Here is a 70,757-nt window from a genome sequence, read left to right as displayed (position 1 = left end):
GTCAGGACTCCTGCCTACTTGCGAGGGACAACTCGGGATTCTCCTCGAGGCTTGGCAGGGCAATTGGGACGCCTCTCCAGCTGAGGCGGGAGACCAAGGGTCCCTTTCCACGTGCCACAGGAATCCTCGGACTCCTATCAAGTTTCACGAGGAGTCAGGCATTGTCTCCTTTGGAGGCACTGATCTCCGCGTACCTCTGGAGTTTTCAAGGGATGTGAGGCCTCCGGTCGTGATGAGCTGGGGAACTAGGTCTTTCTCTGTGGTCTCCACAGGGGATTCAGACATCCTTTCGTCTTGGGAGATGCAAGACGAGCCTGCATTCAAGTCACTGCAGGGATATCCGGCCTTATTTCGCGCCAGGGTATCGCGGTGTCCATTCCACTTGAGGCCGCAACTCAGGGTCCCTCTCACATACCTAGAGCTGAGAGAAGCCTCCTCTTGAGGTGCTTGTGGTGAGGTGGTATTCCTCTGGAGTTGAAGCCAGGGACTAACCGCTCATCTCGAGTTGATTCTTGGTCCACGGAGCTCTTTCGTGTTGCTACAGTGACCTCAGGATCCCTCTAGCCTTGAATCAGTGTTCTTGGGGTTTCTCTGGAGTGCCATCAAGGAAATCAAGGCTCCTTTCATGTTTGATGTGCAACACGGAATTGCTCTGCACGCAGTGCAGGGGAATCGGGCCTCATCTCGCGGCGAGGGGGAGTCTCATGGTTTTTCTCGAGTTGCGGCGGGAATCTGGGGTATATTCTCGAAGTACGACGGGGATGGCCCTTCCAACCACGTGTTTGTTCAGCGACGTCAGGACTCCTGCCTACTTGCGAGGGACAACTCGGGATTCTCCTCGAGGCTTGGCAAGGCAATTGGGACGCCTCTCCAGCTGAGGCGGGAGACCAAGGGTCCCTTTCCACGTGCCACAGGAATCCTGGGACTCCTATCAAGTTTCACGAGGAGTCAGGCATCGTCTCCTTTGGAGGCACTGATCTCCGCGTACCTCTGGAGTTTTCAAAGGATGTGAGGCCTCCGGTCGCGATGAGGTGGGGAACTAGGTCTTTCTCTGTGGTCTCCACAGGGGATTCAGACATCCTTTCATCTTGGGAGATGCAAGACAAGCCTGCATTCAAGTCACTGCAGGGATATTCGGCCTTATTTCGAGTCAGGGCATCGCGGTGTCCATTCCACTTGTGGCCGCAAACTCAGGGTCCCTCTCACATAGCTAGAGCTTAGAGAAGCCTCCTCTTGAGGTGCTTGTGGTAATGTTGTATTTCTCTGGAGTCGAAGCCAGGGACTAACCTCTCATCTCGAGTTGATTTTTGGTCCACGGAGCTCTTTCGTGTTGCTACAGTGACCTCAGGATCCCTCTAGCCTTGAAACAGTGTTCTTGGGGTTTCTCTGGAGTGCCATCAAGGAAATCAAGGCTCCTTTCATGTGTGATGTGCAACACGGAATTGCTCTGCACGCAGTGCAGGGGAATCGGGCCTCATCTCGCGGCGAGGGGGAAGTCTCATGGTTTTTCTCGAGTTGCGGCGGGAACCTGGGGTATATTCTCGAGTTACGAGGGGATGGCCCTTCCACACACGTGTTTGTTCAGCCTTGTCAGGACTCCTGCCTAGTTGCGAGGGACAACTCGGGATTCTCCTCGAGGCTTGGCAGGGCAATTGGGACGCCTCGCCAGCTGAGGCGGGAGACCAAGGGTCCCTTTCCACGTGCCACAGCAATCCTGGGAATCCTATCAAGTTTCACGAGGAGTCAGGCATCGTCTCCTTTGGAGGCACTGATCTCCGCGTACCTCTGGAGTTTTCGAAGGATGTGAGGCCTCCGGTCGCGATGACGTGGGGAACTAGGTCTTTCTCTGTGGTCTCCACAGGGGATTCAGACATCCTTTCTTCTTGGGAGATGCAAGACGAGCCTGCATTCAAGTCACTGCAGGGATATCCGGCCTTATTTCGAGTCAGGGCATCGCGGTGTCCATTCCACTTGACGCCGCAAACTCAGGGTCCCTCTCACATAGCTAGAGCTTAGAGATGCCTCCTCTTGAGGTGCTTGTGGTAATGTGGTATTCCTCTGGAGTCGAAGCCAGGGACTAACCTCTCATCTCGAGTTGATTTTTGGTCCACGGAGCTCTTTCGTGTTGCTACAGTGACCTCAGGATCCCTCTAGCCTTGAAACAGTGTTCTTGGGGTTTCTCTGGAGTGCCATCAAGGAAATCAAGGCTCCTTTCATGTGTGATGTGCAACACGGAATTGCTCTGCACGCAGTGCAGGGGAATCGGGCCTCATCTCGCGGCGAGGGGGAAGTCTCATGGTTTTTCTCGAGTTGCGGCGGGAACCTGGGGTATATTCTCGAAGTACGACGGGGATGGCCCTTCCACCCACGTGTTTGTTCAGCGACGTCAGGACTCCTGCCTACTTGCGAGGGACAACTCGGGATTCTCCTCGAGGCTTGGCAGGGCAATTGGGACGCCTCTCCAGCTGAGGCGGGAGACCAAGGGTCCCTTTCCACGTGCCACAGGAATCCTCGGACTCCTATCAAGTTTCATGAGGAGTCAGGCATTGTCTCCTTTGGAGGCACTGATCTCCGCGTACCTCTGGAGTTTTCAAGGGATGTGAGGCCTCCGGTCGTGATGAGCTGGGGAACTAGGTCTTTCTCTGTGGTCTCCACAGGGGATTCAGACATCCTTTCGTCTTGGGAGATGCAAGACGAGCCTGCATTCAAGTCACTGCAGGGATATCCGGCCTTATTTCGCGCCAGGGTATCGCGGTGTCCATTCCACTTGAGGCCGCAACTCAGGGTCCCTCTCACATACCTAGAGCTGAGAGAAGCCTCCTCTTGAGGTGCTTGTGGTGAGGTGGTATTCCTCTGGAGTTGAAGCCAGGGACTAACCGCTCATCTCGAATTGATTCTTGGTCCACGGAGCTCTTTCGTGTTGCTACAGTGACCTCAGGATCCCTCTAGCCTTGAATCAGTGTTCTTGGGGTTTCTCTGGAGTGCCATCAAGGAAATCAAGGCTCCTTTCATGTTTGATGTGCAACACGGAATTGCTCTGCACGCAGTGCAGGGGAATCGGGCCTCATCTCGCGGCGAGGGGGAAGGCTCATGGTTTTTCTCGAGTTGCGGCGGGAATCTGGGGTATATTCTCGAAGTACGAAGGGGATGGCCCTTCCAACCACGTGTTTGTTCAGCGACGTCAGGACTCCTGCCTACTTGCGAGGGACAACTCGGGATTCTCCTCGAGGCTTGGCAGGGCAATTGGGACGCCTCTCCAGCTGAGGCGGGAGACCAAGGGTCCCTTTCCACGTGCCACAGGAATCCTCAGACTCCTATCAAGATTCACGAGGAGTCAGGCATCGTCTCCTTTGGAGGCACTGATCTCCGCGTACCTCTGGAGTTTTCAAAGGATGTGAGGCCTCCGGTCGCGATGAGGTGGGGAACTAGGTCTTTCTCTGTGGTCTCCACAGGGGATTCAGACATCCTTTCATCTTGGGAGATGCAAGACAAGCCTGCATTCAAGTCACTGCAGGGATATCCGGCCTTATTTCGAGTCAGGGCATCGCGGTGTCCATTCCACTTGACGCAGCAAATTCAGGGTCCCTCTCACATAGCTAGAGCTTAGAGAAGCCTCCTCTTGAGGTGCTTGTGGTAATGTGGTATTCCTCTGTAGTCGAAGCCAGGGACTAACTTCTCATCTCGAGTTGATTTTTGGTCCACGGAACTCTTTCGTGTTGCTACAGTGACCTCAGGATCCCTCTAGCCTTGAAACAGTGTTCTTGGGGTTTCTCTGGAGTGCCATCAAGGAAATCAAGGCTCCTTTCATGTGAGATGTGCAACACGGAATTGCTCTGCACGCATTGCAGGGGAATCAGGCCTCATCTCGCGGCGAGGGGGAAGTCTCATGGTTTTTCTCGAGTTGCGGCGGGAACCTGGGGAATATTCTCGAGTTACGAGGGGATGGCCCTTCCACACACGTGTTTGTTCAGCGACGTCAGGACTCCTGCCTAGTTGCGAGGGACAACTCGGGATTCTCCTCGAGGCCTGGCAGGGCAATTGGGACGCCTCTCCAGCTGAGGCGGGAAACCAAGGGTCCCTTTCCACGTGACACAGGAATCCTGGGAATCCTATCAAGTTTCACGAGGAGTCAGGCATCGTCTCCTTTGGAGGCACTGATCTCCGCGTACCTCAGGAGTTTTCTAACGATGTGAGGCCTCCGGTCGTCATGAGGTGGGGAACTAGGTCTTTCTTTGTGGTCTCCACAGGGGATTCAGACATCCTTTCGTCTTGGGAGATGCAAGACGAGCCTGCATTCAAGTCACTGCAGGGATATCCAGCCTTATTTCGTGTCAGGGCATCGCGGTGTCCATTCCACTTGAGGCCGCAAACTCAGGGTCCCTCTCACATACCTAGAGCTGAGAGAAGCCTCCTCTTGAGGTGCTTGTGGTGAGGTGGTATTCCTCTGGAGTTGAAGCCAGGGACTAACCTCTCATCTCGTGTTGATTTTTGGTCCACGGAGCTCTTTCGTGTTGCTACAGTGACCTCAGGATCCCTCTAGCCTTGAAACAGTGTTCTTGGGGTTTCGCTGGAATGCCGTCAGGGAAATCAAGGCTCCTTTCATGTGTGATGTGCAACACGGAATTGCTCTGCATGCAGTGCAGGGGAATCGGGACTCATCTCGCCGCGAGGGGGAAGTCTCATGGTTTTTCTCGAGTTGCGGCGGGAAACTGAGGTATATTCTCGAGTTACGACAGGGATGGCCCTTCCACCCACGTGTTTGTTCAGTGACGTCAGGACTCCTGCCTAGTTGCGAGGGAAAACTCGGGGTTCTCCTCGAGGCTTGGCAGGGCAATTGGGACGCCTCTCCAGCTGAGGCGGGAGACCAAGGGTCCCTTTCCACGTGCCACAGGAATCCTGGGACTCCTATCAAGTTTCACGAGGAGTCAGGCATCGTCTCCTTTGAAGGCACTGATCTCCACGTACCTCTGGAGTTTTCAAAGGATGTGAGGCCTCCGGTCGCGATGAGGTGGGGAACTAGGTCTTTCTCTGTGGTCTCCACAGGGGATTCAGACATCATTTCGTCTTGGGAGATGCAAGACGAGCCTGCATTCAAGTCACTGCAGGGATATCCGGCCTTATTTCGAGTCAGGGCATCGCGGTGACCATTCCACTTGAGGCCGCAAACTCTGGGTCCCTCTGACATACCTAGAGGTGAGAGAAGCCTCCTCTTGAGGTGCTTGTGGTAAGGTGGTATTTCTCTGGAGTTCAAGCCAGGGACTAACCTCTCATCTCGAGTTGATTTTTGGGCCACGGAGCTCTTTCGTGTTGCTTCAGTGACCTCAGGTTCCCTCTAGCCTTGAAACAGTGTTCTTGGGGTTTCTCTGGAGTGCCATCAAGGAAATCAAGGCTCCTTTCATGTGTGATGTGCAACACGGAATTGCTGTGCACGCAGTGCAGGGGAATCGGGCCTAATCTCGCCGCGAGGGGGAAGCCTCATGGTTTTTCTCGAGTTTCGGCGGGAACCTGGGGTATATTCTCGAGTTACGACGGGGATGGCCCTTCCACCCACGTGTTTGTTCAACGATGTCAGGACTCCTGCCTAGTTGCGAGGGACAACTCGGGAATCTCCTCGAGGTTTGGCAGGGCAATTGGGACGCCTCTCCAGCTGATGCGGGAGACCAAGGGTCCCTTTCCACGTGCCACAGGAATCCTGGGACTCCTATCAAGTTTCACGAGGAGTCAGGCATTGTCTCCTTTGGAGGCACTGATCTCCGCGTACCTCTGGAGTTTTCAAAGGATGTGAGGCCTCCGGTCGCGATGAGGTGGGGAACTAGGTCTTTCTCTGTGGTCTCCACAGGGGATTCAGACATCCTTTCATCTTGGGAGATGCAAGACGAGCCTGCATTCAAGTCACTGCAGGGATATCCGGCCTTATTTCGAGTCAGGGCATAGCGGTCTCCATTCCACTTGAGGCCGCAAACTCAGGGTCCCTCTCACATAGCTAGAGCTGAGTGAAGCCTCCTCTTGAGGTGCTTGTGGTAAGGTGTTATTCCTCTGGAGTTGAAGCCAGGGACTAACCTCTCATCTCGAGTTGATTCTTGGTCCACGGAGCTCTTTCGTGTTGCTACAGTGACCTCAGGATCCCTCTAGCCTTGAATCAGTGTTCTTGGGGTTTCTCTGGAGTGCCATCAAGGAAATCAAGGCTCCTTTCATGTGTGATGTGCAACACGGAATTGCTCTGCACGCAGTGCAGGGGAATCGGGCCTCATCTCGCGGCGAGGGGGAAGTCTCATGGTTTTTCTCGAGTTGCGGCGGGAACCTGGGGTATATTCTCGAAGTACGACGGGGATGGCCCTTCCACCCACGTGTTTGTTCAGCGACGTCAGGACTCCTGCCTAGTTGCGAGGGACAACTCGGGATTCTCCCCGAGGATTGGCAGGGCAATTGGGACGCCTCTCCAGCTGAGGCGTGAGACCAAGGGTCCCTTTCCACGTGCCACAGGAATCCTCGGACTCCTATCAAGTTTCACGAGGAGTCAGGCATCGTCTCCTTTGGAGGCACTGATCTCCGCGTACCTCTGGAGTTTTCAAAGGATGTGAGGCCTCCGGTCGCGATGAGGTGGGGAACTAGGTCTTTCTCTGTGGTCTCCACAGGGGATTCAGACATCCTTTCGTCTTGGGAGATGCAAGACCAGCCTGCATTCAAGTCACTGCAGGGATATCCGGCCTTATTTCGAGTCAGGGCATCGCGGTGTCCATTCCACTTGACGCCGCAAACTCAGGGTCCCTCTCACATAGCTAGAGCTTAGAGAAGCCTCCTCTTGAGGTGCTTGTGGTAATGTGGTATTCCTCTGGAGTCGAAGCCAGGGACTAACCTCTCATCTCGAGTTGATTTTTGGTCCATGGAGCTCTTTCGTGTTGCTACAGTGACCTCAGGATCCCTCTAGCCTTGAATCAGTGTTCTTGGGGTTTCTCTGGAGTGCCATCAAGGAAATCAAGGCTCCTTTCATGTGTGATGTGCAACACGGAATTGCTCTGCACGCAGTGCAGGGGAATCGGGCCTCATCTTGCGGCGAGGGGGAAGTCTCATGGTTTTTCTCGAGTTGCGGCGGGAACCTGGGGTATATTCTCGAAGTACGACGGGGATGGCCCTTCCAACCACGTGTTTGTTCAGCGACGTCAGGACTCCTGCCTACTTGCGAGGGACAACTCGGGATTCTCCTCGAGGCTTGGCAGGGCAATTGGGACGCCTCTCCAGCTGAGGCGGGAGACCAAGGGTCCCTTTCCACGTGCCACAGGAATCCTGGGACTCCTATCAAGTTTCACGAGGAGTCAGGCATCGTCTCCTTTGGAGGCACTGATCTCCGCGTACCTCTGGAGTTTTCAAGGGATGTGAGGCCTCCGGTCGCGATGAGGTGGGGAACTAGGTCATTCTCTGTGGTCTCCACAGGGGATTCAGACATCCTTTCGTCTTGGGAGATGCAAGACGAGCCTGCATTCAAGTCACTGCAGGGATATCCGGCCTTATTTCGCGCCAGGGTATCGCGGTGTCCATTCCACTTGAGGCCGCAACTCAGGGTCCCTCTCACATACCTAGAGCTGAGAGAAGCCTCCTCTTGAGGTGCTTGTGGTGAGGTGGTATTCCTCTGGAGTTGAAGCCAGGGACTAACCGCTCATCTCGAGTTGATTCTTGGTCCACGGAGCTCTTTCGTGTTGCTACAGTGACCTCAGGATCCCTCTAGCCTTGAATCAGTGTTCTTGGGGTTTCTCTGGAGTGCCATCAAGGAAATCAAGGCTCCTTTCATGTTTGATGTGCAACACGGAATTGCTCTGCACGCAGTGCAGGGGAATCGGGCCTCATCTCGCGGCGAGGGGGAATTCTCATGGTTTTTCTCGAGTTGCGGCGGGAACCTGGGGTATATTCTCGAAGTACGACGGGGATGGCCCTTCCAACCACGTGTTTGTTCAGCGACGTCAGGACTCCTGCCTACTTGCGAGGGACAACTCGGGATTCTCCTCGAGGCTTGGCAGGGCAATTGGGACGCCTCTCCAGCTGAGGCGGGAGACCAAGGGTCCCTTTCCACGTGCCACAGGAATCCTCAGACTCCTATCAAGTTTCACGAGGAGTCAGGCATCGTCTCCTTTGGAGGCACTGATCTCCGCGTACCTCTGGAGTTTTCAAAGGATGTGAGGCCTCCGGTCGCGATGAGGTGGGGAACTAGGTCTTTCTCTGTGGTCTCCACAGGGGATTCAGACATCCTTTCATCTTGGGAGATGCAAGACAAGCCTGCATTCAAGTCACTGCAGGGATATCCGGCCTTATTTCGAGTCAGGGCATCGCGGTGTCCATTCCACTTGACGCAGCAAATTCAGGGTCCCTCTCACATAGCTAGAGCTTAGAGAAGCCTCCTCTTGAGGTGCTTGTGGTAATGTGGTATTCCTCTGGAGTCGAAGCCAGGGACTAACTTCTCATCTCGAGTTGATTTTTGGTCCACGGAACTCTTTCGTGTTGCTACAGTGACCTCAGGATCCCTTTAGCCTTGAAACAGTGTTCTTGGGGTTTCTCTGGAGTGCCATCAAGGAAATCAAGGCTCCTTTCATGTGTGATGTGCAACACGGAATTGCTCTGCACGCATTGCAGGGGAATCAGGCCTCATCTCGCGGCGAGGGGGAAGTCTCATGGTTTTTCTCGAGTTGCGGCGGGAACCTGGGGTATATTCTCGAGTTACGAGGGGATGGCCCTTCCACACACGTGTTTGTTCAGCGACGTCAGGACTCCTGCCTAGTTGCGAGGGACAACTCGGGATTCTCCTCGAGGCCTGGCAGGGCAATTGGGACGCCTCTCCAGCTGAGGCGGGAAACCAAGGGTCCCTTTCCACGTGACACAGGAATCCTGGGAATCCTATCAAGTTTCACGAGGAGTCAGGCATCGTCTCCTTTGGAGGCACTGATCTCCGCGTACCTCAGGAGTTTTCTAACGATGTGAGGCCTCCGGTCGTCATGAGGTGGGGAACTAGGTCTTTCTTTGTGGTCTCCACAGGGGATTCAGACATCCTTTCGTCTTGGGAGATGCAAGACGAGCCTGCATTCAAGTCACTGCAGGGATATCCAGCCTTATTTCGCGTCAGGGCATCGCGGTGTCCATTCCACTTGAGGCCGCAAACTCAGGGTCCCTCTCACATACCTAGAGCTGAGAGAAGCCTGCTCTTGAGGTGCTTGTGGTGAGGTGGTATTCCTCTGGAGTTGAAGCCAGGGACTAACCTCTCATCTCGTGTTGATTTTTGGTCCACGGAGCTCTTTCGTGTTGCTACAGTGACCTCAGGATCCCTCTAGCCTTGAAACAGTGTTCTTGGGGTTTCGCTGGAATGCCGTCAAGGAAATCAAGGCTCCTTTCATGTGTGATGTGCAACACGGAATTGCTCTGCATGCAGTGCAGGGGAATCGGGACTCATCTCGCCGCGAGGGGGAAGTCTCATGGTTTTTCTCGAGTTGCGGCGGGAAACTGGGGTATATTCTCGAGTTACGACAGGGATGGCCCTTCCACCCACGTGTTTGTTCAGTGACGTTAGGACTCCTGCCTAGTTGCGAGGGACAACTCGGGGTTCTCCTCGAGGATTGGCAGGGCAATTGGAACGCCTCTCCAGCTGAGGCGGGAGACCAAGGGTCGCTTTCCACGTGCCACAGGAATCCTGGGACTCCTATCAAGTTTCACGAGGAGTCAGGCATCGTCTCCTTTGAAGGCACTGATCTCCACGTACCTCTGGAGTTTTCAAAGGATATGAGGCCTCCGGTCGCGATGAGGTGGGGAAGTAGGTCTTTCTCTGTGGTCTCCACAGGGGATTCAGACATCATTTCGTCTTGGGAGATGCAAGACGAGCCTGCATTCAAGTCACTGCAGGGATATCCGGCCTTATTTCGAGTCAGGGCATCGCGGTGTCCATTCCACTTGAGGCCGCAAACTCTGGGTCCCTCTGACATACCTAGAGGTGAGAGAAGCCTCCTCTTGAGGTGCTTGTGGTAAGGTGGTATTCCTCTGGAGTCGAAGCCAGGGACTAACCTCTCATCTCTAGTTGATTTTTGGTCAACAGCGCTCTTTCGTGTTGCTACAGTGACCTCGGGATCCCTCTAGCCTTGAAACAGTGTTCTTGGGGTTTCTCTGGAGTGCCATCAAGGAAATCAAGGCTCCTTTCATGTGTGATGTGCAACACGGAATTGCTGTGCACGCAGTGCAGGGGAATCGGGCCTAATCTCGCCGCGAGGGGGAAGCCTCATGGTTTTTCTCGAGTTTCGGCGGGAACCTGGGGTATATTCTCGAGTTACGACGGGGATGGCCCTTCTACCCACGTGTTTGTTCAGCGACGTCAGGACTCCTGCCTAGTTGCGAGGGACAACTCGGGAATCTCCTCGAGGTTTGGCAGGGCAATTGGGACGCCTCTCCAGCTGATGCGGGAGACCAAGGGTCCCTTTCCACGTGCCACAGGAATCCTGGGACTCCTATCAAGTTTCACGAGGAGTCAGGCATCGTCTCCTTTGGAGGCACTGATCTCCGCGTACCTCTGGAGTTTTCAAAGGATGTGAGGCCTCCGGTCGCGATGAGGTGGGGAACTAGGTCTTTCTCTGTGGTCTCCACAGGGGATTCAGACATCCTTTCATCTTGGGAGATGCAAGACGAGCCTGCATTCAAGTCACTGCAGGGATATCCGGCCTTATTTCGAGTCAGGGCATAGTCGTCTCCATTCCACTTGAGGCCGCAAACTCAGGGTCCCTCTCACATAGCAAGAGCTGAGTGAAGCCTCCTCTTGAGGTGCTTGTGGTAAGGTGGTATTCCTCTGGAGTTGAAGCCAGGGACTAACCTCTCATCTCGAGTTGATTCTTGGTCCACGGAGCTCTTTGGTGTTGCTACAGTGACCTCAGGATCCCTCTAGCCTTGAATCAGTGTTCTTGGGGTTTCTCTGGAGTGCCATCAAGGAAATCAAGGCTCCTTTCATGTGTGATGTGCAACACGGAATTGCTCTGCACGCAGTGCAGGGGAATCGGGCCTCATCTCGCGGCGAGGGGGAAGTCTCATGGTTTTTCTCGAGTTGCGGCGGGAACCTGGGGTATATTCTCGAAGTACGCAGGGGATGGCCCTTCCAACCACGTGTTTGTTCAGCGACGTCAGGACTCCTGCCTAGTTGCGAGGGACAACTCGGGATTCTCCCCGAGGATTGGCAGGGCAATTGGGACGCCTCTCCAGCTGAGGCGGGAGACCAAGGGTCCCTTTCCACGTGCCACAGGAATCCTCGGACTCCTATCAAGTTTCACGAGGAGTCAGGCATCGTCTCCTTTGGAGGCACTGATCTCCGCGTACCTCTGGAGTTTTCAAAGGATGTGAGGCCTCCGGTCGCGATGAGGTGGGGAACTAGGTCTTTCTCTGTGGTCTCCACAGGGGATTCAGACATCCTTTCGTCTTGGGAGATGCAAGACAAGCCTGCATTCAAGTCACTGCAGGGATATCCGGCCTTATTTCGAGTCAGGGCATCGCGGTGTCCATTCCACTTGACGCCGCAAACTCAGGGTCCCTCTCACATAGCTACAGCTTAGAGAAGCCTCCTCTTGAGGTGCTTGTGGTAATGTGGTATTCCTCTGGAGTCGAAGCCAGGGACTAACCTCTCATCTCGAGTTGATTTTTGGTCCACGGAGCTCTTTCGTGCTGCTACAGTGACCTCAGGATCCCTCTAGCCTGGAAACAGTGTTCTTGGGGTTTCTCTGGAGTGCCATCAAGGAAATCAAGGCTCCTTTCATGTGTGATGTGCCACACGGAATTGCTCTGCATGCAGGGCAGGGGAATCGGGCCTCATCTCGCGGCGAGGGGGAAGTCTCACGGTTTTTCTCGAGTTGCGGCGGGAACCTGGGGTATATTCTCGAGTTACGACGGGGATGGCCCTTCCAACCACGTGTTTGTTCAGCGACGTCAGGACTCCTGCCTAGTTGCGAGGGACAACTCGGGATTCTCCTCGAGGCTTGGCAGGGCAATTGGGACGCCTCTCCAGCTGAGGCGGGAGACCAAGTGTCCCTTTCCACGTGCCACAGGAATCCTGGGACTCCTATCAAGTTTCATGAGGAGTCAGGCATCGTCTCCTTTGGAGGCACTGATCTCCGCATACCTCTGAAGTTTTCAAAGGATGTGAGGCCTCCGGTCGCGATGAGGTGGGGAACTAGGTCTTTCTCTGTGGTCTCCACAGGGGATTCAGACATCCTTTCATCTTGGGAGATGCAAGACGAGCCTGCATTCAAGTCACTGCAGGAATATCCGGCCTTATTTCGAGTCAGGGTATGGCGGTGTCCATTCCATTTGAGGCCGCAAACTCAGGGTCCCTCTCACATACCTAGAGCTGAGAGAAGCCTCTTGTTGAGGTGCTTGTGGTAAGGTGGTATTCCTCTGGAGTCGAAGCCAGGGACTAACTTCTCATCTCGAGTTGATTCTTGGTCCACGGAGCTCTTTGGTTTTGCTACAGTGACCTCAGGATCCCTCTAGCCTTGAAACAGTGTTCTTGGGGTTTCTCTGGAGTGCCATCAAGGAAATCAAGGCTCCTTTCATGTGTGATGGGCCACTCGGAATTGCTCTGCACGCAGTGCAGGGGAATCGGGCCTAATCTCGCGGCGAGGGGGAAGTCTCATGGTTTTTCTCGAGTTGCGGCGGGAACCTGGGTTATATTTTCGAGTTACGATGGGGATGGCCCTTCCACCCACGTGTTTGTTCAGTCAGGTCAGGACTCCTGCCTAGTTTCGAGGGACAACTCGGGATTCTCCTCGAGGCTTGGCAGGGCAATTGGGACGCCTCTCCAGCTGAGGCGGAAGACTAAGTGTCCCTTTCCACGTGTCACAGGCATTCTGGGACTCCTATCAAGTTTCACGAGGAGTCAGGCATCGTCTCCTTTGGAGGCACTGATCTCCGCGTACCTCTGGAGTTTTCAAAGGATGTGAGGCCTCCGGTCGTGATGACGTGGGGAACTAGGTCTTTCTCTGTGGTCTCCACAGGGGATTCAGACATCCTTTCATCATGGGAGATGCAAGACGAGCCTGCATTCATGTCACTGCAGGGATATCCGGCCTTATTTCGAGTCAGGGCATCGCGGTGTCCATTCCACTTGAGGCCGCAAATTCAGGGTCCCTCTCACATACCTAGAGCTGAGAGAAGCCTCCTCTTGAGGTGCTTGTGGTAAGGTGGTATTCCTGTGGAGTCAAAGCCAGGGACTAACTTTTCATCTCGAGTTGATTCTTGGTCCACGGAGCTCTTTCGTGTTGCTACAGACACCTCAGGATCCCTCTAGCCTTGAAACAGTGTTCTTGGGGTTTCTCTGGAGTGCCATCAAGGAAATCAAAGCTCCTTTCATGTGTGATGTGCAACACGGAATTGCTCTGCACGCAGTGCAGGGGAATCGGGCCTCATCTCGCGGCGAGGGGGAAGTCTCATGGTTTTGCTCGAGTTGCGGCGGGAACATGGGGTATATTCTCGAGTTACGACGGGGATGGCCTTTCCACACACTTGTTTGTTCAGCGAAGGCAGGATTCCTGCGTAGTTGCGAGGGACAACTCAGGATTCTCCTCGAGGCTTGGCAGGGCAATTGGGACGCCTCTCCAGCTGAGGCGGGAGACCAAGGGTCCCTATCCACGTGCCACAGGAATCCTGGGACTCCTATCAAGTTTCACGAGGAGTCAGGCATCGTCTCCTTTGGAGGCACTGATCTCCGCGTACCTCTGGAGTTTTCAAAGAATGTGAGGCCTCCGGTCGCGATGAGGTGGGGAACTATGTCTTTCTCTGTGGTCTCCACAGGGGATTCAGACATCCTTTCGTCATGGGAGATGCAAGAGGAGCCTGCATTCAAGTCACTGCAGGGATATCCGGCCTTATTTCGCGTCAGGGCATCGCAGTGTCCATTCCACTTGAGGCCGCAAATCAGGGTCCCTCTCACATACCTAGAGCTGTGAGAAGCCTCCTCTTGAAGAGCTTGTGGTAAGGTGTTATTCCTCTGGAGTCGAAGCCAGGGACTAACCTCTCATCTCGAGTTGATTTTTGGTCCACGGAGCTCTTTCGTGTTGCTACAGTGTCCTCAGGATCCCTCTAGCCTTGAAACAGTGTTCTTGGGGTTTCTCTGGAGTGCCATCAAGGAAATCAAGGCTCCTTTCATGTGTGATGTGCAACACGGAATTGCTCTGCACGCAGTGTACGGGAATCGGGCCTCATCTCGCGCCGAGGGGGAAGTCTCATGGTTTTTCTCGAGTTGCGGCGGGAACCTGGGGTATATTCTCGAGTTACGACGGGGATGGCCCTTCCACCCACATGTTTGTTCAGCGACGTCAGGACTCCTGCCTTGTTGCGAGGGACAACTCGGGATTCTCCTCGAGGCTTGGCAGGGTAATGGGACTCTTCTCCAGCTGAGGCGGGAGACCAAGTGTCCGTTTCCACGTGCCACACGAATCCTGGGACTCCTATCAAGTTTCACGAGGAGTCAGGCATCGTCTCCTTTGGAGGCACTGATTTCCGTGTACCTCTGGAGTTTTCAAAGGATATGAGGCCTCCGGTCGCCATGAGGTGGGGCACTAGGTCTTTCTCTGTGGTCTCCACAGGGGATTCAGACATCCTTTCGTCTTGGAAGATGCAAGACGAGCCTGCATTCAAGTAACTGCAGGGATATCCGGCCTTCTTTCGAGTCAGGGCATCGCGGTGTCCATTCCACTTGAGGCCGCAAACTCAGGGTCCCTCTCACATACCTAGAGCTGAGAGAAGCCTCCTCTTGAGGTGCTTGTGATTAGGTGGTATTCCTCTGGAGTCGAAGCCAGGGACTAACCTCTCATCTCGAGTTGATTTTTGGTCCACGGAGCTCTTTCGTGTTGCTACAGTGACCTCAGGATCCCTCTAGCCTTGAAACAGTGTTCTTGGGGTTTCTCTGGAGTGCCATCAAGGAAATCAAGGTTCCTTTCATGTGTGATGTGCGACACTCAATTGCTCTGCACGCAGTGCAGGGGAATCGGGCCTCATCTCGCCGCGAGGGGGAAGTCTCATGGTTTGTCTCGAGTTGCGGCGGGAACCTGGGGTATATTCTCGAGTTACGACGGGGATGGCCCTGCCACACACGTGTTTGTTCAGCGACGGCAGGACTCCTGCCTAGTTGCGAGGGACAACTCGGGATTCTCCTCGAGGCTTGGCAGGGCAATTGGGATGCCTCTCCAGCTGAAGCGGGAGACCAAGGTTCCCATTCCACGTGACACAGGAATCCTGGGACTCCTATCAAGTTTCACGAGGAGGCAGGCATCGTCTCCTTTGGAGGCACTGATCTCCGCGTACCTCTGGAGTTTTCAAAGGATGTGAGGCCTCCGGTCACGATGAGGTGGGGAACTAGGTCTTTCTCTGTGGTCTCCATAGGGGATTCAGACATCCTTTCGTCTTGGAAGATGCAAGACGAGCCTGCATTCAAGTCACTGCAGGGATATCCGGCCTTATTTCGAGTCAGGGCATCACGGTCTCTATTCCACTTGAGGCCGCAAACTCAGGGTCCCTCTCACATACCTAAAGCTGGGAGAAGCCTCATCTTGAGGTGCTTGTGGTAAGGTGGTATTCCTCTTGAGTCGAAGTTAGGGACTAACCTCTCATCTCGAGTTGATTTTTGGTCCACGGAGCTCTTTCGTGTTGCTACAGTGACCTCAGGTTCCCTCTAGCCTTGAAACAGTGTTCTTATGGTTACTCTGGAGTGCCATCATGGAAATCAAGGCTCCTTTCATGTGTGATGTGCAACACGGAATTGCTCTGCACACAGTGTAGGGGAATCGGGCCTCATCTCGCGGCGAGGGGGAAGCCTCATGGTTTTTCTCGAGTTGAGGCGGGAACCTGGGCTATATTCTCGAGTTACGATGGGGATGGCCCTTCCCCACACGTGTTTGTTCAGCGACGTCAGGACTCCTGCCTCGTTGCGAGGGAAAACTCGGGATTCTCCTCGAGGCTTGGCAGGGCATTTGGGACGCCTCTCCAGCTGAGGCGGGAGACCAAGGGTCCCTTTCCACGTGCCACAGGAATCCTGGGACTCCTATCAAGTTTCACGAGGAGTCAGGCATCGTCTCCTTTGGAGACACTGATCTCCGCATACCTCTGGAGTTTTCAAAGGATGTGAGGCCTCCGGTCGTGATGAGGTGGGGAACTAGGTCTTTCTCTGTGGTCTCCATAGGGGATTCCGTCATCCTTTCGTCTTGGGAGATGCAAGACGAGCCTGCATTCAAGTCACTGCAGGGATATCCGGCCTTATTTCGAGTCAGGGCATCGCGGTGTCCATTCCACTTGAGGCCGCAAACTCACGGTCCCTCTCACATACCTAGAGCTGAGAGAAGCCTCCTCTTGAGGTGCTTGTGGTGAGGTGGTATTCCTCTGGAGTCGAAGCCAGGGACTAACCTTTCATCTCGAGTTGATTTTTGGTCCACGGAGCTCTTTTGTGTTGCTACAGTGACCTCAGGATCCCTCTAGCCTTGAAACAGTGTTCTTGGGGTTTCTCTGGAGTGCCACCAAGGAAATCAAGGCTCCTTTCATATGTGATGTGCAATACGGAATTGCTCTGCACGCAGTGCAGGGGAATCGGGCCTCATTTTGCGGCGAGGGGGAAGTCTCATGATTTTTCTCGAGTTGCGGCGGGAACCTGAGGTATATTCTCGAAGTACGAAGGGGATGGCCCTTCCACCCACGTGTTAGTTCAGCGACGTCAGGACTCCTGCCTAGTTGCGAGGGACAACTCGGGATTCTCCTCGAGGCTTGGCAGGGCAATTGGGACGCCTCTCCAGCTGAGGCGGGAGACCAAGGGTCCCTTTCCACGTGCCACAGGAATCCTGGGACTCCTATCAAGTTTCACGAGGAGTCAGGCATCGTCTCCTTTGGAGGCACTGATCTCCGCGTACCTCTGGAGTTTTCAAAGGATGTGAGGCCTCCGGTCGCGATGAGGTGGGGAACTAGGTCTTTCTCTGTGGTCTCCACAGGGGATTCAGACATGCTTTCGTCTTTGGAGATGAAAAACGAGCCTGCATTCAAGTCACTGCAGGGATATCCGGCCTTATTTCGAGTCAGGGCATCACGGTGTCCATTCCACTTGAGGCCGCAAACTCAGGGTCCCTCTCACATACCTAGAGCTGAGAGAAGCCTCATCTTGAGGTGCTTGTGGTAAAGTGATATTCCTCTGGAGTCGAAGCCAGGGACTAACCTCTCATCTCGAGTTGATTTTTGGTCCACGGAGCTCTTTCGTGTTGCTACAGTGACCTCAGGATCCCTCTAGCCTTGAAACAGTGTTCTTGGGGTTTCTCTGGAGTGCCATCAAGGAAATCAAGGCTCCTTTCATGTGTGATGTGCAACACGGAATTGCTCTGCACGCAGTGCAGGGGAATCGGTCCTCATCTCGCGGCGAGGGGGAAGTCTGATGGTTTTTCTCGAGTTGCGGCGGGAACCTGGGGTATATTCTCGAGTTACGACGGGAATGGCCCTTCCACCCACGTGTTTGTTCAGCGACGTCAGGACTCCTGCCTAGTTGCGAGGGACAACTCGGGATTCTCCTCGAGGCTTGGCAGGGCAATTGGGACGCCTCTCCAGCTGAGGCGGGAGACCAAGGGTCCGTTTCCACGTGCCACAGGAATCCTGGGACTCCTATCAAGTTTCACGAGGAGTCAGGCATCGTCTCCTTTGGAGGCACTGATCTCCGCGTACCTCTGGAGTTTTCAAAGGATGTGAGGCCTCCGGTCGCAATGAGGTGGTGAACTAGGTCTTTCTCTGAGGTCTCCACAGGGGATTCAGACATGCTTTCGTCTTGGGAGATGCAAGACGAGCCTGCATTCAAGTCACTGCAGGGATATCCGGCCTTATTTCGAGTCAGGGCATCGCGGTGTTCATTCCACTTGAGGCCAAAAACTCAGGGTCCCTCTCACATACCTAGAGCTGAGAGAAGCCTCCTCTTGAGGTGCTTGTGGTAAGGTGGTAGTCCTCTGGAGTCGAAGCCAGGGACTAACCTCTCATCTCGAGTTGATTCTTGGTCCACGGAGCTCTTTCGTTTGGCTACAGTGACCTCAGGATCCCTCTAGCCTTGAAACAGTGTTCTTGGGGTTTCTCTGGAGTGCCATCAAGGAAATCAAGGCTCCTTTCATGTGTGATGTGCAACACGGAATTGCTCTGCACGCAGTGCAGGGGAATCGGGCCTCATCTCGCGGCGAGGGGGAAGCCTCATGGTTTTTCTCGAGTTGCGGCGGGAACCTGGGCTATATTCTCGAGTTACGATGGGGATGGCCCTTCCACACACGTGTTTGTTCAGCGACGTCAGGACTCCTGCCTCGTTGCGAGGGAAAACTCGGGATTCTCCTCGAGGCTTGGCAGGGCATTTGGAACGCCTCTCCAGCTGAGGCGGGAGACCAAGGGTCCCTTTCCACGTGCCACAGGAATCCTGGGACTCCTATCAAGTTTCACGAGGAGTCAGGCATCGTCTCCTTTGGAGACACTGATCTCCGCATACCTCTGGAGTTTTCAAAGGATGTGAGGCCTCCGGTCGCGATGAGGTGGGGAACTAGGTCTTTCTCTGTGGTCTCCATAGGGGATTCAGTCATCCTTTCGTCTTGGGAGATGCAAGACGAGCCTGCATTCAAGTCACTGCAGGGATATCCGGCCTTATTTCGCGTCAGGGCATTGCAGTGCCATTCCACTTGAGGCCGCAAAATCAGGGTCCCTCTCACATACCTAGAGCTGAGAGAAGCCTCCTCTTGATGTGCTTGTGGTAAGGTGGTATTCCTCTGGAGTCGAAGCCAGGGACTAACCTCTCATCTCGAGTTGATTTTTGGTCCATGGAGCTCTTTCGTGTTGCTACAGTGACCTCAGGTTCCCTCTAGCCTTGAAACAGTGTTCTTTGGGTTTCTCTGGAGTGCCATCAAGGAAATCAAGGCTCCTTTCATGTGTGATGTGCAACGCGGAATTGCTCTGCACACAGTGTAGGGGTTCGGGCCTCATCTCCCGGCGATTGGGAAGCCTCATGGTTTTTCTCGAGTTGCGGCGGGAACCTGGGGTATATTCCCGAGTTATGACGGGGATGGCCCTTCCACCCACGTGTTTGTTCAGCGACGTCAGAACTCCTGTCTAGTTGCAAGGGACAACTCGGGATTCTCCTCGAGGCTTGGAAGGGCCATTGGGATGCCTCTCCAGCTGAGGCGGGAGACCAAGGGTCCCTTTCCACGTGCCACAGGAATCCTGGGACTCCTATCAAGTTTCACGAGGAGTCAGGCATCATCTCCTTTGGAGGCACTGATCTCCGCGAACCTCTGGAGTTGTCAAAGGATATGAGGCCTCCGGTCGCGATGATGTGGGGAACTAGGTCTTTCTCTGTCGTCTACACAGGTGATTCAGACATCCTTTTGTCTTGGGAGATGCAAGACGAGCCTGCATTCAAGTCCCTGCAGGGATATCTGGCATTATTTCGAGTCAGGGCATCGTGGTGTCCATTCCACTTGAGGCCGCAAACTCAGGGTCCCTCTCACATAGCTAGAGCTGAGAGAAGCCTCCTCTTGAGTTGCTTGTGGTAAGGTGGTATTCCTCTGGAGCGAAGCCAGGGACTAACCTCTCATTTCGAGTTGATTTGTGGTCCACGGAGCTCTTTCGTGTTGTTAAAGTGACCTCAGGATCCCTCTAGCTTTGAAACAATGTTCTTGCGGTTTCTCTGGAGTGCCATCAAGGAAATCAAGGCTCCTTTCCTGTGTGATGTGCAACACGGCATTGCTCTGCACGCAGTGCAGGGGAATCAGGCCTCATCTCGCGGCGAGGGGGAAGTCTCATGGTTTTTCTCGAGTTGCGGCGGGAACCTGGGGTATATTCTCGAGTTACGACGGGGATGGCCCTTACACACACGTGTTTGTTCAGCGACGGCAGGACTCCTGCCTAGTTGCGAGGGACAATTCGGGATTCTCCTCGAGGCTTGGCAGATCAATTGGGACGCCTCTCCAGCTGAGGCGGGAGACCAAGTGTCCCTTTCCACGTGCCACAGGAATCCTGGGACTCCTATCAAGTTTCACGAGGAGTCAGGCATCGTCTCTTTGGAGGCACTGATCTCCGCGTACCTCTGGAGTGTTCAAATGATATGAGGCCTCCGGTCGCCATGAGGTGGGAAACTAGGTGTTTCTCTGTCGAATCAACAGGGGATTCAGACATCCTTTCATCTTGGGAGATGCAATACGAGCCTGAATTCAAGTCACTGCAGGGATATCCGGCTTTATTTCGAGTCAGGGCATCGCTGTGTCCATTCCACTTGAGGCCAAAAATCAGGTTCCTTCTCACATACTTGGAGCTGAGAGAAGCCTCCTCTCGAGGTGCTTGTGGTAAGGTGGTATTCCTCTGGAGTGGAAGCCAGGGACTAACCTCTCATCTCGAGTTGATTTTTGGTCCACGGAGCTCGTTCGTGTGGCTACAGTGACCTGAGGATCCCTCTAGCCTTGAAACAGTGTTCTTGGGGTTTCTCTGGAGTGCCATCAAGGAAATCAAGGCTCCTTTCATGTGTGATGTGCAACACGGTATTGCTCTGCATGCAGTGCAGGGGAATCAGGCCTCATCTCGCAGCGAGGGGTAAGTCTCATGGTTTTTCTCGAGTTGCGGCGGGACCCTGGGGTATATTCTCGAGTTATGACGGGGATGGCCCTTCCAGCCACGTGTTTGTTCAGCGACTTCAGGACTCCTGCCTAGTTGCGAAGGAAAACTCGGGATTCTCCTCGAGGCTTGGCAGGGCATTTGGAACGCCTCTCCAGCTGAGGCGGGAGACCAAGGGTCCCTTTCCACGTGCCACAGGAATCCTGGGACTCCTATCAAGTTTCACGAGGAGTCAGGCATCGTCTCCTTTGGAGACACTGATCTCCGCATACCTCTGGAGTTTTCAAAGGATGTGAGGCCTCCGGTCGCGATGAGGTGGGGAACTAGGTCTTTCTCTGTGGTCTCCATAGGGGATTCAGTCATCCTTTCGTCTTGGGAGATGCAAGACGAGCCTGCATTCAAGTCACTGCAGGGATATCCGGCCTTATTTCGCGTCAGGGCATTGCAGTGCCATTCCACTTGAGGCCGCAAAATCAGGGTCCCTCTCACATACCTAGAGCTGAGAGAAGCCTCCTCTTGAGGTGCTTGTGGTAAGGTGGTATTCCTCTGGAGTCGAAGCCAGGGACTAACCTCTCATCTCGAGTTGATTTTTGGTCCATGGAGCTCTTTCGTGATGCTACAGTGACCTCAGGTTCCCTCTAGCCTTGAAACAGTGTTCTTTGGGTTTCTCTGGAGTGCCATCAAGGAAATCAAGGCTCCTTTCATGTGTGATGTGCAACGCGGAATTGCTCTGCACACAGTGTAGGGGTTCGGGCCTCATCTCCCGGCGATTGGGAAGCCTCATGGTTTTTCTCGAGTTGCGGCGGGAACCTGGGGTATATTCCCGAGTTATGACGGGGATGGCCCTTCCACCCACGTGTTTGTTCAGCGACGTCAGAACTCCTGTCTAGTTGCAAGGGACAACTCGGGATTCTCCTCGAGGCTTGGAAGGGCCATTGGGATGCCTCTCCAGCTGAGGCGGGAGACCAAGGGTCCCTTTCCACGTGCCACAGGAATCCTGGGACTCCTATCAAGTTTCACGAGGAGTCAGGCATCATCTCCTTTGGAGGCACTGATCTCCGCGAACCTCTGGAGTTGTCAAAGGATATGAGGCCTCCGGTCGCGATGATGTGGGGAACTAGGTCTTTCTCTGTCGTCTACACAGGTGATTCAGACATCCTTTTGTCTTGGGAGATGCAAGACGAGCCTGCATTCAAGTCCCTGCAGGGATATCTGGCATTATTTCGAGTCAGGGCATCGTGGTGTCCATTCCACTTGAGGCCGCAAACTCAGGGTCCCTCTCACATAGCTAGAGCTGAGAGAAGCCTCCTCTTGAGTTGCTTGTGGTAAGGTGGTATTCCTCTGGAGCGAAGCCAGGGACTAACCTCTCATTTCGAGTTGATTTGTGGTCCACGGAGCTCTTTCGTGTTGTTAAAGTGACCTCAGGATCCCTCTAGCTTTGAAACAATGTTCTTGCGGTTTCTCTGGAGTGCCATCAAGGAAATCAAGGCTCCTTTCCTGTGTGATGTGCAACACGGCATTGCTCTGCACGCAGTGCAGGGGAATCAGGCCTCATCTCGCGGCGAGGGGGAAGTCTCATGGTTTTTCTCGAGTTGCGGCGGGAACCTGGGGTATATTCTCGAGTTACGACGGGGATGGCCCTTACACACACGTGTTTGTTCAGCGACGGCAGGACTCCTGCCTAGTTGCGAGGGACAATTCGGGATTCTCCTCGAGGCTTGGCAGATCAATTGGGACGCCTCTCCAGCTGAGGCGGGAGACCAAGTGTCCCTTTCCACGTGCCACAGGAATCCTGGGACTCCTATCAAGTTTCACGAGGAGTCAGGCATCGTCTCTTTGGAGGCACTGATCTCCGCGTACCTCTGGAGTGTTCAAATGATATGAGGCCTCCGGTCGCCATGAGGTGGGAAACTAGGTGTTTCTCTGTCGAATCAACAGGGGATTCAGACATCCTTTCATCTTGGGAGATGCAATACGAGCCTGAATTCAAGTCACTGCAGGGATATCCGGCTTTATTTCGAGTCAGGGCATCGCTGTGTCCATTCCACTTGAGGCCAAAAATCAGGTTCCTTCTCACATACTTGGAGCTGAGAGAAGCCTCCTCTCGAGGTGCTTGTGGTAAGGTGGTATTCCTCTGGAGTGGAAGCCAGGGACTAACCTCTCATCTCGAGTTGATTTTTGGTCCACGGAGCTCGTTCGTGTGGCTACAGTGACCTGAGGATCCCTCTAGCCTTGAAACAGTGTTCTTGGGGTTTCTCTGGAGTGCCATCAAGGAAATCAAGGCTCCTTTCATGTGTGATGTGCAACACGGTATTGCTCTGCATGCAGTGCAGGGGAATCAGGCCTCATCTCGCAGCGAGGGGTAAGTCTCATGGTTTTTCTCGAGTTGCGGCGGGACCCTGGGGTATATTCTCGAGTTATGACGGGGATGGCCCTTCCAGCCACGTGTTTGTTCAGCGACTTCAGGACTCCTGCCTAGTTGCGAAGGAAAACTCGGGATTCTCCTCGAGGCTTGGTAGGGCAATTGGGACGCCTCTCCAGCTGAGGCGGGAGACCAAGGGTCCCTTTCATGTGCCACAGGAATACTGGGACTCCTATCAAGTTTCAGGAGGAGTCAGGCATCGTCTCCTTTGGAGGCACTGATCTCCGCGTACCTCTGGAGTTTTCAAAGGATGTGAGGCCTCCGGTCGCGATGAGGTGGGGAACTAGGTCTTTCCTGTGGTCTCCACAGGGAATTCAGACAACCTTTCGTCTTGGGAGATGCAAGACGAGCCTGCATTCAAGTCACTGCAGGGATAACCAGCATTATTGCAAGTCAGGGCATCGCGGTGTCCATTCCACTTGAGGCCGCAAACTCAGGGTCCCTCTCACATACCTAGAGCTGAGAGAATCCTCCTCTTGAGGTGCTTGTGGTAAGGTGGTATTCCTTTGGAGTCGAAGCCAGGGACTAACCTCTCATCTCGAGTTGATTTTTGGTCCACGGAGCTCTTTCGTGTTGCTACAGTGACCTCAGGATCCCTCTAGCCTTGAAACAGTGTCCTTGGGGTTTCTCTGGAGTGCCATCAAGGAAATCAAGGCTCCTTTCATGTTTGATGTGCAACACGGAATTGCTCTTCAGGCAGTGCATGGGAATCGGGCCTCATCTCGCGGCAAGGGGGAAGTCTCATGGTTTTTCTCGAGTTGCAGCGGGAACCTGGGGTATATTCTCGAGTTACGACGGGGATGGCCCTTCCACCCACGTGTTTGTTCAGCGACGTCAGGACTCCTGCCTAGTTGCGAGGGACAACTCGGGATTCTCCTCGAGGCTTGGCAGGGCAATTGGGACGCCTCTCCAGCTGAGGCGGGAAACCAAGTGTCCCTTTCCACGTGCCACAGGAATCCTGGGACTCCTATCAAGTTTCACGAGGAGTCAGGCATCGTCTCCTTTGGAGGCACTGATCTCCGCGTACCTCTGGAGTTTTCAAAGGATGTGAGGCCTCCGGTCGCAATGAGGTGGGGAACTAGGACTTTCTCTGTGGTCTGCACAGGGGATTCAGACATCCTTTCGTCTTGGGAGATGCAAGACGAGCCTGCATTCAAGTCACTGCAGGGATATCCGGCCTTATTTCGCGCCAGGGTATCGCGGTGTCCATTCCACTTGAGGCCGCAACTCAGGGTCCCTCTCACATACCTAGAGCTGAGAGAAGCCTCCTCTTGAGGTGCTTGTGGTGAGGTGGTATTCCTCTGGAGTTGAAGCCAGGGACTAACCTGTCATCTCGAGTTGATTCTTGGTCCACGGAGCTCTTTCGTGTTGCTACAGTGACCTCAGGATCCCTCTAGCCTTGAATCAGTGTTCTTGGGGTTTCTCTGGAGTGCCATCAAGGAAATCAAGGCTCCTTTCATGTTTGATGTGCAACACGGAATTGCTCTGCACGCAGTGCAGGGGAATCGGGCCTCATCTCGCGGCGAGGGGGAAGTCTCATGGTTTTTCTCGAGTTGCGGCGGGAATCTGGGGTATATTCTCGAAGTACGACGGGGATGGCCCTTCCAACCACGTGTTTGTTCAGCGACGTCAGGACTCCTGCCTACTTGCGAGGGACAACTCGGGATTCTCCTCGAGGCTTGGCAAGGCAATTGGGACGCCTCTCCAGCTGAGGCGGGAGACCAAGGGTCCCTTTCCACGTGCCACAGGAATCCTGGGACTCCTATCAAGTTTCACGAGGAGTCAGGCATCGTCTCCTTTGGAGGCACTGATCTCCGCGTACCTCTGGAGTTTTCAAAGGATGTGAGGCCTCCGGTCGCGATGAGGTGGGGAACTAGGTCTTTCTCTGTGGTCTCCACAGGGGATTCAGACATCCTTTCATCTTGGGAGATGCAAGACAAGCCTGCATTCAAGTCACTGCAGGGATATTCGGCCTTATTTCGAGTCAGGGCATCGCGGTGTCCATTCCACTTGTGGCCGCAAACTCAGGGTCCCTCTCACATAGCTAGAGCTTAGAGAAGCCTCCTCTTGAGGTGCTTGTGGTAATGTTGTATTTCTCTGGAGTCGAAGCCAGGGACTAACCTCTCATCTCGAGTTGATTTTTGGTCCACGGAGCTCTTTCGTGTTGCTACAGTGACCTCAGGATCCCTCTAGCCTTGAAACAGTGTTCTTGGGGTTTCTCTGGAGTGCCATCAAGGAAATCAAGGCTCCTTTCATGTGTGATGTGCAACACGGAATTGCTCTGCACGCAGTGCAGGGGAATCGGGCCTCATCTCGCGGCGAGGGGGAAGTCTCATGGTTTTTCTCGAGTTGCGGCGGGAACCTGGGGTATATTCTCGAGTTACGAGGGGATGGCCCTTCCACACACGTGTTTGTTCAGCCTTGTCAGGACTCCTGCCTAGTTGCGAGGGACAACTCGGGATTCTCCTCGAGGCTTGGCAGGGCAATTGGGACGCCTCGCCAGCTGAGGCGGGAGACCAAGGGTCCCTTTCCACGTGCCACAGCAATCCTGGGAATCCTATCAAGTTTCACGAGGAGTCAGGCATCGTCTCCTTTGGAGGCACTGATCTCCGCGTACCTCTGGAGTTTTCGAAGGATGTGAGGCCTCCGGTCGCGATGACGTGGGGAACTAGGTCTTTCTCTGTGGTCTCCACAGGGGATTCAGACATCCTTTCTTCTTGGGAGATGCAAGACGAGCCTGCATTCAAGTCACTGCAGGGATATCCGGCCTTATTTCGAGTCAGGGCATCGCGGTGTCCATTCCACTTGACGCCGCAAACTCAGGGTCCCTCTCACATAGCTAGAGCTTAGAGATGCCTCCTCTTGAGGTGCTTGTGGTAATGTGGTATTCCTCTGGAGTCGAAGCCAGGGACTAACCTCTCATCTCGAGTTGATTTTTCGTCCACGGAGCTCTTTCGTGTTGCTACAGTGACCTCAGGATCCCTCTAGCCTTGAAACAGTGTTCTTGGGGTTTCTCTGGAGTGCCATCAAGGAAATCAAGGCTCCTTTCATGTGTGATGTGCAACACGGAATTGCTCTGCACGCAGTGCAGGGGAATCGGGCCTCATCTCGCGGCGAGGGGGAAGTCTCATGGTTTTTCTCGAGTTGCGGCGGGAACCTGGGGTATATTCTCGAAGTACGACGGGGATGGCCCTTCCACCCACGTGTTTGTTCAGCGACGTCAGGACTCCTGCCTACTTGCGAGGGACAACTCGGGATTCTCCTCGAGGCTTGGCAGGGCAATTGGGACGCCTCTCCAGCTGAGGCGGGAGACCAAGGGTCCCTTTCCACGTGCCACAGGAATCCTCGGACTCCTATCAAGTTTCATGAGGAGTCAGGCATTGTCTCCTTTGGAGGCACTGATCTCCGCGTACCTCTGGAGTTTTCAAGGGATGTGAGGCCTCCGGTCGTGATGAGCTGGGGAACTAGGTCTTTCTCTGTGGTCTCCACAGGGGATTCAGACATCCTTTCGTCTTGGGAGATGCAAGACGAGCCTGCATTCAAGTCACTGCAGGGATATCCGGCCTTATTTCGCGCCAGGGTATCGCGGTGTCCATTCCACTTGAGGCCGCAACTCAGGGTCCCTCTCACATACCTAGAGCTGAGAGAAGCCTCCTCTTGAGGTGCTTGTGGTGAGGTGGTATTCCTCTGGTGTTGAAGCCAGGGACGAACCGCTCATCTCGAATTGATTCTTGGTCCACGGAGCTCTTTCGTGTTGCTACAGTGACCTCAGGATCCCTCTAGCCTTGAATCAGTGTTCTTGGGGTTTCTCTGGAGTGCCATCAAGGAAATCAAGGCTCCTTTCATGTTTGATGTGCAACACGGAATTGCTCTGCACGCAGTGCAGGGGAATCGGGCCTCATCTCGCGGCGAGGGGGAAGGCTCATGGTTTTTCTCGAGTTGCGGCGGGAATCTGGGGTATATTCTCGAAGTACGAAGGGGATGGCCCTTCCAACCACGTGTTTGTTCAGCGACGTCAGGACTCCTGCCTACTTGCGAGGGACAACTCGGGATTCTCCTCGAGGCTTGGCAGGGCAATTGGGACGCCTCTCCAGCTGAGGCGGGAGACCAAGGGTCCCTTTCCACGTGCCACAGGAATCCTCAGACTCCTATCAAGATTCACGAGGAGTCAGGCATCGTCTCCTTTGGAGGCACTGATCTCCGCGTACCTCTGGAGTTTTCAAAGGATGTGAGGCCTCCGGTCGCGATGAGGTGGGGAACTAGGTCTTTCTCTGTGGTCTCCACAGGGGATTCAGACATCCTTTCATCTTGGGAGATGCAAGACAAGCCTGCATTCAAGTCACTGCAGGGATATCCGGCCTTATTTCGAGTCAGGGCATCGCGGTGTCCATTCCACTTGACGCAGCAAATTCAGGGTCCCTCTCACATAGCTAGAGCTTAGAGAAGCCTCCTCTTGAGGTGCTTGTGGTAATGTGGTATTCCTCTGGAGTCGAAGCCAGGGACTAACTTCTCATCTCGAGTTGATTTTTGGTCCACGGAACTCTTTCGTGTTGCTACAGTGACCTCAGGATCCCTCTAGCCTTGAAACAGTGTTCTTGGGGTTTCTCTGGAGTGCCATCAAGGAAATCAAGGCTCCTTTCATGTGTGATGTGCAACACGGAATTGCTCTGCACGCATTGCAGGGGAATCAGGCCTCATCTCGCGGCGAGGGGGAAGTCTCATGGTTTTTCTCGAGTTGCGGCGGGAACCTGGGGAATATTCTCGAGTTACGAGGGGATGGCCCTTCCACACACGTGTTTGTTCAGCGACGTCAGGACTCCTGCCTAGTTGCGAGGGACAACTCGGGATTCTCCTCGAGGCCTGGCAGGGCAATTGGGACGCCTCTCCAGCTGAGGCGGGAAACCAAGGGTCCCTTTCCACGTGACACAGGAATCCTGGGAATCCTATCAAGTTTCACGAGGAGTCAGGCATCGTCTCCTTTGGAGGCACTGATCTCCGCGTACCTCAGGAGTTTTCTAACGATGTGAGGCCTCCGGTCGTCATGAGGTGGGGAACTAGGTCTTTCTTTGTGGTCTCCACAGGGGATTCAGACATCCTTTCGTCTTGGGAGATGCAAGACGAGCCTGCATTCAAGTCACTGCAGGGATATCCAGCCTTATTTCGCGTCAGGGCATCGCGGTGTCCATTCCACTTGAGGCCGCAAACTCAGGGTCCCTCTCACATACCTAGAGCTGAGAGAAGCCTCCTCTTGAGGTGCTTGTGGTGAGGTGGTATTCCTCTGGAGTTGAAGCCAGGGACTAACCTCTCATCTCGTGTTGATTTTTGGTCCACGGAGCTCTTTCGTGTTGCTACAGTGACCTCAGGATCCCTCTAGCCTTGAAACAGTGTTCTTGGGGTTTCGCTGGAATGCCGTCAAGGAAATCAAGGCTCCTTTCATGTGTGATGTGCAACACGGAATTGCTCTGCATGCAGTGCAGGGGAATCGGGACTCATCTCGCCGCGAGGGGGAAGTCTCATGGTTTTTCTCGAGTTGCGGCGGGAAACTGAGGTATATTCTCGAGTTACGACAGGGATGGCCCTTCCACCCACGTGTTTGTTCAGTGACGTCAGGACTCCTGCCTAGTTGCGAGGGAAAACTCGGGGTTCTCCTCGAGGCTTGGCAGGGCAATTGGGACGCCTCTCCAGCTGAGGCGGGAGACCAAGGGTCCCTTTCCACGTGCCACAGGAATCCTGGGACTCCTATCAAGTTTCACGAGGAGTCAGGCATCGTCTCCTTTGAAGGCACTGATCTCCACGTACCTCTGGAGTTTTCAAAGGATGTGAGGCCTCCGGTCGCGATGAGGTGGGGAACTAGGTCTTTCTCTGTGGTCTCCACAGGGGATTCAGACATCATTTCGTCTTGGGAGATGCAAGACGAGCCTGCATTCAAGTCACTGCAGGGATATCCGGCCTTATTTCGAGTCAGGGCATCGCGGTGACCATTCCACTTGAGGCCGCAAACTCTGGGTCCCTCTGACATACCTAGAGGTGAGAGAAGCCTCCTCTTGAGGTGCTTGTGGTAAGGTGGTATTTCTCTGGAGTTCAAGCCAGGGACTAACCTCTCATCTCGAGTTGATTTTTGGGCCACGGAGCTCTTTCGTGTTGCTTCAGTGACCTCAGGTTCCCTCTAGCCTTGAAACAGTGTTCTTGGGGTTTCTCTGGAGTGCCATCAAGGAAATCAAGGCTCCTTTCATGTGTGATGTGCAACACGGAATTGCTGTGCACGCAGTGCAGGGGAATCGGGCCTAATCTCGCCGCGAGGGGGAAGCCTCATGGTTTTTCTCGAGTTTCGGCGGGAACCTGGGGTATATTCTCGAGTTACGACGGGGATGGCCCTTCCACCCACGTGTTTGTTCAACGACGTCAGGACTCCTGCCTAGTTGCGAGGGACAACTCGGGAATCTCCTCGAGGTTTGGCAGGGCAATTGGGACGCCTCTCCAGCTGATGCGGGAGACCAAGGGTCCCTTTCCACGTGCCACAGGAATCCTGGGACTCCTATCAAGTTTCACGAGGAGTCAGGCATTGTCTCCTTTGGAGGCACTGATCTCCGCGTACCTCTGGAGTTTTCAAAGGATGTGAGGCCTCCGGTCGCGATGAGGTGGGGAACTAGGTCTTTCTCTGTGGTCTCCACAGGGGATTCAGACATCCTTTCATCTTGGGAGATGCAAGACGAGCCTGCATTCAAGTCACTGCAGGGATATCCGGCCTTATTTCGCGCCAGGGTATCGCGGTGTCCATTCCACTTGAGGCCGCAACTCAGGGTCCCTCTCACATACCTAGAGCTGAGAGAAGCCTCCTCTTGAGGTGCTTGTGGTGAGGTGGTATTCCTCTGGAGTTGAAGCCAGGGACTAACCGCTCATCTCGAGTTGATTCTTGGTCCACGGAGCTCTTTCGTGTTGCTACAGTGACCTCAGGATCCCTCTAGCCTTGAATCAGTGTTCTTGGGGTTTCTCTGGAGTGCCATCAAGGAAATCAAGGCTCCTTTCATGTTTGATGTGCAACACGGAATTGCTCTGCACGCAGTGCAGGGGAATCGGGCCTCATCTCGCGGCGAGGGGGAATTCTCATGGTTTTTCTCGAGTTGCGGCGGGAACCTGGGGTATATTCTCGAAGTACGACGGGGATGGCCCTTCCAACCACGTGTTTGTTCAGCGACGTCAGGACTCCTGCCTACTTGCGAGGGACAACTCGGGATTCTCCTCGAGGCTTGGCAGGGCAATTGGGACGCCTCTCCAGCTGAGGCGGGAGACCAAGGGTCCCTTTCCACGTGCCACAGGAATCCTCAGACTCCTATCAAGTTTCACGAGGAGTCAGGCATCGTCTCCTTTGGAGGCACTGATCTCCGCGTACCTCTGGAGTTTTCAAAGGATGTGAGGCCTCCGGTCGCGATGAGGTGGGGAACTAGGTCTTTCTCTGTGGTCTCCACAGGGGATTCAGACATCCTTTCATCTTGGGAGATGCAAGACAAGCCTGCATTCAAGTCACTGCAGGGATATCCGGCCTTATTTCGAGTCAGGGCATCGCGGTGTCCATTCCACTTGACGCAGCAAATTCAGGGTCCCTCTCACATAGCTAGAGCTTAGAGAAGCCTCCTCTTGAGGTGCTTGTGGTAATGTGGTATTCCTCTGGAGTCGAAGCCAGGGACTAACTTCTCATCTCGAGTTGATTTTTGGTCCACGGAACTCTTTCGTGTTGCTACAGTGACCTCAGGATCCCTTTAGCCTTGAAACAGTGTTCTTGGGGTTTCTCTGGAGTGCCATCAAGGAAATCAAGGCTCCTTTCATGTGTGATGTGCAACACGGAATTGCTCTGCACGCATTGCAGGGGAATCAGGCCTCATCTCGCGGCGAGGGGGAAGTCTCATGGTTTTTCTCGAGTTGCGGCGGGAACCTGGGGAATATTCTCGAGTTACGAGGGGATGGCCCTTCCACACACGTGTTTGTTCAGCGACGTCAGGACTCCTGCCTAGTTGCGAGGGACAACTCGGGATTCTCCTCGAGGCCTGGCAGGGCAATTGGGACGCCTCTCCAGCTGAGGCGGGAAACCAAGGGTCCCTTTCCACGTGACACAGGAATCCTGGGAATCCTATCAAGTTTCACGAGGAGTCAGGCATCGTCTCCTTTGGAGGCACTGATCTCCGCGTACCTCAGGAGTTTTCTAACGATGTGAGGCCTCCGGTCGTCATGAGGTGGGGAACTAGGTCTTTCTTTGTGGTCTCCACAGGGGATTCAGACATCCTTTCGTCTTGGGAGATGCAAGACGAGCCTGCATTCAAGTCACTGCAGGGATATCCAGCCTTATTTCGCGTCAGGGCATCGCGGTGTCCATTCCACTTGAGGCCGCAAACTCAGGGTCCCTCTCACATACCTAGAGCTGAGAGAAGCCTGCTCTTGAGGTGCTTGTGGTGAGGTGGTATTCCTCTGGAGTTGAAGCCAGGGACTAACCTCTCATCTCGTGTTGATTTTTGGTCCACGGAGCTCTTTCGTGTTGCTACAGTGACCTCAGGATCCCTCTAGCCTTGAAACAGTGTTCTTGGGGTTTCGCTGGAATGCCGTCAAGGAAATCAAGGCTCCTTTCATGTGTGATGTGCAACACGGAATTGCTCTGCATGCAGTGCAGGGGAATCGGGACTCATCTCGCCGCGAGGGGGAAGTCTCATGGTTTTTCTCGAGTTGCGGCGGGAAACTGGGGTATATTCTCGAGTTACGACAGGGATGGCCCTTCCACCCACGTGTTTGTTCAGTGACGTTAGGACTCCTGCCTAGTTGCGAGGGACAACTCGGGGTTCTCCTCGAGGATTGGCAGGGCAATTGGAACGCCTCTCCAGCTGAGGCGGGAGACCAAGGGTCGCTTTCCACGTGCCACAGGAATCCTGGGACTCCTATCAAGTTTCACGAGGAGTCAGGCATCGTCTCCTTTGAAGGCACTGATCTCCACGTACCTCTGGAGTTTTCAAAGGATGTGAGGCCTCCGGTCGCGATGAGGTGGGGAAGTAGGTCTTTCTCTGTGGTCTCCACAGGGGATTCAGACATCATTTCGTCTTGGGAGATGCAAGACGAGCCTGCATTCAAGTCACTGCAGGGATATCCGGCCTTATTTCGAGTCAGGGCATCGCGGTGTCCATTCCACTTGAGGCCGCAAACTCTGGGTCCCTCTGACATACCTAGAGGTGAGAGAAGCCTCCTCTTGAGGTGCTTGTGGTAAGGTGGTATTCCTCTGGAGTCGAAGCCAGGGACTAACCTCTCATCTCTAGTTGATTTTTGGTCAACAGCGCTCTTTCGTGTTGCTACAGTGACCTCGGGATCCCTCTAGCCTTGAAACAGTGTTCTTGGGGTTTCTCTGGAGTGCCATCAAGGAAATCAAGGCTCCTTTCATGTGTGATGTGCAACACGGAATTGCTGTGCACGCAGTGCAGGGGAATCGGGCCTAATCTCGCCGCGAGGGGGAAGCCTCATGGTTTTTCTCGAGTTTCGGCGGGAACCTGGGGTATATTCTCGAGTTACGACGGGGATGGCCCTTCTACCCACGTGTTTGTTCAGCGACGTCAGGACTCCTGCCTAGTTGCGAGGGACAACTCGGGAATCTCCTCGAGGTTTGGCAGGGCAATTGGGACGCCTCTCCAGCTGATGCGGGAGACCAAGGGTCCCTTTCCACGTGCCACAGGAATCCTGGGACTCCTATCAAGTTTCACGAGGAGTCAGGCATCGTCTCCTTTGGAGGCACTGATCTCCGCGTACCTCTGGAGTTTTCAAAGGATGTGAGGCCTCCGGTGGCGATGAGGTGGGGAACTAGGTCTTTCTCTGTGGTCTCCACAGGGGATTCAGACATCCTTTCATCTTGGGAGATGCAAGACGAGCCTGCATTCAAGTCACTGCAGGGATATCCGGCCTTATTTCGAGTCAGGGCATAGTCGTCTCCATTCCACTTGAGGCCGCAAACTCAGGGTCCCTCTCACATAGCAAGAGCTGAGTGAAGCCTCCTCTTGAGGTGCTTGTGGTAAGGTGGTATTCCTCTGGAGTTGAAGCCAGGGACTAACCTCTCATCTCGAGTTGATTCTTGGTCCACGGAGCTCTTTGGTGTTGCTACAGTGACCTCAGGATCCCTCTAGCCTTGAATCAGTGTTCTTGGGCTTTCTCTGGAGTGCCATCAAGGAAATCAAGGCTCCTTTCATGTGTGATGTGCAACACGGAATTGCTCTGCACGCAGTGCAGGGGAATCGGGCCTCATCTCGCGGCGAGGGGGAAGTCTCATGGTTTTTCTCGAGTTGCGGCGGGAACCTGGGGTATATTCTCGAAGTACGCAGGGGATGGCCCTTCCAACCACGTGTTTGTTCAGCGACGTCAGGACTCCTGCCTAGTTGCGAGGGACAACTCGGGATTCTCCCCGAGGATTGGCAGGGCAATTGGGACGCCTCTCCAGCTGAGGCGGGAGACCAAGGGTCCCTTTCCACGTGCCACAGGAATCCTCGGACTCCTATCAAGTTTCACGAGGAGTCAGGCATCGTCTCCTTTGGAGGCACTGATCTCCGCGTACCTCTGGAGTTTTCAAAGGATGTGAGGCCTCCGGTCGCGATGAGGTGGGGAACTAGGTCTTTCTCTGTGGTCTCCACAGGGGATTCAGACATCCTTTCGTCTTGGGAGATGCAAGACAAGCCTGCATTCAAGTCACTGCAGGGATATCCGGCCTTATTTCGAGTCAGGGCATCGCGGTGTCCATTCCACTTGACGCCGCAAACTCAGGGTCCCTCTCACATAGCTACAGCTTAGAGAAGCCACCTCTTGAGGTGCTTGTGGTAATGTGGTATTCCTCTGGAGTCGAAGCCAGGGACTAACCTCTCATCTCGAGTTGATTTTTGGTCCACGGAGCTCTTTCGTGCTGCTACAGTGACCTCAGGATCCCTCTAGCCTGGAAACAGTGTTCTTGGGGTTTCTCTGGAGTGCCATCAAGGAAATCAAGGCTCCTTTCATGTGTGATGTGCCACACGGAATTGCTCTGCATGCAGGGCAGGGGAATCGGGCCTCATCTCGCGGCGAGGGGGAAGTCTCATGGTTTTTCTCGAGTTGCGGCGGGAACCTGGGGTATATTCTCGAGTTACGACGGGGATGGCCCTTCCAACCACGTGTTTGTTCAGCGACGTCAGGACTCCTGCCTAGTTGCGAGGGACAACTCGGGATTCTCCTCGAGGCTTGGCAGGGCAATTGGGACGCCTCTCCAGCTGAGGCGGGAGACCAAGTGTCCCTTTCCACGTGCCACAGGAATCCTGGGACTCCTATCAAGTTTCATGAGGAGTCAGGCATCGTCTCCTTTGGAGGCACTGATCTCCGCATACCTCTAAAGTTTTCAAAGGATGTGAGGCCTCCGGTCGCGATGAGGTGGGGAACTAGGTCTTTCTCTGTGGTCTCCACAGGGGATTCAGACATCCTTTCATCTTGGGAGATGCAAGACGAGCCTGCATTCAAGTCACTGCAGGAATATCCGGCCTTATTTCGAGTCAGGGTATGGCGGTGTCCATTCCATTTGAGGCCGCAAACTCAGGGTCCCTCTCACATACCTAGAGCTGAGAGAAGCCTCTTGTTGAGGTGCTTGTGGTAAGGTGGTATTCCTCTGGAGTCGAAGCCAGGGACTAACTTCTCATCTCGAGTTGATTCTTGGTCCACGGAGCTCTTTGGTTTTGCTACAGTGACCTCAGGATCCCTCTAGCCTTGAAACAGTGTTCTTGGGGTTTCTCTGGAGTGCCATCAAGGAAATCAAGGCTCCTTTCATGTGTGATGGGCCACTCGGAATTGCTCTGCACGCAGTGCAGGGGAATCGGGCCTAATCTCGCGGCGAGGGGGAAGTCTCATGGTTTTTCTCGAGTTGCGGCGGGAACCTGGGTTATATTTTCGAGTTACGATGGGGATGGCCCTTCCACCCACGTGTTTGTTCAGTCAGGTCAGGACTCCTGCCTAGTTTCGAGGGACAACTCGGGATTCTCCTCGAGGCTTGGCAGGGCAATTGGGACGCCTCTCCAGCTGAGGCGGAAGACTAAGTGTCTCTTTCCACGTGTCACAGGCATTCTGGGACTCCTATCAAGTTTCACGAGGAGTCAGGCATCGTCTCCTTTGGAGGCACTGATCTCCGCGTACCTCTGGAGTTTTCAAAGGATATGAGGCCTCCGGTCACGATGAGGTGGGGAACTAGGTCTTTCTCTGTGGTCTCCACAGGGGATTCAGACATCCTTTCATCATGGGAGATGCAAGACGAGCCTGCATTCATGTCACTGCAGGGATATCCGGCCTTATTTCGAGTCAGGGCATCGCGGTGTCCATTCCACTTGAGGCCGCAAATTCAGGGTCCCTCTCACATACCTAGAGCTGAGAGAAGCCTCCTCTTGAGGTGCTTGTGGTAAGGTGGTATTCCTGTGGAGTCAAAGCCAGGGACTAACTTTTCATCTCGAGTTGATTCTTGGTCCACGGAGCTCTTTCGTGTTGCTACAGACACCTCAGGATCCCTCTAGCCTTGAAACAGTGTTCTTGGGGTTTCTCTGGAGTGCCATCAAGGAAATCAAAGCTCCTTTCATGTGTGATGTGCAACACGGAATTGCTCTGCACGCAGTGCAGGGGAATCGGGCCTCATCTCGCGGCGAGGGGGAAGTCTCATGGTTTTGCTCGAGTTGCGGCGGGAACATGGGGTATATTCTCGAGTTACGACGGGGATGGCCTTTCCACACACTTGTTTGTTCAGCGAAGGCAGGATTCCTGCGTAGTTGCGAGGGACAACTCAGGATTCTCCTCGAGGCTTGGCAGGGCAATTGGGACGCCTCTCCAGCTGAGGCGGGAGACCAAGGGTCCCTATCCACGTGCCACAGGAATCCTGGGACTCCTATCAAGTTTCACGAGGAGTCAGGCATCGTCTCCTTTGGAGGCACTGATCTCCGCGTACCTCTGGAGTTTTCAAAGAATGTGAGGCCTCCGGTCGCGATGAGGTGGGGAACTATGTCTTTCTCTGTGGTCTCCACAGGGGATTCAGACATCCTTTCGTCATGGGAGATGCAAGAGGAGCCTGCATTCAAGTCACTGCAGGGATATCCGGCCTTATTTCGCGTCAGGGCATCGCAGTGTCCATTCCACTTGAGGCCGCAAATCAGGGTCCCTCTCACATACCTAGAGCTGTGAGAAGCCTCCTCTTGAAGAGCTTGTGGTAAGGTGTTATTCCTCTGGAGTCGAAGCCAGGGACTAACCTCTCATCTCGAGTTGATTTTTGGTCCACGGAGCTCTTTCGTGTTGCTACAGTGTCCTCAGGATCCCTCTAGCCTTGAAACAGTGTTCTTGGGGTTTCTCTGGAGTGCCATCAAGGAAATCAAGGCTCCTTTCATGTGTGATGTGCAACACGGAATTGCTCTGCACGCAGTGTACGGGAATCGGGCCTCATCTCGCGCCGAGGGGGAAGTCTCATGGTTTTTCTCGAGTTGCGGCGGGAACCTGGGGTATATTCTCGAGTTACGACGGGGATGGCCCTTCCACCCACATGTTTGTTCAGCGACGTCAGGACTCCTGCCTTGTTGCGAGGGACAACTCGGGATTCTCCTCGAGGCTTGGCAGGGTAATTGGGACTCTTCTCCAGCTGAGGCGGGAGACCAAGTGTCCGTTTCCACGTGCCACACGAATCCTGGGACTCCTATCAAGTTTCACGAGGAGTCAGGCATCGTCTCCTTTGGAGGCACTGATTTCCGTGTACCTCTGGAGTTTTCAAAGGATATGAGGCCTCCGGTCGCCATGAGGTGGGGCACTAGGTCTTTCTCTGTGGTCTCCACAGGGGATTCAGACATCCTTTCGTCTTGGGAGATGCAAGACGAGCCTGCATTCAAGTAACTGCAGGGATATCCGGCCTTCTTTCGAGTCAGGGCATCGCGGTGTCCATTCCACTTGAGGCCGCAAACTCAGGGTCCCTCTCACATACCTAGAGCTGAGAGAAGCCTCCTCTTGAGGTGCTTGTGATTAGGTGGTATTCCTCTGGAGTCGAAGCCAGGGACTAACCTCTCATCTCGAGTTGATTTTTGGTCCACGGAGCTCTTTCGTGTTGCTACAGTGACCTCAGGATCCCTCTAGCCTTGAAACAGTGTTCTTGGGGTTTCTCTGGAGTGCCATCAAGGAAATCAAGGTTCCTTTCATGTGTGATGTGCGACACTCAATTGCTCTGCACGCAGTGCAGGGGAATCGGGCCTCATCTCGCGGCGAGGGGGAAGTCTCATGGTTTGTCTCGAGTTGCGGCGGGAACCTGGGGTATATTCTCGAGTTACGACGGGGATGGCCCTGCCACACACGTGTTTGTTCAGCGACGGCAGGACTCCTGCCTAGTTGCGAGGGACAACTCGGGATTCTCCTCGAGGCTTGGCAGGGCAATTGGGATGCCTCTCCAGCTGAGGCGGGAGACCAAGGTTCCCATTCCACGTGACACAGGAATCCTGGGACTCCTATCAAGTTTCACGAGGAGGCAGGCATCGTCTCCTTTGGAGGCACTGATCTCCGCGTACCTCTGGAGTTTTCAAAGGATGTGAGGCCTCCGGTCACGATGAGGTGGGGAACTAGGTCTTTCTCTGTGGTCTCCATAGGGGATTCAGACATCCTTTCGTCTTGGAAGATTCAAGACGAGCCTGCATTCAAGTCACTGCAGGGATATCCGGCCTTATTTCGAGTCAGGGCATCACGGTCTCTATTCCACTTGAGGCCGCAAACTCAGGGTCCCTCTCACATACCTAAAGCTGGGAGAAGCCTCATCTTGAGGTGCTTGTGGTAAGGTGGTATTCCTCTTGAGTCGAAGTTAGGGACTAACCTCTCATCTCAAGTTGATTTTTGGTCCACGGAGCTCTTTCGTGTTGCTACAGTGACCTCAGGTTCCCTCTAGCCTTGAAACAGTGTTCTTATGGTTACTCTGGAGTGCCATCATGGAAATCAAGGCTCCTTTCATGTGTGATGTGCAACACGGAATTGCTCTGCACACAGTGTAGGGGAATCGGGCCTCATCTCGCGGCGAGGGGGAAGCCTCATGGTTTTTCTCGAGTTGCGGCGGGAACCTGGGCTATATTCTCGAGTTACGATGGGGATGGCCCTTCCCCACACGTGTTTGTTCAGCGACGTCAGGACTCCTGCCTCGTTGCGAGGGAAAACTCGGGATTCTCCTCGAGGCTTGGCAGGGCATTTGGGACGCCTCTCCAGCTGAGGCGGGAGACCAAGGGTCCCTTTCCACGTGCCACAGGAATCCTGGGACTCCTATCAAGTTTCACGAGGAGTCAGGCATCGTCTCCTTTGGAGACACTGATCTCCGCATACCTCTGGAGTTTTCAAAGGATGTGAGGCCTCCGGTCGTGATGAGGTGGGGAACTAGGTCTTTCTCTGTGGTCTCCATAGGGGATTCCGTCATCCTTTCGTCTTGGGAGATGCAAGACGAGCCTGCATTCAAGTCACTGCAGGGATATCCGGCCTTATTTCGAGTCAGGGCATCGCGGTGTCCATTCCACTTGAGGCCGCAAACTCACGGTCCCTCTCACATACCTAGAGCTGAGAGAAGCCTCCTCTTGAGGTGCTTGTGGTGAGGTGGTATTCCTCTGGAGTCGAAGCCAGGGACTAACCTTTCATCTCGAGTTGATTTTTGGTCCACGGAGCTCTTTTGTGTTGCTACAGTGACCTCAGGATCCCTCTAGCCTTGAAACAGTGTTCTTGGGGTTTCTCTGGAGTGCCACCAAGGAAATCAAGGCTCCTTTCATATGTGATGTGCAATACGGAATTGCTCTGCACGCAGTGCAGGGGAATCGGGCCTCATTTTGCGGCGAGGGGGAAGTCTCATGATTTTTCTCGAGTTGCGGCGGGAACCTGAGGTATATTCTCGAAGTACGAAGGGGATGGCCCTTCCACCCACGTGTTAGTTCAGCGACGTCAGGACTCCTGCCTAGTTGCGAGGGACAACTCGGGATTCTCCTCGAGGCTTGGCAGGGCAATTGGGACGCCTCTCCAGCTGAGGCGGGAGACCAAGGGTCCCTTTCCACGTGCCACAGGAATCCTGGGACTCCTATCAAGTTTCACGAGGAGTCAGGCATCGTCTCCTTTGGAGGCACTGATCTCCGCGTACCTCTGGAGTTTTCAAAGGATGTGAGGCCTCCGGTCGCGATGAGGTGGGGAACTAGGTCTTTCTCTGTGGTCTCCACAGGGGATTCAGACATGCTTTCGTCTTTGGAGATGAAAAACGAGCCTGCATTCAAGTCACTGCAGGGATATCCGGCCTTATTTCGAGTCAGGGCATCACGGTGTCCATTCCACTTGAGGCCGCAAACTCAGGGTCCCTCTCACATACCTAGAGCTGAGAGAAGCCTCATCTTGAGGTGCTTGTGGTAAAGTGATATTCCTCTGGAGTCGAAGCCAGGGACTAACCTCTCATCTCGAGTTGATTTTTGGTCCACGGAGCTCTTTCGTGTTGCTACAGTGACCTCAGGATCCCTCTAGCCTTGAAACAGTGTTCTTGGGGTTTCTCTGGAGTGCCATCAAGGAAATCAAGGCTCCTTTCATGTGTGATGTGCAACACGGAATTGCTCTGCACGCAGTGCAGGGGAATCGGTCCTCATCTCGCGGCGAGGGGGAAGTCTGATGGTTTTTCTCGAGTTGCGGCGGGAACCTGGGCTATATTCTCGAGTTACGATGGGGATGGCCCTTCCACACACGTGTTTGTTCAGCGACGTCAGGACTCCTGCCTCGTTGCGAGGGACAACTCGGGATTCTCCTCGAGGCTTGGCAGGGCATTTGGAACGCCTCTCCAGCTGAGGCGGGAGACCAAGGGTCCCTTTCCACGTGCCACAGGAATCCTGGGACTCCTATCAAGTTTCACGAGGAGTCAGGCATCGTCTCCTTTGGAGACACTGATCTCCGCATACCTCTGGAGTTTTCAAAGGATGTGAGGCCTCCGGTCGCGATGAGGTGGGGAACTAGGTCTTTCTCTGTGGTCTCCATAGGGGATTCAGTCATCCTTTCGTCTTGGGAGATGCAAGACGAGCCTGCATTCAAGTCACTGCAGGGATATCCGGCCTTATTTCGCGTCAGGGCATTGCAGTGCCATTCCACTTGAGGCCGCAAAATCAGGGTCCCTCTCACATACCTAGAGCTGAGAGAAGCCTCCTCTTGAGGTGCTTGTGGTAAGGTGGTATTCCTCTGGAGTCGAAGCCAGGGACTAACCTCTCATCTCGAGTTGATTTTTGGTCCATGGAGCTCTTTCGTGTTGCTACAGTGACCTCAGGTTCCCTCTAGCCTTGAAACAGTGTTCTTTGGGTTTCTCTGGAGTGCCATCAAGGAAATCAAGGCTCCTTTCATGTGTGATGTGCAACGCGGAATTGCTCTGCACACAGTGTAGGGGTTCGGGCCTCATCTCCCGGCGATTGGGAAGCCTCATGGTTTTTCTCGAGTTGCGGCGGGAACCTGGGGTATATTCCCGAGTTATGACGGGGATGGCCCTTCCACCCACGTGTTTGTTCAGCGACGTCAGAACTCCTGTCTAGTTGCAAGGGACAACTCGGGATTCTCCTCGAGGCTTGGAAGGGCCATTGGGATGCCTCTCCAGCTGAGGCGGGAGACCAAGGGTCCCTTTCCACGTGCCACAGGAATCCTGGGACTCCTATCAAGTTTCACGAGGAGTCAGGCATCATCTCCTTTGGAGGCACTGATCTCCGCGAACCTCTGGAGTTGTCAAAGGATATGAGGCCTCCGGTCGCGATGATGTGGGGAACTAGGTCTTTCTCTGTCGTCTACACAGGTGATTCAGACATCCTTTTGTCTTGGGAGATGCAAGACGAGCCTGCATTCAAGTCCCTGCAGGGATATCTGGCATTATTTCGAGTCAGGGCATCGTGGTGTCCATTCCACTTGAGGCCGCAAACTCAGGGTCCCTCTCACATAGCTAGAGCTGAGAGAAGCCTCCTCTTGAGTTGCTTGTGGTAAGGTGGTATTCCTCTGGAGCGAAGCCAGGGACTAACCTCTCATTTCGAGTTGATTTGTGGTCCACGGAGCTCTTTCGTGTTGTTAAAGTGACCTCAGGATCCCTCTAGCTTTGAAACAATGTTCTTGCGGTTTCTCTGGAGTGCCATCAAGGAAATCAAGGCTCCTTTCCTGTGTGATGTGCAACACGGCATTGCTCTGCACGCAGTGCAGGGGAATCAGGCCTCATCTCGCGGCGAGGGGGAAGTCTCATGGTTTTTCTCGAGTTGCGGCGGGAACCTGGGGTATATTCTCGAGTTACGACGGGGATGGCCCTTACACACACGTGTTTGTTCAGCGACGGCAGGACTCCTGCCTAGTTGCGAGGGACAATTCGGGATTCTCCTCGAGGCTTGGCAGATCAATTGGGACGCCTCTCCAGCTGAGGCGGGAGACCAAGTGTCCCTTTCCACGTGCCACAGGAATCCTGGGACTCCTATCAAGTTTCACGAGGAGTCAGGCATCGTCTCTTTGGAGGCACTGATCTCCGCGTACCTCTGGAGTGTTCAAATGATATGAGGCCTCCGGTCGCCATGAGGTGGGAAACTAGGTGTTTCTCTGTCGAATCAACAGGGGATTCAGACATCCTTTCATCTTGGGAGATGCAATACGAGCCTGAATTCAAGTCACTGCAGGGATATCCGGCTTTATTTCGAGTCAGGGCATCGCTGTGTCCATTCCACTTGAGGCCAAAAATCAGGTTCCTTCTCACATACTTGGAGCTGAGAGAAGCCTCCTCTCGAGGTGCTTGTGGTAAGGTGGTATTCCTCTGGAGTGGAAGCCAGGGACTAACCTCTCATCTCGAGTTGATTTTTGGTCCACGGAGCTCGTTCGTGTGGCTACAGTGACCTGAGGATCCCTCTAGCCTTGAAACAGTGTTCTTGGGGTTTCTCTGGAGTGCCATCAAGGAAATCAAGGCTCCTTTCATGTGTGATGTGCAACACGGTATTGCTCTGCATGCAGTGCAGGGGAATCAGGCCTCATCTCGCAGCGAGGGGTAAGTCTCATGGTTTTTCTCGAGTTGCGGCGGGACCCTGGGGTATATTCTCGAGTTATGACGGGGATGGCCCTTCCAGCCACGTGTTTGTTCAGCGACTTCAGGACTCCTGCCTAGTTGCGAAGGAAAACTCGGGATTCTCCTCGAGGCTTGGCAGGGCATTTGGAACGCCTCTCCAGCTGAGGCGGGAGACCAAGGGTCCCTTTCCACGTGCCACAGGAATCCTGGGACTCCTATCAAGTTTCACGAGGAGTCAGGCATCGTCTCCTTTGGAGACACTGATCTCCGCATACCTCTGGAGTTTTCAAAGGATGTGAGGCCTCCGGTCGCGATGAGGTGGGGAACTAGGTCTTTCTCTGTGGTCTCCATAGGGGATTCAGTCATCCTTTCGTCTTGGGAGATGCAAGACGAGCCTGCATTCAAGTCACTGCAGGGATATCCGGCCTTATTTCGCGTCAGGGCATTGCAGTGCCATTCCACTTGAGGCCGCAAAATCAGGGTCCCTCTCACATACCTAGAGCTGAGAGAAGCCTCCTCTTGAGGTGCTTGTGGTAAGGTGGTATTCCTCTGGAGTCGAAGCCAGGGACTAACCTCTCATCTCGAGTTGATTTTTGGTCCATGGAGCTCTTTCGTGATGCTACAGTGACCTCAGGTTCCCTCTAGCCTTGAAACAGTGTTCTTTGGGTTTCTCTGGAGTGCCATCAAGGAAATCAAGGCTCCTTTCATGTGTGATGTGCAACGCGGAATTGCTCTGCACACAGTGTAGGGGTTCGGGCCTCATCTCCCGGCGATTGGGAAGCCTCATGGTTTTTCTCGAGTTGCGGCGGGAACCTGGGGTATATTCCCGAGTTATGACGGGGATGGCCCTTCCACCCACGTGTTTGTTCAGCGACGTCAGAACTCCTGTCTAGTTGCAAGGGACAACTCGGGATTCTCCTCGAGGCTTGGAAGGGCCATTGGGATGCCTCTCCAGCTGAGGCGGGAGACCAAGGGTCCCTTTCCACGTGCCACAGGAATCCTGGGACTCCTATCAAGTTTCACGAGGAGTCAGGCATCATCTCCTTTGGAGGCACTGATCTCCGCGAACCTCTGGAGTTGTCAAAGGATATGAGGCCTCCGGTCGCGATGATGTGGGGAACTAGGTCTTTCTCTGTCGTCTACACAGGTGATTCAGACATCCTTTTGTCTTGGGAGATGCAAGACGAGCCTGCATTCAAGTCCCTGCAGGGATATCTGGCATTATTTCGAGTCAGGGCATCGTGGTGTCCATTCCACTTGAGGCCGCAAACTCAGGGTCCCTCTCACATAGCTAGAGCTGAGAGAAGCCTCCTCTTGAGTTGCTTGTGGTAAGGTGGTATTCCTCTGGAGCGAAGCCAGGGACTAACCTCTCATTTCGAGTTGATTTGTGGTCCACGGAGCTCTTTCGTGTTGTTAAAGTGACCTCAGGATCCCTCTAGCTTTGAAACAATGTTCTTGCGGTTTCTCTGGAGTGCCATCAAGGAAATCAAGGCTCCTTTCCTGTGTGATGTGCAACACGGCATTGCTCTGCACGCAGTGCAGGGGAATCAGGCCTCATCTCGCGGCGAGGGGGAAGTCTCATGGTTTTTCTCGAGTTGCGGCGGGAACCTGGGGTATATTCTCGAGTTACGACGGGGATGGCCCTTACACACACGTGTTTGTTCAGCGACGGCAGGACTCCTGCCTAGTTGCGAGGGACAATTCGGGATTCTCCTCGAGGCTTGGCAGATCAATTGGGACGCCTCTCCAGCTGAGGCGGGAGACCAAGTGTCCCTTTCCACGTGCCACAGGAATCCTGGGACTCCTATCAAGTTTCACGAGGAGTCAGGCATCGTCTCTTTGGAGGCACTGATCTCCGCGTACCTCTGGAGTGTTCAAATGATATGAGGCCTCCGGTCGCCATGAGGTGGGAAACTAGGTGTTTCTCTGTCGAATCAACAGGGGATTCAGACATCCTTTCATCTTGGGAGATGCAATACGAGCCTGAATTCAAGTCACTGCAGGGATATCCGGCTTTATTTCGAGTCAGGGCATCGCTGTGTCCATTCCACTTGAGGCCAAAAATCAGGTTCCTTCTCACATACTTGGAGCTGAGAGAAGCCTCCTCTCGAGGTGCTTGTGGTAAGGTGGTATTCCTCTGGAGTGGAAGCCAGGGACTAACCTCTCATCTCGAGTTGATTTTTGGTCCACGGAGCTCGTTCGTGTGGCTACAGTGACCTGAGGATCCCTCTAGCCTTGAAACAGTGTTCTTGGGGTTTCTCTGGAGTGCCATCAAGGAAATCAAGGCTCCTTTCATGTGTGATGTGCAACACGGTATTGCTCTGCATGCAGTGCAGGGGAATCAGGCCTCATCTCGCAGCGAGGGGTAAGTCTCATGGTTTTTCTCGAGTTGCGGCGGGACCCTGGGGTATATTCTCGAGTTATGACGGGGATGGCCCTTCCAGCCACGTGTTTGTTCAGCGACTTCAGGACTCCTGCCTAGTTGCGAAGGAAAACTCGGGATTCTCCTCGAGGCTTGGTAGGGCAATTGGGACGCCTCTCCAGCTGAGGCGGGAGACCAAGGGTCCCTTTCATGTGCCACAGGAATACTGGGACTCCTATCAAGTTTCAGGAGAAGTCAGGCATCGTCTCCTTTGGAGGCACTGATCTCCGCGTACCTCTGGAGTTTTCAAAGGATGTGAGGCCTCCGGTCGCGATGAGGTGGGGAACTAGGTCTTTCCTGTGGTCTCCACAGGGAATTCAGACAACCTTTCGTCTTGGGAGATGCAAGACGAGCCTGCATTCAAGTCACTGCAGGGATAACCAGCATTATTGCAAGTCAGGGCATCGCGGTGTCCATTCCACTTGAGGCCGCAAACTCAGGGTCCCTCTCACATACCTAGAGCTGAGAGAATCCTCCTCTTGAGGTGCTTGTGGTAAGGTGGTATTCCTTTGGAGTCGAAGCCAGGGACTAACCTCTCATCTCGAGTTGATTTTTGGTCCACGGAGCTCTTTCGTGTTGCTACAGTGACCTCAGGATCCCTCTAGCCTTGAAACAGTGTCCTTGGGGTTTCTCTGGAGTGCCATCAAGGAAATCAAGGCTCCTTTCATGTTTGATGTGCAACACGGAATTGCTCTTCAGGCAGTGCATGGGAATCGGGCCTCATCTCGCGGCAAGGGGGAAGTCTCATGGTTTTTCTCGAGTTGCAGCGGGAACCTGGGGTATATTCTCGAGTTACGACGGGGATGGCCCTTCCACCCACGTGTTTGTTCAGCGACGTCAGGACTCCTGCCTAGTTGCGAGGGACAACTCGGGATTCTCCTCGAGGCTTGGCAGGGCAATTGGGACGCCTCTCCAGCTGAGGCGGGAAACCAAGTGTCCCTTTCCACGTGCCACAGGAATCCTGGGACTCCTATCAAGTTTCACGAGGAGTCAGGCATCGTCTCCTTTGGAGGCACTGATCTCCGCGTACCTCTGGAGTTTTCAAAGGATGTGAGGCCTCCGGTCGCAATGAGGTGGGGAACTAGGACTCTCTCTGTGGTCTGCACAGGGGATTCAGACATCCTTTCGTCTTGGGAGATGCAAGACGAGCCTGCATTCAAGTCACTGCAGGGATATCCGGCCTTATTTAGAGTCAGGGCATCACGGTGTCCATTTCACTTGAGGCCGCAAACTCAGGGTCCCTCTCACATACCTAGAGCTGAGAGAAGCCTCCTCTTGAGGTGCTTGTGGTAAGGTGGTATTCCTCTGGAGTCGAAGCCAGGGACAAACTTCTCATCTCGAGTTGATTTTTGGTCCACGGAGCTCTTTCGTGTTGCTACAGTGACCTCAGGTTCCCTCTAGCCTTGAAACAGTGTTCTTGGGGTTTCTCTGGAGTGTCATCAAGGAAATCAAGGCTCCTTTCATGTGTGATGTGCAACACGGAGTTGCTCTGCATGCAGTGCAGGGGAATCAGGCCTCATCTCGCGGCGAGGGGGAAGTCTCATAGTTTTTCTCGAGTTGCGGCGGGAACCTGGGGTATATTCTCGAGTTACGACGGGGATGGCCCTTCCACCCACGTTTTTGTTCAGCGACGTCAGGACTCCTGCCTAGTTTTGAGGGACAACTCGGGATTCTCCTCGAAGCTTGGCAGGGCAATTGGGACGCCTCTCCAGCTGAGGCGGGAGACCAAGGGTCCCTATCCACGTGCCACAGGAATCCTGGGACGCCTATCAAGTTTCAGGAGGAGTCAGGCATCGTCTCCTTTGGAGGCACTGATCTCCGCGTACCTCTGGAGTTTTCAAAGGATGTGAGGCCATCGGTCGCGATGAGGTGGGGAACTAGGTCTTTCCTGTGGTCTCCACAGGGAATTCAGACAACCTTTCGTCTTGGGAGATGCAAGACGAGCCTGCATTCAAGTCACTGCAGGGATATCCGGCCTTATTGCAAGTCAGGGCATCGCGGTGTCCATTCCACTTGAGGCCGCAAACTCAGGGTCCCTCTCACATACCTAGAGCTGAGAGAATCCTCCTCTTGAGGTGCTTGTGGTAAGGTGGTATTCCTTTGAAGTCGAAGCCAGGGACTAACCTCTCATCTCGAATTGATTTTTGGTCCACGGAGCTCTTTTGTGTTGCTACAGTGACCTCAGGATCCCTCTAGCCTTGAAACAGTGTCCTTGGGGTTTCTCTGGAGTGCCATCAAGGAAATCAAGGCTCCTTTCATGTGTGATGTGCAACACGGAATTGCTCTGCTCGCAGTGCATGGGAATCGGGCCTCATCTCGTGGCAAGGGGGAAGTCTCATGGTTTTTCTCGAGTTGCAGCGGGAACCTGGGGTATATTCTCGAGTTACGACGGGGATGGCCCTTCCACCCACGTGTTTGTTCAGCGACGTCAGGACTCCTGCCTAGTTGCGAGGGACAACTCGGGATTCTCCTCGAGGCTTGGCAGGGCAATTGGGACGCCTCTCCAGCTGAGGCGGGAAACCAAGTGTTCCTTTCCACGTGCCACAGGAATCCTGGGACTCCTATCAAGTTTCACGAGGAGTCAGGCATCGTCTCCTTTGGAGGCACTGATCTCCGCGTACCTCTGGAGTTTTCAAAGGATGTGAGGCCTCCGGTCGCAATGAGGTGGGGAACTAGGACTTTCTCTGTGGTCTGCACAGGGGATTCAGACATCCTTTCGTCTTGGGAGATGCAAGACGAGCCTGCATTCAAGTCACTGCAGGGATATCCGGCCTTATTTAGAGTCAGGGCATCACGGTGTCCATTTCACTTGAGGCCGCAAACTCAGGGTCCCTCTCACATACCTAGAGCTGAGAGAAGCCTCCTCTTGAGGTGCTTGTGGTAAGGTGGTATTCCTCTGGAGTCGAAGCCAGGGACAAACTTCTCATCTCGAGTTGATTTTTGGTCCACGGAGCTCTTTCGTGTTGCTACAGTGACCTCAGGTTCCCTCTAGCCTTGAAACAGTGTTCTTGGGGTTTCTCTGGAGTGTCATCAAGGAAATCAAGGCTCCTTTCATGTGTGATGTGCAACACGGAGTTGCTCTGCATGCAGTGCAGGGGAATCAGGCCTCATCTCGCGGCGAGGGGGAAGTCTCATAGTTTTTCTCGAGTTGCGGCGGGAACCTGGGGTATATTCTCGAGTTACGACGGGGATGGCCCTTCCACCCACGTTTTTGTTCAGCGACGTCAGGACTCCTGCCTAGTTTTGAGGGACAACTCGGGATTCTCCTCGAAGCTTGGCAGGGCAATTGGGACGCCTCTCCAGCTGAGGCGGGAGACCAAGGGTCCCTATCCACGTGCCACAGGAATCCTGGGACGCCTATCAAGTTTCACGAGGAGTCAGGCATCGTCTCCTTTGGAGGCACTGATCTCCGCGTACCTCTGGAGTTTTCAAATGATGTGAGGCCTCCGGTCGCCATGAGGTGGGGAACTAGGTCTTTCTCTGTGGTCTCCACAGGGGATTCAGACATCCTTTCGTCTTGGGAGATGCAAGACGAGCCTGCATTCAAGTCACTGCAGGGATATCTGGCCTTATTTCGAGTCCGGGCATCGCGGTGTCCATTCCACTTGAGGCCGCAAACTCACGGTCCCTCTCACATACCTAGAGCTCAGAGAAGCCTCCTCTTGAGATGCTTGTGATTAGGTGGTATTCCTCTGGAGTCGAAGCCAGGGACTAACCTCTCATCTCGAGTTGATTTTTCGTCCACGGAGCTCTTTCGTGTTGCTACAGTGACATCAGGATCCCTCTAGACGTGAAACAGTGTTCTTGGGTTTTCTCTGGAGTGCCATCAAGGAAATCAGTGCTCCTTTCATGTGTGATGTGCAACACGGAATTGCTCTGCACGCAGTGCAGGGGAATCGGGCCTCATATCGAGGCGAGGGGGAAGTCTCATGGTTTTTCTCGAGTTGCGGTGGGAACCTGGGGTATATTTTCGAGTTACGACGGGGATGGCCCTTCCACCAACGTGCTTGTTCAGCGACGTCAGGACTCCTGCCTAGTTGCGAGGGACAACTCGGGATTCTCCTCGAGGCTTGGCAGATCAATTGGGACGCCTCTCCAGCTGAGGCGGGAGACCAAGTGTCCCTTGCCATGTGCCACAGGAATCCTGAGACTCCTATCAAGTTTCACGAGGTGTCAGGCATCGCCTACTTTTTAGGCATTGATCTCCGCGTACCTCTGGAGTTTTCAAAGGATGTGAGGCCTCCGGTCGCCATGAGGTGGGGAACTAGGTCTTTCTCTGTGGTCTCCACAGGGGATTCAGACATCCTTTCATCTTGGGAGATGCAAGACGAGCCTGCATTCAAGTCACTGCAGGGATATCCAGCCTTATTTCACGTCAGGGCATCGCGGTGTCCATTCCACATGAGGCCGCAAAATCAGGGTCCCTCTCACATACCTAGAGCTGAGAGAAGCCTCAACTTGAGGTGCTTGTGGTAAGGTGGTATTCCTCTGGAGTCGAAGCCAGGGACTAACCTCTCATCTCGAGTTGATTTTTGGTCCACGGAGCTCTTTCGTGTTGCTACAGTGACCTCAGGATCCCTCTAGCCTTGAAACAGTGTTCTTGGGGTTTCTCTGGAGTGCCATCAAGGAATTCATGGCTCCTTTCATGTGTGATGTGCAAGACGGAATTGCTCTGCACGCAGTGCAGGGGAATCAGGCCTAATCTCGCGGAGAGGGGGAAGTCTCATGGTTTTCTCGAGTTGCGGCGGGAACCTGGGGTATATTCTCGAGTTACGACGGGGATGGCCCTTCCACCCACGTGTATGTTCAGCGACGTCAGGACTCCTGCCTAGTTGCGAGGGACAACTCGGGATTCTCCTCGAGGCTTGGCAGGGCAATTGGGACGCCTCTCCAGATGAGGCGGGAGACCAAGGGTCCCTTTCCACGTGCCACAGGAATCCTGGGACTCCTATCAAGTTTCACGAGGAGTCAGGCATCGTCCCCTTTGGAGGCACTGATCTCTGCGTACCTCTGGAGATTTCAAAGGATGTGAGGCCTCCGGTCGCCATGAGGTGGGGAACTAGGTCTTTCTCTGTGGTCTCCACAGGGGATTCAGACATCCTTTCATCTTGGGAGATGCAAGACGAGCCTGCATTCAAGTCACTGCAGGGATATCCAGCCTTATTTCACGTCAGGGCATCGCGGTGTCCATTCCACTTGAGGCCGCAAAATCAGGGTCCCTCTCACATACCTAGAGCTGAGAGAAGCCTCAACTTGAGGTGCTTGTGGTAAGGTGGTATTCCTCTTGAGTCGAAGCCAGGGACTAACCTCTCATCTCGAGTTGATTTTTGGTCCACGGAGCTCTTTCGTGTTGCTACAGTGACCTCAGGATCCCTCTAGCCTTTAAACAGTGTTCTTGCGGTTTCTCTGGAGTGCCATCAAGGAAATCAAGGCTCCTTTCATGTGTGATGTGCAACACGGAGTTGCTCTGCATGCAGTGGAGGGGAATCGGGCCTCATCTCGCGGCGAGGGGGAAGTCTCATGGTTTTTCTCGAGTTGCGGCGGGAACCTGGGGTATATTCTGGAGTTACAACGGGGATGGCCCTTCCACACACGTGTTTGTTCAGCGAAGTCAGGACTCCTGCCTAGTTTTGAGGGACAACTCGGGATTCTCCTCGAGGCTTGGCAGGGCAATTGGGACGCCTTTCCAGCTGAGGCGGGAGACCAAGGGTCCGTTTCCACGGGCCACAGGAATCCTGGGACTCCTATGAAGTTTCCCGAGGAGTCAGGCATCGTCTCCTTTGGAGGCACTGATCTCCGCGTACCTCTGGAGTTTTCAAAGGATGTGAGGCCTCCGGTCGCGATGAGGTGGGGAACTAGGTCTTTCTCTGTGGTCTCCACAGGGGATTCAGACATCCTTTCGTCTTGGGAGATGCAAGACGAGCCTGCATTCAAGTCACTGCAGGGATATCCGGCCTTATTTCGAGTCAGGGCATCGCGGTGTCCATTCCACTTGAGGCCGCAAACTCAGGGTCCCTCTCACATACCTAGAGCTGAGAGAAGCCTCCTCTTGAGGTGCTTGTGGTAAGGTGGTATTCCTCTGGAGTCGAAGCCAGGGACTAACCTATCATCTCGAGTTGATTTTTGGTCCACGGAGCTCTTTCATGTGGCTACAGTGACCTCAGGATCCCTCTAGCCTTGAAACAGTGTTCTTGGGTTTTCTCTGGAGTGCCATCAAGGAAATCAAGGCTCCTTTCATGTGTGATGTGCAACACGGAGTTGCTCTGCACGCAGTGCAGGGGAATCAGGCCTCATCTCGCGGCGAGGGGGAAGTCTCATGGTTTTGCTCGAGTTGCGGCGGGAACCTGGGGTATATTCTCGAGTTACGACGGGGATGGCCCTTCCACCCACGTGTTTGTTCAGCGACATCAGGACTCCTGCCTAGTTGCGAGGGACAACTCGGTATTCTCCTCGAGGCTTGGCAGGGCAATTGGGACGCCTCTCCAGCTGAGGCGGGAGACCAAGGGTCCCTTTCCACGTTCCACAGGATTCCTGGGACTCCTATCAAGTTTCACGAGGAGTCAGGCATCGTCTCCTTTGGAGGCACTGATCTCCGCGTACCTCTGGAGTTTTCAAAGGATGTGAGGCCTCCGGTCGCGATGAGGTGGGGAACTAGGTCTTTCTCTGTGGTCTCCACAGGGGATTCAGACATCCTTTCGTCTTGGGAGATGCAAGACGAGCCTGCATTCAAGTCACTGCAGGGATATCCGGCCTTCTTTCGAGTCAGGGCATCGCGGTGTCCATTCCACTTGAGGCCGCAAACTCAGGGTCCCTCTCACATACCTAGAGCTGAGAGAAGCCTCCTCTTGAGGTGCTTGTGGTAAGGTGGTATTCCTCTGGAGTCGAAGCCAGGGACTAACCTCTCATCTCGAGTTGATTTTTCGTCCACGGAGCTCTTTCGTGTGGCTACAGTGACCTCAGGATCCCTCTAGCCTTGAAACAGTGTTCTTGGGGTTTCTCTGGATAGCCATAAAGGATATCAAGGCTCCTTTCATGTGTGATGTGCAACATGGAATTGCTCTGCACGCAGTGCAAGATATCAGGCCTCATTTTGCGGTGACGGGGAAGTCTCATGGATTTTCTCGAGTTGCGGTGGGAACCTAGGGTATATTCTGAGGTTATGACGGGGATGGCCCTTCCACCCACGTGTTTGTTCAGCGACGTCAGGACTCCAGCCTAGTTGCGAGGGATAACTCGGGATTCTCCTCGAGGCTTGGCAGGGCAATTGGGACGCCTCTCCAGCTGAGGCGGGAAACCAAGGGTCCCTTTCCACGTGCCCCAGGAATCCTGGGACTCCTATCAAGTTTCACGAGGAGTCAGGCATCGTCTCCTTTGGAGGCACTGATCTCCGCGTACCTGTGGAGTTTTCAACGGAAGTGAGGCCTCCGGGCGCAATGATGTGGGGAACTAGGTCTTTCTCTGTGGTCTCCACAGGGGATTCAGACATCCTTTCGTCTTGGGAGATGCAAGACGAGCCTGCATTCAAGTCACTGCAGGGATATCCGGCCTTATTTCGAGTCAGGGCATCGCGGTGTTCATTTCACTTGAGGCCGCAAACTCAGGGTCCCTTTCACATACCTAGAGCTGAGAGAAGCCTCCTCTTGCGTGCTTTTGGTAAGGTGGTAGTCCTCTGGAGTCGAAACCAGGGACTAACCTCTCATCTCGAGTTGATTTTTGGTCCACGGAGCTCTTTCGTGCGGCTACAGTGACCTCAGGATCACTCTAGCCTTGAAACAGTGTTCTTGGGGTTTCTCTGGAGTGCCATCAAGGAAATCAAGGCTCCTTTCATGTGTGATGTGCAACACGGAATTGCTCTGCACGCAGTGCAGGGGAATCGGGCCTCATCTCGCGGCGAGGGGAAGTCTCATGGTTTTTGTCGAGTTCCGGTGGGAACCTGGGGTATATTCTCGAGTTAAGACGGGGATGGCCCTTCCACCCACGTGTTTGTTCAGCGACGTCAGGACTCCTGCCTAGTTGCGAGGGACAACTCGGGATTCTCCTCGAGGCTTGGCAGGGCAATTGGGACGCCTCTCCAGCTGAGGCGGGAGACCAAGGGTCCCTATCCACGTGCCCCAGGAATCCTGGGACTCCTATCAAGTTTCACGAGGAGTCAGGCATCGTCTCCTTTGGAGGCACTGATCTCCGCGTCCCTCTGGAGTTTTCCAAGGATGTGAGGCCTCCGGTCGCGATGAGGTGGGGAACTAGGTCTTTCTCTGTGGTCTCCACAGGGGATTCAGACATCCTTTCGTCTTGGGAGATGCAAGACGAGCCTGCATTCAAGTCACTGCAGGGATATCCGGCCTTATTTCGAGTCAGGGCATCGCGGTGTCCATTCCACTTGAGGCCGCAAACTCAGGGTCCCTCTCATATACCTAGAGCAGAGAGAAGCCTCCTCTTGAGGTGCTTGTGGTAAGGTGGTATTCCTCTGGAGTCGAAGCCAGGGACTAACCTCTCATCTTGAGTTGATTTTTGGTCCACGGAACTCTTTTCTGTTGCCACAGTGACCTCAGGTTCTCTCTAGCCTTGAAACAGTGTTCTTGGGGTTTCTCTGGAGTGCCATCAAGGAAATCAAGGCTCCTTTCATGTGTGATGTGCAACACGGCATTGCTCTGCACGCAGTGCAGGATACCGGGCCTTATCTCGCGGCGAGGGGGAAGTCTCATGGTTTTTCTCGAATTGCGGCGGGAACCTGGGTTATATTCTCGAGTTATGACGGGGATGGCCCTTCCACCCACGTGTTTGTTCAGCCACGTCAGGACTCCTGCCTAGTTGCGAGGGACAACTCGGGATTCTCCTCGAGGCTTGGCAGGGCAATTGGGACGCTTCTCCATCTCAGGCGGGAGACCAAGGGTCCCTTTCCACGTGCCACAGAAATCCTGGGACTCCTATCAAGTTTCACGAGGAGTCAGGCATCGTCTCCTTTAGAGGCAATGATCTCCGCGTACCTCTGGAGTTTTCAAAGGATGTGAGGCCTCCGGTCGCGATGAGGTGGGGAACTAGGTCTTTGTCTGTGGTCTCCACAGGGGATTCAAACATCCTTTCATCTTGGGAGATGCAAGACGAGCCTGCATTCAAGTCACTGCAGGGATATCCGGCCTCATTTCGAGTGAGGGCATCGCAGTGTCCATTCCCCTTGAGGCCGCAAACTCAGGGTCCCTCTCACATACCTAGAGCTGAGAGAAGCCTCCTCTTGAGGTGCTTGTGGTAAGGTGGTATTCCTCTGGAGTCGAAGCCAGGGACTAACCTCTCATCTCGAGTTGAGTTTTGGTCCACAGAGCTCTTTCGTGTTGCTACAGTGACCTCAGGATCCCTCTAGCCTTGAAACAGTGTTCTAGGGGTTTCTATGGAGTGCCATCAAGAAAATCAAGGCTCCTTTCATGTGTGATGTGCAACACGGAATTGCTCTGCATGCAGTGTAGGAGAATCGAGCCTCATCTCGCGGCGAGGGGGAAGTCTCATGGTTTTTCTCGAGTTGCAGCGGGAACCTGGGGTATATTCTCGAGTTATGACGGGGATGGCCTTTCCACCCACGTGTTTCTTCAGCGACGTCAGGACTCCTTCCTAGTTTCGAGGGACAACTCGGGATTCTCCTCGAGGCTTGGCAGGGCAATTGGGACGCCTCTCCAGCTGAGGCGGGAGACCAAGGGTCCCTTTCCACGTGCCACAGGAATCCTGGGACTCCTATCAAGTTTCCCGAGGACTCAGGCGTCGTCTCCTTTGAGGCACTGAACTCCGCGTACCTCTGAAATTTTCATAGCATGTGAGGCCTCCGGTCGCGATGAGGTGGGGAACTAGGTCTTTCTGTGTGGTCTCCACAGGGGATTCAGACATCCTTTCGTCTTGGGAGATGCAAGACGAGCCTGCATTCAAGTCACTGCAGGGATATCCGGCCTTATTTTGAGTTATGGCATCGCGGTGTCCATTCCACTTGAGGCCGCAAACTCAGGGTCCCTCTCACATAGCTAGAGGTGAGAGAAGCCTCCTCTTGAGGTGCTTGTGGTAAGGTGGTATTCCTCTGGAGTCGAAGCCAGGGACTATGCTCTCATCTCGAGTTGATTTTTGGGCCACGGAGCTCTTTCATGCTACTACAGTGACCTCAGGATCCCTCTAGCCTTGAAACAGTGTTCTTGGGGTTTCTCTGGAGTGCCATCAAGGAAATCAAGGCTCATTTGATGTGTGATGTGTAACACGGAATTGCACTGCTCACAGTGCAGGGGAATCGGGCCTCATCTCTCGGTGAGGGGGAAGTCTCATGCTTTTTTTCGAGTTGCGGCGGGAACCTGGGGTATATTCTCGAGTTACGACGGGGATGGCCCTCCAAGCCACGTGTTTGTTCAGCGACGTCAGGACTCCTGCCTAGTTGCGAGGGACAACTCGGGATTCTCCTCGAGGCTTGTCAGGGCAATTGGGATGCCTCTCCAGCTGAGGCGGGAGTCCAAGGGTCCCTTTCCAATTGCCACAGAAATCCTGGGACTCCTATCAAGTTTCACGAGGAGTCAGGCATCGTCCCCTTTGGAGGCACTGATCTCCGCGTACCTCTGGAGTTTTCAAAGGATTTTAAGCCTCCGCTCGCGATGAGGTGGGGAACTAGGTCTTTCTATGTGGTCTCCACAGGGGATTCAAACATCCTTTCCTCTTGGGAGATGCAAGACGAGCCTGCATTCAAGTCACTTCAGATATATCTGGCCTTAATCGAGTCAGGGCATCGTGGTGTCCATTCCACTTGAGACCGCAAAATCAGGGTCCCTCTCAAATACCTAAAGCTGAGAGAAGTCTCCTCTTGAGGCGCTTGTGGTAAGGTGGTATTCCTCTGGAGTCGAAGCCAGGGACTAACCTCTCATCTCGAGTTGATTTTTGGCCCACGGAGCTCTTTCATGTTGCCACAGTGACCTCAGGTTCCCTCTAGCCTTGAAACAGTGTTCTTGGGGTTTCTCTGGAGTGCCATCAAGGAAGTCAAGGCTCCTTTCATGTGTGATGTGCTATACGGAATTGCTCTGCACGCAGTGCAGGGGAATCGGGGCTCATCTCGCGGCGAGGGGGAAGTCTCATGGTTCTTCTCGAGTTGCGGCGGGAACCTGGGGTATATTCTCAAGTTACGACGGGTATGGCCCTTCCACCCACTTTATTGTTCAGCCACGTCAGGATTCCTGCCTAGTTGTGAGGGAAAACTCGGGATTCTCCTCGAGGCTTGGCAGGGCAATTGGGACCCCTCTCCATCTGAGGCGGTAGACCAAGGGTCCCTTTCCACGTGCCACAGGAATCCTGGGACTCCTATCAAGTTTCTCGAGGAGTCAGGCATCGTCTCCTTTGGAGGCAATGATCTCCGTGTATCTCTGGAGTTTTCAAAGGATGTGAGGCCTCCGGTCGCGATGAGGTGGGTAACTAGGTCTCTCTCAGTGGTCTCCATAGGGGATTCAGACATCCTTTCATCTTGGGAGATGCAAGACGAGCCTGCATTCAAGTCACTGCAGTGATATCCGGCCTTATTTCGAGTCAGGGCATCGCGGTGTCCATTCCGCTTGAGGCCGCAGACTCAGGGTCCCTCTCACATACATAGAGCTGAGGGAAGCCTCCTCTTGAGGTGCTTGTGGTAAGGTGGTATTCCTCTGGAGTCGAAGCCAGGGACTAACCTCTCACCTCGAGTTGATTTTTGGTCCACGGAGCTCTTTCATGTTGCCACAGTGACCTCAGGTTCCCTCTAGCCTGGAAACAGTGTTCTTGGGTTTTCTCTGGAGTGCCATCAAGGAAATCAAGGCTCCTTTCATGTGTGATGTGCAACAAGGAATTGCTCTGCACGCAGTACAGGATATCGGGCCTTATTTTGCGGCGAGGGGGAAGTCTCATGGTTTTTCTCGAGTTGCGGCGGGAACCTGGGGTATATTCTCGAGTTACGACGGGGATGGCCCTTCCAACCACGTGTTTGTTCAGCGACGTCAGGACTCCTGCCTAGTTGCGAGGGACAGCTCGGTATTCTCCTCGAGGCTTGGCAGGGCAATTGGGACGCCTCTCCAGCTGAGGCGGGAGACCAAGGGTCCCTTTCCACGTGCCACAGGATTCCTGGGACTCCTATCAAGTTTCACGAGGAGTCAGGCATCGTCTCCTTTGAGCACTGATCTCCGCGTACCTCTGGAGTTTTCAAAGGATGTGAGGCCTCCGGTCACGATGAGGTGGGGAACTAGGTCTTTCTCTGTGGTCTCCACAGGGGATTCAGACATCCTTTCGTCTTGGGAGATGCAAGACGAGCCTGCATTCAAGTCACTGCAGGGATATCCGGCGTTCTTTCGAGTCAGGGCATCGCGGTGTCCATTCCACTTGAGGCCACAAACTCAGGGTCCCTCTCACATACCTAGAGCTGAGAGAAGCCTCCTCTTGAGGTGCTTGTGGTAAGGTGGTATTCCTCTGGAGTCGAAGCCAGGGACTAACCTCTCATCTCGACTTGATTTTTGGTCCACGGAGCTCTTTTGTGTTGCTACAGAGACTTCAGGATCCCTCTAGCCTTGAAACAGTGTTCTTGGGGTTTCTCTGGAGTGCCATCAAGGAAATCAAGGCTCCTTTCATGTGTGATGTGCAACAAGGAATTGCTCTGCACGCAGTACAGGATATCAGGCCTCATTTTGCGGCGAGGGGGAAGTCTCATGGATTTTCTCGAGTTGCGGCGGGAACCTGGGGTATATTCTCGAGTTACGACGGGGATGGCCCTTCCACCCACGTGTTTGTTCAGCGACGTCAGGACTCCAGCCTAGTTGCGAGGGATAACTCGGGATTCTCCTCGAGGCTTGGCAGGGCAATTGGGACGCCTCTCCTGCTGAGGCGGGAGACCAAGGGTCCCTTTCCACATGCCCCAGGAATCCTGGGACTCCTATCAAGTTTCACGAGGAGTCAGGCATCGTCTCCTTTGGAGGCACTGATCTCCGCGTCCCTTGGAGTTTTCAAAGGATGTGAGGCCTCCGGGCGCAATGAGGTGGGGAACTAGGTCTTTCTCTGTGGTCTCCACAGGGGATTCAGACATCCTTTCATCTTGGGAGATGCAAGACGAGCCTGCATTCAAGTCACTGCAGGGATATCCGGCCTTGTTTCGAGTCAGGGCATCGCGGTGTTCATTTCACTTGAGGCCGCAAACTCAGGGTCCCTCTCACATACCTAGAGCTGAGAGAAGCCTCCTCTTGCGTGCTTTTGGTAAGGTGGTAGTCCTCTGGAGTCGAAACCAGGGACTAACCTCTCATTTCGAGTTGATTTTTGGTCCACGGAGCTCTTTCGTGCGGCTACAGTGACCTCAGGATCACTCTAGCCTTGAAACACTGTTCTTGGGGTTTCTCTGGAGGGCCATCAAGGAAATCAAGGCTCCTTTCATGTGTGATGTGCAACACGGAATTGCTCTGCACGCAGTGCAGGGGAAGCTGGCCTCATTTCGCGGCGAGGGGGAAGTCTCATGGTTTTTCTCGAGTTGCGGCGGGAACCTGGGGTATATTCTCGAGTTACGACGGGGATGGCCCTTCCGAACACGTGTTTGTTCAGCGACGTCAGGACTCCTGCCTAGTTGCGAGGGACAACTCGGGATTCTCCTCGAGGCTTGGCAGGGCAATTGGGACGCCTCTCCAGCTGAGGCGGGAGACCAAGTGTCCCTTTCCACGTTCCACAGAAATCCTGGGACTCCTATCAAGTTTCACCAGGAGTCAGGCATCGTCGCCTTTGGAGGCACTGATCTACGCGTACCCCAGGAGTTCTCAAGGAATGTGACGCCTCCGGTCGCGATGAGGTGGGGAACTAGGTCTTTCTCTGTGGTCTCCACAGGGGATTCAGCCATCCTTTCGTCTTGGGAGATGAAAAACGAGACTGGATTCAAGTCACTGCAGGGATATCCAGCCTTATTTCGAGTCAGGGCATCGCGGTGTCCATTCCACTTGAGGCCACAAACTCAGGGTCCCTCTCACATACCTAGAGCTGAGAGAAGCCTCCTCTTGAGGTGCTTGTGGTAAGGTGGTATTCCTGTGGAGTCAAAGCCACGGACTAACCTCTCATCTCGAGTTGATTCATGGTCCACGGAGCACTTTCGTTTTGCTTCAGTGACCTCAGGATCCCTCTAGCCTTGAAACAGTGTTCTTGGGGTTTCTCTAGAGTGTCATCAAGGAAATCAAGGCTCCTTTCATGTGTGATGTGCAACACGGAATTGCTCTGCACGCAGTGCAGGGGAATCAGGCCTCATCTCGCGGCAAGGGGGAAGTCTCATGGTTTTTCTCGAGTTGCGGCGGGAACCTGGGGTATATTCTCGAGTTACCACGGGGATGGCCCTTCCACACACGTGTTTGTTCAACGACGTCAGGACTCCTGCCTAGTTGCGAGGGACAACTCGGGATTCTCCTCGAGGCTTGGCAGGGCAATTGGGACGCCTCTCCTGCTGAGGCGGGAGACCAACGGTCCCTTTTCACGTGCCACAGGAATCCTGGGACTCCTATCAAGTTTCACGAGGAGTCAGGCATCGTCTCCTTTGGAGGCACTGATCTCCGCGTACCTCTGGAGTTTTCAAAGGATGTGAGGTTTCCGGTCGCGATGAGGTGGGGAACTAGGTCTTTCTCTGTGGTCTCCTCAGGGGATTCAGACATCCTTTCATCTTGGGAGATGCAAGACGAGCCTGCATTCAAGTCACTGCAGGGATATCCGGCCTTATTTCGAGTCAGGGCATCACGGTCTCCATTCCACTTGAGGCCGCATACTCAGGGTCCCTCTCACATAGCTAGAGCTGAGAGAAGCCTCCTCTTGAGGTGCTTGTGGTAAGGTGGTATTCCTCTGGAGTCGAAGCCAGGGACTAACCTCTCATCTCAAGTTGATTTTTGGTCCAAGGAGCTCTTTGGTGTTGCTACAGTGACCTCAGGATCCCTCTAGCCTTGAAACAGTGTTCTTGGGGTTTCTCTGGAGTGCCATCAAGGAAATCAAGGCTCCTTTCATGTGTGATGTGCAACACGGAATTGCTCTGCACGCAGTGCAGGGGAATCGTGCCTCATCTCGCGGCGAGGGGAAGTCTCATGGTTTTTGTCGAGTTCCGGTGGGAACCTGGGGTATATTCTCGAGTTAAGACGGGGATGGCCCTTCCACCCACGTGTTTGTTCAGCGTCGTCAGGACTCCTGCCTAGTTGCGAGGGACAACTCGGGATTCTCCTCGAGGCTTGGCAGGGCAATTGGGACGCCTCTCCAGCTGAGGCGGGAGACCAAGGGTCCCTATCCACGTGCCCCAGGAATCCTGGGACTCCTATCAAGTTTCACGAGGAGTCAGGCATCGTCTCCTTTGGAGGCACTGATCTCCGCGTCCCTCTGGAGTTTTCCAAGGATGTGAGGCCTCCGGTCGCGATGAGGTGGGGAACTAGGTCTTTCTCTGTGGTCTCCACAGGGGATTCAGACATCCTTTCGTCTTGGGAGATGCAAGACGAGCCTGCATTCAAGTCACTGCAGGGATATCCGGCCTTATTTCGAGTCAGGGCATCGCGGTGTCCATTCCACTTGAGGCCGCAAACTCAGGGTCCCTCTCATATACCTAGAGCAGAGAGAAGCCTCCTCTTGAGGTGCTTGTGGTAAGGTGGTATTCCTCTGGAGTCGAAGCCAGGGACTAACCTCTCATCTTGAGTTGATTTTTGGTCCACGGAACTCTTTTCTGTTGCCACAGTGACCTCAGGTTCTCTCTAGCCTTGAAACAGTGTTCTTGGGGTTTCTCTGGAGTGCCATCAAGGAAATCAAGGCTCCTTTCATGTGTGATGTGCAACACGGCATTGCTCTGCACGCAGTGCAGGATACCGGGCCTTATCTCGCGGCGAGGGGGAAGTCTCATGGTTTTTCTCGAATTGCGGCGGGAACCTGGGTTATATTCTCGAGTTATGACGGGGATGGCCCTTCCACCCACGTGTTTGTTCAGCCACGTCAGGACTCCTGCCTAGTTGCGAGGGACAACTCGGGATTCTCCTCGAGGCTTGGCAGGGCAATTGGGACGCTTCTCCATCTCAGGCGGGAGACCAAGGGTCCCTTTCCACGTGCCACAGAAATCCTGGGACTCCTATCAAGTTTCACGAGGAGTCAGGCATCGTCTCCTTTAGAGGCAATGATCTCCGCGTACCTCTGGAGTTTTCAAAGGATGTGAGGCCTCCGGTCGCGATGAGGTGGGGAACTAGGTCTTTGTCTGTGGTCTCCACAGGGGATTCAAACATCCTTTCATCTTGGGAGATGCAAGACGAGCCTGCATTCAAGTCACTGCAGGGATATCCGGCCTCATTTCGAGTGAGGGCATCGCAGTGTCCATTCCCCTTGAGGCCGCAAACTCAGGGTCCCTCTCACATACCTAGAGCTGAGAGAAGCCTCCTCTTGAGGTGCTTGTGGTAAGGTGGTATTCCTCTGGAGTCGAAGCCAGGGACTAACCTCTCATCTCGAGTTGAGTTTTGGTCCACAGAGCTCTTTCGTGTTGCTACAGTGACCTCAGGATCCCTCTAGCCTTGAAACAGTGTTCTAGGGGTTTCTATGGAGTGCCATCAAGAAAATCAAGGCTCCTTTCATGTGTGATGTGCAACACGGAATTGCTCTGCATACATTGCAGGGGAATCATGCCTCATCTCGCGGCGAGGGGGAAGTCTCATGGTTTTTCTCAAGTGGCGGTGGGAACCTGGGGTATATTCTCGAGTTGAGATGGGGATGGCACTTCCACCCACGTGTTTGTTCAGCGACGTTAGGACTCTTGCCTAGTTGCGAGGGACAACTCGGGATTCTCCTCGAGGCTTGGCAGGGCAATTGGGACGCCTCTCCAGCTGAGGGGGGAGACCATGTTTCCCTTTACACGTGCCACAGGAATCCTGGAACTTCTATCAAGTTTCACGAGAAGTCAGGCATCGTCTCCTTTGGAGGCACTGATCTCCGCGTACCTCTGGAGTTTTCAAAGGATGTGAGGCCTCCGGTCGCGATGAGGTGGGTAACTAGGCCTTTCTCTGTGGTCTCCACAGGGGATTCAGACATCCTTTCATCTTGGGAGATGCAAGACGAGCCTGCATTCAAGTCACTGCAGGGATATCCGGCCTTATTTCCAGTCAGGGCATCGCGCTGTCCATTCCACTTGAGGCCGCAAACTCAGGGTCCCTCTCACATACCTAGAGCTGAGAGAAGCCTCCTCTTGAGGTGCTTGTGGTAAGGTGGTATTCCTCTGGAGTTGAAGCCAGGGACTAACCTCTCATCTCGAGTTGATTTTTGGTCCACGGAGCTCTTTCGTGTTGCTACAGTGACCTCAGGATCCCTCTAGCCTTGAAACAGTGTTCTTGGGGTTTCTCTGGAGTGCCATGAAGGAAATCAAGGCTCCTTTCATGTGTGATGTGCAACACGAAATTGCTCTTCACGCAGTGCATGGGAATCGGGCCTCATCTCGCCGCAAGGGGAAAGTCTCATGGTTTTTCTCGAGTTGCGGCGAGAACCTGGGGTATATTCTCGACTTACGACGGGGATGGGCCTTCCAGCCACGTGTTTGTTCAGCGACATCAGGACTCCTGCCTAGTTGCGAGGGACAACTCGGGATTCTCCTCGAGGCTTGGCAGGGCAATTGGGACGCCTCTCAAGCTGAGGCGGGAGACCAAGTGTCCCTTTCCATGTGCCACAGGAATCCTGGGACTCCTATCAAGTTTCACGAGGAGTCAGGCATCGTCTCCTTTGGAGACACTGATCATCGTCTACCTCTGGAGTTTTCAAAGGATGTGAGGCCTCCGATCGCGATGAGGTGGGGAACTAAGTCTTTCTCTGTGGTCTTCACAGGGGATTCAGACATCCTTTCGTCTTGGGAGATGCAAGACGAGCCTACATTCAAGTCACTGCAGGGATAACCGGCCTTATTTCGAGTCAGGGCATCGCGGTGTCCATTCCACTTGAGGCCGCAAACTCAGGGTCCCTTTCACGTACCTAGAGCTGAGAGAAGCCTCCTCTTGAGGTGCTTGTGATAAGGTGGTATTCCTCTGGAGTCGAAGCCAGGCACTAACCTCTCATCTCGAGTTGATTTTTGTCCACGGAGCTCTTTCGTGTTGCTACAGTGACCTCAGGATCCCTCTAGCCTTGAAACAGTGTTCTTGTGGTTTCTCTGGAGTGCCATCAAGGAAATCAAGGCTCCTTTCATGTGTGATGTGCAACACGGAATTGCTCTGCACGCAGTGCAGGGGAATCGGGCCTCATCTCGCGGCGAGGGGGAAGTCTCATGGTTTTTCTCAAGTTTCGGTGGGAACCTGTGGTGTATTCTCGAGTTACGACGGGGATGGAACTTCCACCCACGTGTTTCTTCAGCGACGTCAGGACTCCTGCATAGTTGCGAGGGACAACTCGGGATTCTCCTCGAGGCTTGGCAGGGCAATTGGAACGCTTCTCCAGCTGAGGCGGGAGACCAAGTGTCCCTTTCCACGTGCCACAGGAATCCTGGGACTCCTATCAAGTTTCACGAGGAGTCAAACATCGTCTCCTTTGGAGGCACTGATCTCTGCATACCTCTGGAGTTTTCAAAGGATGTGAGGCCTCCGGTCGCGATGAGGTGGGGAAGTAGGTCTATCTCTGTGGTCTACACAGGGGATTCAGATATCCTATCGTCTTGGGAGATGCAAGACGATCCTGCATTCTAGTCACTGCAGGGATATCCGGCCTTATTTCGAGTCAGGGCATCGCGGTCTCCATTCCGCTTGAGGCCGCAAACTCAGGTTACCTCTCACATACCTAGAGCTGAGAGAAGCCTCCTCTTGTGGTGCTTGTGGTAAGGTAGTATTCCTCTGGAGTCAAAGCCAGGGACTAACCTCTCATGTCGAGTTGATTTTTGGTACACGGAGCTCTTTTGTGTTGCTACAGTGACCTCAGGATCCCTCTAGCCTTGAAACAGTGTTCTTAGGGTTTCTCTTGAGGGCCATCAAGGAAATCAAGGCTCCTTTCATGTGTGATGTGCAACACGGAATTGCTCTGCACGCAGTGCAGGGGAATCGGGCCTCATCTCGCGGCGAGGGGAAATCTCATGGTTTTTCTCGAGTTGCGGCGGGAACCTGGGGTATATTCTCGAGTTACGACGGGGATGGCCCTTCCACACACGTGTTTGTTCAACGACGTCAGGACTCCTGCCTAGTTGCGAGGGACAACTCAGGATTCTCCTCGAGGCTTGGCAGGGCAATTGGGACGCCTCTCCAGCTGAGGCGGGAGACCAAGGGGCCCTTTCCACGTGCCACAGGAATCCTGGGACTCCTATCAAGTTTCACGAGGAGTCAGGCATCGTCTCCTTTGGAGGCACTGATCTCCGCGTACTTCTGGAGTTTTGAAAGGATGTGAGGCCTCCCGTCGCCATGATGTGGGGAGCTAGGTCTTTCTCTGTGGTCTCCACAGGGGATTCAGACATCCTTTCATCTTGGGAGATGCAAGACGAGCCTGCATTCAAGTCACTGTAGGGATATCCGGCCTTATTTCGCGTCAGAGCATCGCAGTGTCCATTCCACTTGAGGCCGCAAAATCAGGGTCCCTCTCACATACCAAGAGCTGAGAGAAGCCTCCTCTTGAGGTGCTTGTGGTAAGGTGGTATTCCTCTGGAGTCGAAACCAAGGACTAACCTCTCATCTCGAGTTGAATTTTGGTCCACGGAGCTCTTTCGTGTTGCTACAGTGACCTCAGGATCCCTCTAGCCTTGAAACAGTGTTCTTGGGGTTTCTCTGGAGTGCCATGAAGGAAATCAAGGCTCCTTTCATGTGTGATGTGCAACACGGAATTGCTCTGCACGCAGTGCAGGGAAATCGGGCCTCATCTCGCGGCGAGGGGGAAGTCTCATGGTTTTTCTCGAGTTGCGGCGGGAACCTGGGTTATATTCTCGAGTTACGACGGGGATGGCCCTTCCACCCACGTGTTTCTTCAGCGACGTCAGGACTCCTGCCTAGTTGCGAGGGACAACTCGGTATTCTCCTCGAGGCTTGGCAGGGCAATTGGGAAGCCTCTCCAGCTGAGGCGGGAGACCAAGGGTCCCTTTCCACGTGCCACAGGAATCCTGGGACTCCTATCAAGTTTCACGAGGAGTCAGGCATCGTCTCCTTTGGAGGCACTGATCTCCGCGTAGCTTTGGAGTTTTCAAAGGATGTGAGGCCTTCGGTCGCGATGAGGTGGGGAACTAGCTCTTTCTCTGTTGTCTCCACAGGGGATTCAGACATCCTTTCATCTTGCGAGATGCAAGACGAGCCTGCATTCAAGTCACTGCAGGGATATCCGGCCTTATTTCGGGTCAGGGCATCGCGGTGTCCATTCCACTTGAGGCCGGAAACTCAGGGTCCCTCTCATACCTAGAGCTGAGAGAAGCCTCCTCTTGAGGTACTTGTGGTAAGGTGGTATTTCTCTGGAGTCGAAGCCAGGGACTAACCTCTCATCTCGAGTTGATTTTTGGTCCACGGAGCTCTTTTGTGTTGCTACAGTGACCTCAGGATCCCTCTAGCCTTGAAACAGTGTTCTTGGGGTTTCTCTGGAGTGCCATCAAGGAAATCAAGGCTCCTTTCATGTTTGATGTGCAAGACGGAATTGCTCTGCACGCAGTGCAGGGGAATCGGGCCTCATCTCGCGGCGAGGGGGAAGTCTCATGGTTTTTCTCGAGTTACGGCGGGAACCTGTTGTATATTCTCGAGTTACGACGGGGATGGCCCTTCCACACACGTGTTTGTTCAGCGACGTCAGGACTCTTGCCTAGTTGCGAGGGACAACTCGGGATTCTCCTCGAGGCTTGGCAGGGCAATTGGGACGCCTCTCCAGCTGAGGCGGGAGACCAAGGGTCCCTTTCCACGTGCCACAGGAATCCTGGGACTCCTATCAAGTTTCACGAGGAGTCAGGCATCGTCTCCTTTGGAGGCACTGATCTCCTCCTACCTCTGGAATTTTCAAAGGATCTGAGGCCTCCGGTCGCGATGAGGTGGGTAACTATGTCTTTTTCTGTGGTCTCCACAGGGGATTCAGACATCCTTTCGTCTGGGGAAATGCAAGACCAGCCTGTTTTCAAGTCACTGCAGGGATATCCGGCCTTATTTCGCGTCCGGGCATCGCGGTGTCCATTCCACTTGAGGCCGCAAACTCAGGGTCCCTCTCACATACCTAGAGCTGAGAGAAGCCTCCTCTTGAGGTGCTTGTGGTAAGGTGGTATTCCTCTGGAGTCGAAGCCAGAGACTAACCTCTCATCTCGAGTTGATTTTTGGTCCACGGAGCTCTTTCGTGTTGCTACAGTGACCTCAGGTTCCCTCTAGCCTTGAAACAGTGTTCTTGGGGTTTCTCTGGAGTGCCATGAAGGAAATCAAGGCTCCTTTCATGTGTGATGTGCAACACGGAATTGCTCTGCACGCAGTGCAGGGGAATCGGCCTCATCTCACGGCGAGGGGGAAGTCTCATGGTTTTTCTCGAGTTGCGGCGGGAACCTGGGGTATATTCTCGAGTTACGACGGGGATGGCCCTTCCACCCACGTGTTTGTTCAGCGACGTCAGGACTCCTGCCTAGTTGCGAGGGACAACTCGGGAATCTCCTCGAGGCTTGGCAGGGAAATTGGGACGCCTCTGCAGCTGAGGCGGGAGACCAAGGGTCCCTTTCCACGTGCCACAGTAATCATGGGACTCCTATCAAGTTTCACGAGGAGTCAGGCATCGTCTCCTTTGGAGGCACTGATCTCTGCGTACCTCTGGAATTTTCAATGGATGTGAGGCCTCCGGTCGCCATGACGTTGGGAACTAGGTCTTTCTCTGTGGTCTCCACAGGAGATTCAGACATCCTTTCGTCTTGGGAGATGCAAGACGAGCCTGCATTCAAGTCACTGCAGGTATATCTGGCCTTATTTCGAGTCAGGGCATCGCGGTGTCCATTCCACTTGAGGCCGCAAACTCAGGGTCCCTCTCACATACCTAGAGCTGAGAGAAGCCTCCTCTTGAGGTGCTTGTGGTAAGGTGGTATTCCTCTGGAGTCGAAGCCAGGGACTAACCTCTCATCTCGAGTTGATTTTTGGTCCAGGGAGCTCTTTCGTGTTGCTACAGTGACCCTATGAATCCCTCTAGCCTTGAAACAGTGTTCTTGGGGTTTCTCTGGAGTGCCATCAAGGAAATCAAGGCTCCTTTCATGTGTGATTTGCAACACGGAATTGCTCTGCACGCAGTGCAGGGGAATCGGGCCTCGTCTCGTGGCGAGGGGGAAGTCTCATGGTTTTTCTCGAGTTGCGGCGGGAACCTGGGGTATATTCTCGAGTTACGACGGGGATGGCCCTTCCACACACGTGTTTGTTCAGCGACGGCAGAACTCCTGCCTAGTTGCGTGGGAAAACTCGGGATTCTCCTCGAGGCTTGGCAGGGCAATTGGGACGCCTCTCCAGCTGAGGCGGGAGACCAAGGGTCCCATTCCACGTGCCACAGGAATCCTGGGACTCCTATCAAGTTTGACGAGGAGTCAGGCATCGTCTCCTTTGGAGGCACTGATCTCCGCGTACCTCTGGAATTTTCAAAGGATGTGAGGCCTCCGGTCGCGATGAAGTGGGGAACTAGGTCTTTCTCTGTGGTCTCCACAGGGGATTCAGACATCCTTTCGTCTTGGGAGATGCAAGACGAGCCTGCATTCAAGTCACTGCAGTGATATCCGGCCTTATTTCGAGTCAGGGCATCGCGGTGTCCATTCCGCTTGAGGCCGCAGACTCAGGGTCCCTCTCACATACATAGAGCTGAGGGAAGCCTCCTCTTGAGGTGCTTGTGGTAAGGTGGTATTCCTCTGGAGTCGAAGCCAGGGACTAACCTCTCACCTCGAGTTGATTTTTGGTCCACGGAGCTCTTTCATGTTGCCACAGTGACCTCAGGTTCCCTCTAGCCTGGAAACAGTGTTCTTGGGGTTTCTCTGGAGTGCCATCAAGGAAATCAAGGCTCCTTTCATGTGTGATGTGCAACAAGGAATTGCTCTGCACGCAGTACAGGATATCGGGCCTTATTTTGCGGCGAGGGGGAAGTCTCATGGTTTTTCTCGAGTTGCGGCGGGAACCTGGGGTATATTCTCGAGTTACGACGGGGATGGCCCTTCCAACCACGTGTTTGTTCAGCGACGTCAGGACTCCTGCCTAGTTGCGAGGGACAGCTCGGTATTCTCCTCGAGGCTTGGCAGGGCAATTGGGACGCCTCTCCAGCTGAGGCGGGAGACCAAGGGTCCCTTTCCACGTGCCACAGGATTCCTGGGACTCCTATCAAGTTTCACGAGGAGTCAGGCATCGTCTCCTTTGAGCACTGATCTCCGCGTACCTCTGGAGTTTTCAAAGGATGTGAGGCCTCCGGTCACGATGAGGTGGGGAACTAGGTCTTTCTCTGTGGTCTCCACAGGGGATTCAGACATCCTTTCGTCTTGGGAGATGCAAGACGAGCCTGCATTCAAGTCACTGCAGGGATATCCGGTGTTCTTTCGAGTCAGGGCATCGCGGTGTCCATTCCACTTGAGGCCACAAACTCAGGGTCCCTCTCACATACCTAGAGCTGAGAGAAGCCTCCTCTTGAGGTGCTTGTGGTAAGGTGGTATTCCTCTGGAGTCGAAGCCAGGGACTAACCTCTCATCTCGACTTGATTTTTGGTCCACGGAGCTCTTTTGTGTTGCTACAGAGACTTCAGGATCCCTCTAGCCTTGAAACAGTGTTCTTGGGGTTTCTCTGGAGTGCCATCAAGGAAATCAAGGCTCCTTTCATGTGTGATGTGCAACAAGGAATTGCTCTGCACGCAGTACAGGATATCAGGCCTCATTTTGCGGCGAGGGGGAAGTCTCATGGATTTTCTCGAGTTGCGGCGGGAACCTGGGGTATATTCTCGAGTTACGACGGGGATGGCCCTTCCACCCACGTGTTTGTTCAGCGACGTCAGGACTCCAGCCTAGTTGCGAGGGATAACTCGGGATTCTCCTCGAGGCTTGGCAGGGCAATTGGGACGCCTCTCCTGCTGAGGCGGGAGACCAAGGGTCCCTTTCCACATGCCCCAGGAATCCTGGGACTCCTATCAAGTTTCACGAGGAGTCAGGCATCGTCTCCTTTGGAGGCACTGATCTCCGCGTCCCTTGGAGTTTTCAAAGGATGTGAGGCCTCCGGGCGCAATGAGGTGGGGAACTAGGTCTTTCTCTGTGGTCTCCACAGGGGATTCAGACATCCTTTCATCTTGGGAGATGCAAGACGAGCCTGCATTCAAGTCACTGCAGGGATATCCGGCCTTGTTTCGAGTCAGGGCATCGCGGTGTTCATTTCACTTGAGGCCGCAAACTCAGGGTCCCTCTCACATACCTAGAGCTGAGAGAAGCCTCCTCTTGCGTGCTTTTGGTAAGGTGGTAGTCCTCTGGAGTCGAAACCAGGGACTAACCTCTCATTTCGAGTTGATTTTTGGTCCACGGAGCTCTTTCGTGCGGCTACAGTGACCTCAGGATCACTCTAGCCTTGAAACACTGTTCTTGGGGTTTCTCTGGAGGGCCATCAAGGAAATCAAGGCTCCTTTCATGTGTGATGTGCAACACGGAATTGCTCTGCACGCAGTGCAGGGGAAGCTGGCCTCATTTCGCGGCGAGGGGGAAGTCTCATGGTTTTTCTCGAGTTGCGGCGGGAACCTGGGGTATATTCTCGAGTTACGACGGGGATGGCCCTTCCGAACACGTGTTTGTTCAGCGACGTCAGGACTCCTGCCTAGTTGCGAGGGACAACTCGGGATTCTCCTCGAGGCTTGGCAGGGCAATTGGGACGCCTCTCCAGCTGAGGCGGGAGACCAAGTGTCCCTTTCCACGTTCCACAGAAATCCTGGGACTCCTATCAAGTTTCACCAGGAGTCAGGCATCGTCGCCTTTGGAGGCACTGATCTACGCGTACCCCAGGAGTTCTCAAGGAATGTGACGCCTCCGGTCGCGATGAGGTGGGGAACTAGGTCTTTCTCTGTGGTCTCCACAGGGGATTCAGCCATCCTTTCGTCTTGGGAGATGAAAAACGAGACTGGATTCAAGTCACTGCAGGGATATCCAGCCTTATTTCGAGTCAGGGCATCGCGGTGTCCATTCCACTTGAGGCCACAAACTCAGGGTCCCTCTCACATACCTAGAGCTGAGAGAAGCCTCCTCTTGAGGTGCTTGTGGTAAGGTGGTATTCCTGTGGAGTCAAAGCCACGGACTAACCTCTCATCTCGAGTTGATTCATGGTCCACGGAGCACTTTCGTTTTGCTTCAGTGACCTCAGGATCCCTCTAGCCTTGAAACAGTGTTCTTGGGGTTTCTCTAGAGTGTCATCAAGGAAATCAAGGCTCCTTTCATGTGTGATGTGCAACACGGAATTGCTCTGCACGCAGTGCAGGGGAATCAGGCCTCATCTCGCGGCAAGGGGAAGTCTCATGGTTTTTTTCGAGTTGCGGCGGGAACCTGGGGTATATTCTCGAGTTACCACGGGGATGGCCCTTCCACACACGTGTTTGTTCAACGTCGTCAGGACTCCTGCCTAGTTGCGAGGGACAACTCGGGATTCTCCTCGAGGCTTGGCAGGGCAATTGGGACGCCTCTCCAGCTGAGGCGGGAGACCAAGGGCCCCTTTCCACGTGCCACAGGAATCCTGGGACTCCTATCAAGTTTCACGAGGAGTCAGGCATCGTCTCCTTTGGAGGCACTGATCTCCACGTACCTCTGGAGTTTTCAAAGGATGTGAGGCCTCCGGTCGCGATGAGGTGGGGAACTAGGTCTTTGTCTGTGGTCTCCACAGGGGATTCAGACATCCTTTCATCTTGGGAGATGCAAGACGAGCCTGCATTCAAGTCACTGCAGGGATATCCGGCCTCATTTCGAGTGAGGGCATCGCAGTGTCCATTCCCCTTGAGGCCGCAAACTCAGGGTCCCTCTCACATACCTAGAGCTGAGAGAAGCCTCCTCTTGAGGTGCTTGTGGTAAGGTGGTATTCCTCTGGATTCGAAGCCAGGGACTAACCTCTCATCTCGAATTGATTTTTGGTCCACAGAGCTCTTAGTGTTGCTACAGTGACCTCAGGATCCCTGTAGCCTTGAAACAGTGTTCTAGGGGTTTCTAAGGAGTGCCATTAAGAAAATCAAGGCTCCTTTCATGTGTGATGTGCAACACGGAATTGCTCTGCATGCAGTGCAGGAGAATCGAGCCTCATCTCGCGGCGAGGGGGAAGTCTCATGGTTTTTCTCGAGTTGCAGTGGGAACCTGGGGTATATTCTCGAGTTATGACGGGGATGGCCTTTCCACC

The sequence above is a fragment of the Cervus elaphus genome, chromosome 22, assembly GCF_910594005.1.
Source record: "Cervus elaphus chromosome 22, mCerEla1.1, whole genome shotgun sequence".
Classification (NCBI taxonomy): domain Eukaryota; kingdom Metazoa; phylum Chordata; class Mammalia; order Artiodactyla; family Cervidae; genus Cervus; species Cervus elaphus.
The sequence above is the reverse complement of the archived record's forward strand: the minus strand, read 5'-3'. Positions refer to the sequence as shown.